This window comes from Triturus cristatus, chromosome 1_2 (genome assembly GCF_964204655.1).
Source record: "Triturus cristatus chromosome 1_2, aTriCri1.1, whole genome shotgun sequence".
Lineage (NCBI taxonomy): Eukaryota > Metazoa > Chordata > Amphibia > Caudata > Salamandridae > Triturus > Triturus cristatus.
In genome coordinates, this window is record NC_140580.1 from 1,119,291,761 (window position 1) to 1,119,363,849 (window position 72,089).

Below are 72,089 nucleotides of genomic sequence, written 5' to 3' on the forward strand. Positions count from 1 at the left end.
ATGACTGCACTAGGGGAAACAGTTGCCTTAGGGGCAGGAGTGGTGGTGGTTTGGTCTTTGGACTTGGTACAATCAAAAGTCCAGTGCCCTTTCTGTGTACAGAATGTGCACCAGGGCTTCTTTTGGCCTTTTCCCTTTATAGACTGTGAATCCCCACCAGATGCAGATTTTTGGGGCCCTTGTGAAGACTTCTGGTCTTTTGACTTATACCCACCTTTATCTGAGCCTTTAGGATCCTGCTTCTTAGTGTCACCCCCTTGGTTCTGGGTTTTCTGCCTCACCCTGGTTCTGACCCATTTGTCCGCCTTCTTTCCCAATTCTTGGGGAGAGGTCAGATCAGAGTCCACCAGGTACTGATGCAACAACTGGTTCTGGCAATTATTACGGATCTGTTCTCTCATGATAAGATTATACAATCCCTTAAAATCAGTAACTCTACTACCAACCAGCCAACCTTCCAGAGCCTTGGTTGCACAATCAACAAAGTCAGTCCAATCCTGAGTCTGTGCTTTCTGGGCATCTCTGTACTTCAACCTGTACTGTTCAGTGGTTAAGCCAAACCCATCCATTAATGCACTCTTCAGGGCTTCATAGTCATTAGCATCCTCTTCTCTAACAGTGAGGAGCTTGTCTCTACCTTTATCAGAAAAGGAGAGCCACAAGATTGCTGCCCACTGTTTCTGGGGGACCTGTTGAACTTTACAGGCCCTCTCCATAGCAGTTATCCATTTGTGGATATCATCCCCACTCTGGTAGGGGGTAACAACCTTGGACAGGTTCCTATGGTCTGGAATGTAATCTCTGCCTCTAGGGACACAGTTGCTGCCACCAGGGGGGTCTAACATCTCCTTTTTAGAAGCTCTCTGGAGCTCAAAGGCTTCTCTATCTAAGGCCAATTGCTTGGTTCCGAGGGCAAGCCTAGCTTCCTCATACTGGAGAATCTTGTACCTTCTTTCAGAGGAGGTCTCTCTATTACAGTATGAGTTCCTCTGATGGACAGAATCCTTGTCAGAGAGATATGAGTGGTTAGATTCCCTTGAAGGGGACCTAGGCCTCTCTTCCACTCTGTCAACTCTCTTAGGGAGAATTCCTCTGTCCTGTTCAGACCTTTCTGGGTCTGGCCCTTCAATCACAGACTCCAGGTCATCTTGATATTCATCATCAGACCCAGAGACTATGGCTGACCCACCCCCTGATCCAGATCCACTAGCTCCTATAGCTAATCTAAGATCATCTGCTACCAGTAGATTTATCAGGTGTAGTGTGGAGGGACTCTGTCTTAACCCCAGGTGTCTTGCAACACACATGGCCTTCAAGTCAAAGAAGGTCATGTCCTTATACTGAGGTTGGGTGGATCTACTGGATCCATCCCTTGAGGACATTCTAGTGTTATGCAGTGTTGTACTACCTACACTAGTTTGTGGCCTACTGATCCTAGCTTGAGCTGTAGCAAGGGTGTGCTATCCCTTCACAAACAACTAGTTCAGTAGAACTTATTGATACTAAGCTTGACTTTTATATGTACGTTGAGTACCTTTAGTGGTTTTCAGTTAGTAATTCAAATAGAGATTTTCTGGTAAAACAATGGCAAGCTGGAATCCCACCGCTGCCACCAATGTGAGAAGTTGGCCTGGCATATGCTGGTCACTAGTTATAGTGGCCACCTTGCACCAGTCCAATTCGACTCTTAGGGTAGATAGGTTTAAGACAACTTTTTAAAGAAAACTATCCTAATGGTAGCTGTGGAGAGCAGCCTTCAGGCTAAGTCTCAGAGGAATGTAAAGCAGCTTGTTTTACCTTATAATCTCTTGAATTACCAAATGAAAGGACACCACACAGGCATATATATAAAATATATATGTATTTATTTCTAGACACACTCTACTAATCTCTTTATGAAATTAGAAGCCAGGAACACATTCAAATATCAATGTTTCACAATAAGTTAAGCACAAATATGGCTGGGCCCTAGGGGCGTACCAGACCATATACTAAAAAAGAGGTTTAGGAAAGTCGACTTGCAGAATGACAAGGCCTAGGGCCTGTAGAATCGCTTGGGCTTCACTAATGCAGTAAAAGCAGGTAAGTAACAGACCCACAGGAGACGCATGCAGTGTGAGAACACAGCCGCGGGTTCCCAATTGATTACAATGGAGCAAGTCGCGGTTTGATTTTTAAAGTTTTAGGGTACTTCGAGGAAGTCTACAAGCAAGCCACTTACAAGGTAAGTAATTCGAGGGCCAACACACACTAGGGCACCGGAGTGCACAAGTTACCTCACCCAGGGAAGCCTGGTGCATAGGTGTCTTTTGGTGTCGGGTGGCGTCGCTGTTTTCTATGGAGACCAAAGAAGATTTGCTGCTTGCGAAGACTGAAGAAGTGTCCGGTGGAATCCAAGGCTGGATTCAAGATGAAGATGACCTGAAAATTGAAGGGCCAGTGTTCTCAGTCAGTGACCCGGGGCCAGGAAGATGGATGCCCACGGATGTCGGGTGATTTCAGGTGATCAAGGGTATTTTGACTCTTCGCTCACGAGGTCCAGGAGAAATCGATGATGACCAGCAACTGGATTCCGAGTGTCCCAAGATGTCTGCAGCTGACTGCAGTGTCGCAACCAGATTTGAGCCAACAAGCCTTGGCAACAGCAAGTCTTGTAGAAAGTGAATTTAGTCAATGGTGCAGACCAGCAAGGTTTGAGGGACTCACCCAGCAAGGGTAAGTGAGGGCAGGCCTGGAGCAACCAGGGGAGCCCTTTGAGTCAATAAGAAAGTCTTCGGGGGACCCACAAGCTAATGGGCAAGGAATCATGAAGATGCCTCTTGAGGAAATGCTTCACAGGAGCCCACGGTCACTCGGGACAGGGTAGGCCTCTTAATTTCGCTGCACAACCTGCTGGAGGCTTGGGCCATAAGTGGTCTAAAGTACAAGTTCGTAGAACGTCGTGAAGGAGTTGCACTCGACAATAGTGCACGGTTCCTAGGTATTGCAGTTCCTCATCACTCGTGGGGTTCACTCACCTCAGCTTTGCTGGAGACTCACAATGGCCATTGAGAAGTCAGGAAATCCACTTCTGGGGCTGCAGGGACTTCGGACTCTGGTGGGAGCTGGAAAGTTTGCGACCATTGATTCAAGTTTTTGGTGCCTGCCAAGCAGGGGAGTCACTCCTTGACTCCAAGGGAGATTCTTCCGTCTTCCAAAGGTAGTGGAACATCGAAGGGCCAGCATTCTTCTTGTAAAGCGTCATCCAGGGATATCTAGTTTGCAATGGCAAGGGTTCCCTATCTTATACTAAAAGAAAGGGAGGGACTAGCTTTATGACCACTCCTCTGGGAGGGTCAGGGTAGGGGGTGGTTACACCCACTTCCCTTTGTCCAGTTTCATGCCAGAGCAGGGACAGGTAGCCCCTGAACCGGTTTGAGCTGGCATATGCACAGAGGAGCCTACTGCTCCCCCAGTGCAGGACTTCAAAGTACTCTAGGAGTGCACCCACCCAGCCCCAATACACTAAATCCTGTCTGGAAGGTAGTGACACCTCCCTGTGACAGGATGCCTATTGTTGGGCCTCATCCACTGCGAGTTTGTCAGCAGCAGGAGGGCAGCCCAGTGTCTGTGCTGGTGGCATCCATTTTGTAATGCCAGGGCTCTTTCAGATTTCTACCGGTTACCACAGTAGGTACATGTCGTCCCCTCTAGAAGGGTGGGATCATACTCCCACACCAGTTACTGGTGTGGGGGTATGATTCCAAGTTGTTTGACACCAAACACGACATGCTTTGATGCAGTCATTCCAAAGTTAGCATTAACCGGGAGGTTATAATGCACTTGAGTATATGGTTTAATCGCATCCACAAACAGCCACAGGGAATAGACCCTGCCAGCTGCAGAGGGGTCCTGCTCATGCAGAGGCACCCCCTCACATTGTAAACCACGCACCCTACCCTCAGGATTGATAGGGCCTGCCATAGGGGTGACTGATAGGTTTATATGTGTGTGTATGGTGAGATATAGAAATCTATACCTCAGTGAGGAGTGCTAACACTACCTCACCCAGGCTGCAGTAGCAGGCCTGTGGTGTCAGATTTAGTCTGCTTCCCAGGGGTGGCATAATACATGCTTCAGTCCCTGTTAGGCCTGTAAAGTTCCTATGCCCTTGGTACCTAGGGTACCATGTACTAGGGGCTCATAAGGTACCACAGTATCCAATCACTAGTGCATCTAGTATGCACTCAAAGTTGTTTAGAGAGAACAGAGAGACTAGGGCCCTGATTAGCAGGGGCCCAGCCAGACTATAGCCAGAAACCAGTGTATACATCAGAAAAAAAGTGGGGGCAACATAAGTGCAGATCCTACTCTCCTACAGTATGCGTACTTACAGGGGCATTCAGCCAGCTCTCTTCATTCAGTGGCCTGTTATCAGGCCATTCACATGTTTCTTCTTCCCCCATTACTGCATACAGCATGAGGCAATAATCAGCCTTTTCACAAGGAGCACTACTGCATATACAATAGTTCCTTTAAGTGCCTGGGACTTCTAGGGCAAGAATGCTTTTGGGACCTAATAAATATATTTTTCTTTTAAGCAACATTTTTTTTGATTGATGAGGTTCCAGCAACTACCCCAGTAATAGCATTTAGCAAAACCCATGGAAAAAACCCAGACCTATTGACTTTACCAATGCTTGTTCTTTCTTGCACTTATTCGACTAAAGTCTGACGGTGCCTTAGCTTTGGATGTGCCAAGAGCCACCAGAGATGGTGAGCTTGTCAACGAAATAGGCATGGGTGCCGGTCATAATGACTTTGTAGAAGATGTAGTAGGCAATGAAAGTGGGGTGAGCAGGGTGTGGAGTTTCATCAGCAAATGTTACCCTGGAATGAGTTCTTAAGCTTGAAGATTTTCTTTCCCCCCCTGGCCTCGGGGGTTTAACCCGAACACTTGTTTTAACAAAGGGGGATTTCTGTAAATCCCTTCTTTAGAGTGTGAGCTCTACCATTCTAAGAAAACCTCAGATACCACAAAACACAGCAGCCAGACTCCTTTCCAAATGCAGGCACATCTAATCTAGCTGGTAGGGCCCTTGCTGACTCCCATTCAAAGAGCAATGCCAATACACGTTTCCACTACTACACAACAAACCTTCTCAATATCTCAACCCTAATATACCCCACAAGACCCTAAGACACATGCCCTCTTCTATCACAAGATGGGGGCAGCCTCCTTCTTTTGGATATTCCTCTATAGAGTACTAACAGCAGTTCTCTGGCATACCTTAGCTCAGGACCTCAGACTCATCTCTCACCTTCCCTTCTTTCAGGGAACAGCTCAAAGCCTCAATCTTCCCCATTGTATTCGAGCACACAGTTGATGTCAGTGAACAATCAATTGATGGCAATGAATGGAGCATGCCATCCTCTGCAAACTTCAAAAATATTCCAGGAATGATTCCCTGGGGATTCTTCTTCCCACAGAGCATTATAAAATCTAATATGTTTATGAACCTGTTTTTAATTTCTCTTAGTGTTCTTAATTATCTGGAGAGGTTCATAAAAAAAAAACCTTTTCAAAGTGGTGGAGAACAACAGTTCTTGAACAGCGATTGTGAGAGTGCCATAGTGTGGCACTTTTAATGGTGTGTCATTTTGTTTTAATTCTCTCTCTGGTGTGGTGACGCTCTGTATATACATATACCGAGGGTGTGATTTCCACGTCATAGTTAACCATAGTGTGTTCACATTAAACTAGCCATAGATAATGTAGATCTTAGTTCAATCGACTTATGCAAACTGGAAAATGTGTTGTGGGATGCTATGCTCTCCCACCCACTTCTTCGTGTTTTAGGAGCCGAGATACCATTGTTCCAAATAATTAAATTAGTTACAGTTGTTGGTTTCCGTGAGCATAGATAGCGATATGTGTTCTGTAGAGAGTGAATAGTAACTTTCCACACCTGTGCCTTGGACAACCTGACCGCGATGTAGCATCCTGCTACGAGATATATTTTTGAAAACCACACAGCTGAAGCTTTCATTGTGCAATGTCTGGGAAGAAGGGCGAAGACACATTATCAGGAAATGCTAAGTTCTGGTTGGTCCAAACTCTTGGGAACCGTTAGGAGTGTTTTGTTTTGTTGAATTGTATGTTTTAATTGTGCGACTAGTTCAATCCGGAAAACATCCATTACAACGCAGGCATTACATCGTAATGCCTTTACAACGCAAGTCGTTACAATGATGCGTTGTTACATCGCATGCCATTACTATGCAAGTCATTACAACGACTTGCTGTAGGGGGCAGCAGGTGTTGGATTTGTTGGCTTTTCAATCCAGCACCTTCCCTATTGTTGCACACACTGGAGTTGGAATAGTGAATTATACTATTCCAAACTCCAGCTCCCCCCTTACAGCAAGTCGTTGTAACGGCTTGCGTTGTAATGGCATGCGATGTAACAACGCGTTGTTATAACGACTTGCGTTGTAATGGCATGCGTAATAAACGCATGCATTGTAATGAGTGCTATTTGTTGAATTCAGATCTACTCTTTCGACAGTAGATGCCCCTTTCCACTCTCTTAGAAGAGACTTCTCTAATCCTGCTTAAAGAGATGGGCTCATCATCTTTCTCACCAGAATCGTTGTTGGTTCTGGCTTTTAGAGGATTCATTGCCTGACACCTACTGCTTCACTTCCCTCCAACCCGCCTGACTCCTTGGCTTTGTGCATTAGGGAACTTTCCCTTTGAGGGTAACTTAAACGCATTTAATTTGCTTGTGACAACTTAAAATAGCCTGTCTTTGTATTTGAAATATTTCAATCGCTTTGAATTATATTGGACAATGTACTAGTATGTTGATCATTGATTACTTCTGAAAAGATTTGAGTTTGCAACTTTGCTAACCTGCTAACAAACCTTCATGTTTGCAGTTCTACTCTTGTCGTCCCTGTGGAGTCAAATCTGCTTCACTCTCATTGATGTATGGTTGATGAGTTGGAAGTTAAGCCTCAGTTCGAGACAAAGGTCCATACACTTGAGTGCAGCTTGTTCTAGAATTTGAACGGTACATACCCCATCCCATGCTGCTTCAAGTGTTTGCGAACACAGGTTAGGATAATATGGAGAAGTTTGTTACTTGCTGTCACTGTTCCCACATTGTTGGTACTGCCAAAGCAAAAGTCTGCACGTAGTTGTCCTAATTAGCAACATCTCCAAAACCAAGGCCAAAACCATATCCATTGAACCGCCCTCACAAGTGACAGTCTTGGCTGCAAGTACAACCTCGCCTTTGCCCTCGTTGGACAGGAGTCCCAGGGCACCCTCAGCACAGCGCTACCAGCCTCCTCGCCAGCGCCAGCAGCCCCCAGAAGTGATGCACATCGCGTCACGGGACTACCAGTCCCAGCATCCCCTGCTTTTGCCACAGGTGCTGCTCATGAGGGGGAGGCACTGGTGAACGTGCTTATAGCGCTGCCTGTCCCCCGCGGCACGGGAAGCAGTCTTGGCCGCAAGTACAACCTCGCCTTTGCCCTGGTGGGACAGGAGTCCCAGGGCACCCTCAGCACAGCGCTACCAGCCTCCTCGCCATCAGCCCCCAGAAGTGGTGCACATCGCGTCAGCGGACTACCAGTCCCAGCATCCCCTGCTTTTTTACACAGGTGCGTGAGGGGAGGCACTGGTGAACGCGCTTATAGCACTGCCTCTCCCGGCGCAGGCCGCGCCCGGGCCAAGGGCGGGCCCATCTTGCGCCCATCATCACCAGGAAGAGGCAGGGCAGGGCCACCCCCCTTGGCTGATGTGTCTGTGTCCCAGAGGTTCCAGCGGGTAAGACTTGCAACATTTTATGTGCCTTTTTTGCATTGTCACAGTACCCAGCTCATCCCACCGAGACATTTTTGCCACCTGTCTGCCCCGCCCCGCAACCCGTGGAGCTCTAAGAAATTGCAGACTGTAGTGACACTCTCGTCAAACAGAAAACGGGTTGGCTGTGTTAAAGTCGGGGTAACCAAGAGGTGGCTAGTACTTTGTCTTAGTTCATAATCCCTGGCTTTCTTCCCAGTTGCTAGCGGATCTTAGGTGCCACACGATAGACGAGCGATGTTGTAATCTAGTGTGGAGTGAGACGGGGAGCTAAAGTGCCACTAGTCAACAGAATGGGGAGGAGGGCAGGCCCAGCTCAAGCCAAAACTACAAGTACTCCCTCACTACCCCCAACATCAATAGACATAATGTTGCAGAGGGCAATAGGGGTGGTGGACTCCGAAATCGAGCTAACGGAAAGGTGGTTATCACTTACCCCCGATCTGTTTATTCCCTCATCTAACCCAATTACGCAGCCTAATACGCCTCATACTCAGTTAGATGCTCATTCTCTGCCCTCTCCTGTGGTAGTAACTCATAGTAAAGCGCTGTGTAAGAGCAGAAATACCACAAGCTTCCCAAAGAACGGAAAGCGCAAACTAACATCTGAGGTTGGACCTAAAAAAAAGAAACTTTGCGAGGGCAATTCAGTCAGCGCAGCGGGGGATGGAGAGCGAGAGCACAGTGTGGGTAAATTGCCGCCAGCCAGCATAGACAAGACCTATCCACTGTGGGCCCGGAACCTAATGATAGATTTGCAGAACAACCTGAGGGTTACCATTATAGAAGAATTGGCACCCCTGGTCAGCCGTCTAGATAACCTTGAGAAAGCACTGGCAGCAGGGGAGGCTAGTTCAACCAACCCATCTAACTACCCCACCTGCAAGCCTGCAAGAGGGATCGACATAGGCTTCCAGGCGATCAGTGTGGGTCTAATACCTCCGCGTGGGTTGGAGGGGCATGCACACAAGGGTCCCTCGACTAGCCGCGAGATAGGGAACCAGAGGGAACACAGGCATCAGAGAGATAGGAGTGTTGGCCTCAAGACTAGAGCCATAAACAGGTCTCCCTGACCAAGACACCGAGACACACTCAGCCCCAAAGCCCTAGACACTAATGGAAAAGTGGACAGACAATCAGTACAGGAACACAGCGAGGGAGGAATGATTGTCGTAGCTCTAACCTGCCCAATATAAACCTCCCTCCTGCTTGCACCCCATATGTAGCGATGGAGACAGGTATTTCGCCCACCGAATCCTATGCAAAGGAAACTCAACTAGAGTTGAGAAACAAATGCCTGTTCTGGCTTGCAAGGCATAAGTATTTTGACTATGCCAGAGCAGGGGAGATTATAATGGTTCGAAGAGTAGGGTGGGTAGGAAACCGTAGAAAAAGTGATCCGGGGGAATGTGTAGTCATTAACTTCAAAAACCCCAACTCTGTGCCTAACATTCAAAACTACCTCTAACTGCCACAACAATCCAACATTTATGAAGCTGTGTGCCCCCCTTAATCCCAGCAGCAGGCCCAGGGCCCTTACTCGAGGGAAGCTGGGTTACCCACAAAAGGTTTCCCCCATTCAACATCCCGGTGGGCAATAGATATGATGCTCTGGAGGAGGTAGACTGACTGGGGGAGGGACCACTCAAGGTTGGGTACTCTCCAATGGAAGGAAACAACCCCACGGGAACAGCCGGGTGTGGCCGGAAACAAACTATCGTGGGTAGCAGTTTTAGCACCTCCCAGTGGACTGTCGAGGAAGGAGGCAGAACTAAATTATTGGGGGTCCCTGATGTCCTATCCCCTGCCTTACTGGGTGACACAAACAGTAAAAGTGTAATGAGGAGGGAACTAGATGTGTGTTGTAGGGACGACCCAGGCGCCCCCTTAGCGCAGAGCGCTAGAGACGCGGAGGTGGTGAGCGGGGAAAGTGGGCACGCCAACGGGATGAGGATACTTTCATGGAATGTGGCAGGCCTTAAAAATAAACTGCCCTGCCCCGAATGGGGCAATTTTGTCGATACTCATGACATCTGTATCTTCCAGGAGACTTGGGCGAGGCAAGACCTTCAGAGGGTGGGTTATGCTTCATTCAACAACCCAGCAACCACAGGGAGAGGGGGAGACCCTCTGGCGGCTTATCTATCTGGGTGGGTACCCACCTTGGCTGTAGAGCGGAGCAGATGACCACACCCACAATCGACATCCAGTGTGTCCTGCTCTCCTTTCCCACAAAGACGCAAATTGCCTTAATCAATGTGTATTCCCGCCCTGTTAATAACAGCCAAGAATCTGCCACCATTGCCCACTTGGGACACTTTATTCCCACCTTGGACCCAGGGATACGGCTGATTGTAGGGGACGATTTTAATTGCCACTTTGAACCCCTTACCGACCCATCTCACTCGGTCCCAACTGAAGAAGATCTTTATTGGTCTATTCCTGATCCCCTCACCACCCCCATCAAAGTGTGATCCCCACTGGCCATGCAACTCACTTACCCTAACTTTATCACTTAGGGCACGGGTACTCATAGTACGGCCCGCGGGCCGTCAGCGGCCCGGCAAGCCTTCCTTGGCGGCCCGCGGACCTTGCACACATAGTGCCTGTGCCCTGTGCTTGTCAGCGAACACCGCCGGTTGCAGCAGCGCGGAGCTGTGAGGCCGGGCGATTCTTTTAAAGGCCATTTACTTGTTAATGAGGCTTTGTTGTATTTCACCTCTTCTTAGCGCCCCTGCATCTCCCCTCTGATTGAGTGGATATGCAGGGGCGCTAAGAAGAGGTGAAATACAACAAAGTCTCATTAACAAGTGAATGGTCTTTAAAAGACCTGTGAAGTACTTGGGTGCGGCCGTGTGCGTTCCCTGGAAGCCGTCTCAGCGCGGGGTGAGGTGACAGAGGACAGCAGGGTGAGGTGATGGAGGGCAGCAGGGAGTGAGAGCAGGGGGTGAGGTGAAAGCGGGAGGAAGACAGAGTGCGACAGAGGGAGGAAGAGGGAGGGAGAGAGAGGGAGAGGAGGAAGACAGGGAGAGGAGGAAGACAGGGAGAGGAGGAAGACAGGGAGAGGGGGGAAGACAGGGAGAGAGAGAGGGAGACAGAGGGAGGGGGAGGGAGGGTGGGAGAGGGAGGGAGACGGAGGGAGAACGGAGGAGGGAGGGAGGGAGACAGAGTGAGGGAGACAGAGGGAAAGAGAGAGCAATAGAGAGAGGGAGGGAGACGGAGAGAGGGAGGGAGAGGGAGAGAGAGAGGGAGGGAGGGGGACAGAAAGAAAGGGAGACAAACAGTGAGTGAGACAGAGGGAGGGAGAGAGAGGGAGGGAGACGGAGAGTAAGGGAGGGAGAGAGGGAGACAGAGAGACAGAGAGACAGAGAGGGAGGGAGAGAGAGGCAGGGAGACAGAGGGAGGAAGGGAGGACAAAGGGAGGGAGGGAGGGAGACAGAGGGAGGGAGGCAGACAGAGGGAGGGAGGGAGACGGAGGGAGACGGAGACAGAGGGAGGGAGACGGAGACAGAGGGAGGGATAGGGAGGGAGGGAGACAGAGGGAGAGAGGGAGAGGGAGGGAGACAGAGAGAGAGAGAGAGGGAGGGGACAGAGTGAAAGGGAGACAAACAGTGAGTGAGACAGAGGGAGCGAGAGGGAGACAAACAGTGAGTGAGACAAAGGGAGCGAGAGGGAGACAAACAGGGAGGGAGACAAAGGGAGCGAGAGGGAGACAAACAGGGAGGGAGACAGAGAGAAAGGGAGACAAACAGAGTGATGGATGGAGAGAGAGACAGAGAGAAAGGGAGACAAACAGAGTGATGGACGGAGAGAGAGACAGAGAGAAAGGGAGACAAACAGAGTGATGGACGGAGAGAGAGACAGAGAAAGCGAGACAAACAGAGTGATGGACGGAGAGAGAGACAGAGAGAAAGGGAGACAAATAGAGTGATGGACGGAGAGATAGATAGATAGAGAGGGCGGGAGACAGAGTGAGAGATAGATAGATAGATAGATAGATAGATAGATAGATAGATAGATAGATAGGGCGGGAGACAGAGTGAGAGATAGATAGATAGATAGATAGATAGATAGATAGATAGATAGATAGATAGATAGATAGGGCGGGAGACAGAGTGAGAGATAGATAGATAGATAGATAGATAGATAGATAGATAGATAGATAGATAGATAGATAGATAGATAGAGAGGGCGGGAGACAGAGTGAGAGATAGATAGATAGATAGATAGATAGATAGATAGATAGATAGATAGATAGATAGATAGATAGATAGATAGATAGATAGATAGGGCGGGAGATAGATAGATAGATAGATAGATAGATAGATAGATAGATAGATAGATAGATAGATAGATAGATAGATAGATAGATAGATAGATAGATAGATAGATAGATAGATAGATAGATAGATAGGGCGGGAGACAGAGTGAGAGATAGATAGATAGATAGATAGATAGAGAGATAGAGAGATAGATAGATAGATAGATAGATAGATAGATAGATAGATAGATAGATAGATAGATAGATAGATAGATAGATAGATAGATAGATAGATAGATAGATAGATAGATAGATAGATAGATAGATAGAGAGGGCGGGAGACAGGGTGAGAGATAGATATATAGATAGATAGATAGATAGATAGATAGATAGATAGATAGATAGATAGATAGGGCGGGAGACAGAGTGAGAGATAGATAGATAGATAGATAGATAGATAGATAGATAGATAGATAGATAGATAGATAGATAGATAGATAGATAGATAGATAGATAGGGCGGGAGACAGATAGATAGATAGATAGATAGATAGATAGATAGATAGATAGATAGATAGATAGATAGATAGATAGATAGATAGATAGATAGATAGATAGATAGATAGATATGTGTGCATACCGGGTCTGGAGGCTCAGTGGATGAAGGCGTCCGCTGCAGTGGCCTGTGTTCAACCTCATGGTCATAGTTTTTTTTGCTCTAGCCCCGCCCCCTCCCCCACTGGCCCCGCCCCCACCGGTGCGGCCCTCAGCCAGAAACCACACTGTAAATTTGGCCCCCGAGAGAAAGTTTGTGAGTACCCATGACTTAGGGCATGCAATGGTCGGACCAAATCCGACCAGCCAGGGCAGACCACATTCAATAGAGCAGGCCAAATCTCCCTAATCGACTACATCATGGTGGAAACAAGCATTTGGGAAAAAGTTCTTGACTTTTATATCACTCAAAGGCAGGATAGTGATCATAACGCTCTGATTTTGATGTTAAAACCATGGGACCTTGGCATTTCCAAATCTCCCTCTGTCCCCTCAAACCTGACTAGTGCACTAACAGTGACAAACAATAGAAGAAATGTCAGATGGTGCCATATTCAACAGTCCCCCTCTAAGCTGGCTAAAGTCTATCAGCTAGCTATTCCATCTATATATAAAATGTGGGAGGAAGCACAAGTGGAGGGTCCCACCTTGGATCCAGACAAGGCAGGGAAAATACACATAGAGCTTACCTCGAAACTGGCGGACTTATTTTTCCCGCTGGTGCGTATTAGAGAAAACAGTCGAAATAAATGCCCCTGGTTCAACGACAAGTGTCGTAAGACCAAGCGGGACCTCCTGGATGCGGTTAAGGCCAAGGATAGGCCACAAATTAAACTTGCTAGGGCTAGTTACAAACGGACCACCCAGCAGGAAAAAGAAAACTGGGAACTACAGAGGTGGGAAACGCTCAGGATTGCCCTGAATGATAAAGATCTGAAAACCTTCTGGGCAATAGTGAGCTCGGGCGACAGGGAAGGGAGACCAGCCATTGAGCCCAACATAGCGCCTGAAGTCTGGGAGACTCACTATGGGTCACTGTACTCCTCCAAGCACGGCGGTCTTGTTAATCTAGCTAGTTCAAGCATGGTATCAGAGTTCCACCCGGTGGGGGAAATGGAGTTCACCATGACCGAAGTGGGAAACGCTATTAACAAGCTTCATTGTAACAAAGCCCCAGGTCTAGACAAACTACCAGGGGACCTCTTCCGTGAAGAACCCACAATATGGGTCCCATACTTGTGTGCCCTATTCAATGCCGTACAGAAGGGTATGGATCCCCCCGACACTTGGCGCGGGGCCGAGATTGTGCCCATCTTCAAAAAAGGCTGTCCTCTCTCACCCTCTAACTACAGGCCGATCAGTTTAATTGATATTTCCCAAAAACTCTTTGGCCGGCTACTCCTGGATGGCCTTCAGGGTTGGCTGAAAGAAGAACAAATATTAAGCCCCTTCCATGACTGCTTCAGATCAAACATGTCATCCGTAGACCAGATATTCAGACTACAGCTACTTTTCTGGAAAATGGTGACTATAGAGGGTGGCAGCCTCGATTTAATATTTGTTGATCTGGTGTCGGCTTTCGACCTCGTACCCAGGGAGAAACTCTGGAAGGTGCTGAGTGACCTCGGGATCCCTCCCTATCTCTTAAATGTTATGGAGAGGCTCCACTTGGAGAATTTTGCACAAGTACGATGTGGAAAACATGGGGAACTTACTTCCCGTTGTCCTGTCCAAAAGCGGGTACGTCAGGGATGTGTTTTAGCCCCTACTTTATTTTGCCTTTTTATCAATGGTCTTATTGACCATCTTAAATTAATAGAGGACAACGATGGCCCCAAGCTAGCTTCGGGGAAGCTGATGTTTGCAGACGATACACTGCTACTTTCACAATCACCAACGGGTATCCAACTCACGCTAGATGGTTTCGCAAATTTCTGTGAGCTACGAGGGCTGGAGATCAACCTAACAAAAACCAAATATATGGTCTTCAACCCTCTTCACACGACCCGTCCAAACCCTTCCCTACACGGCATTCCTCAGGAAAGAGTTAAGATATTTGACTATCTGGGAGTTACCCTGTCAGAGCATTTTGAATGGGGGCCTCAGTTGGACAAAGCAAGACTCAGGCTAATCCAGACAGTGGGCGGTATAATGAAATTGCACAGAACTTCAGTTTTTAAACCTGCTGCACCTGTGGTGGAAATCTACAAAGCACAAGCAAGGGGCGCCACACTATGGGGTGGAGCTGTGGGGGCACTGTCCTACCACTAACCTGATGAAAGTGGAGAACGACTTCATGCGTCAGCTTATAGGCCTACCCCGTAGCACCCCCCCTTACACCCTTTCATATGGACATGGGTATGAGGCCCCTAGACGAAGAAATCGCCCTGAGAACTCTAACTTTCTGGCGAAGGATGTGGGTGACACCAGAGTTGTCTGTCTATAGGGGCGAGCTCATCGAGATCTTATCCATCTGCACCATCAAAAAAATTCCATGGCTGTGTCACATAAGGGATCTTGCCTTTAAGCTAGGCAAGCCGGACCTATGGAGATCACCTGAGACATCATGTGTCACGATCTCTAGGCTGGATCTAGTCAACTGCTATAGAATAGCCAATCTAACGTCCATCCGAGAAAGTGCCTCATGTGGTCGTTTAACAGCAGAATTTCTGCTAGTAAAAGATGTATACAGCAAGGAAAAGTTTCTGGACCTTATCCAACCCCCATTGGCCAGGAAATTGTATGTGCAATTTAGACTAGGGACTCTCCCACTATCAGTGCACACTAGTAAATGGATGAGAGAACAAACGGGTGAATGTCCTGCATTCAAATACAAGTAGGAGTCTGAACTACTCATCCTGTTCCTCTGTCCTGCCTATCAGATGCTGCGCATGCGTTGGTTAATCCAACTATGCAAGAACCTGGGCTTTGTGCGCTGCATAGAGGCTTACAGAGTTTTAAAGTATGACACTCACCCACCAATTGTCTTTGCTGTATCACGATTTTTAAACTGTATGTGGCACATCCGGTGGACCTATTTAAAGTAAATTCCAGGGGGAAGATCAAAATCCAGGAATTTTAGTACGACAAGCAATTTTGTACCCATGCTCTGGGCATTTTATCGTAGTCCTATATTTTTATCCTTGGAAAAATTTTAGACTGCATTCCATCACAGGATGGCTGCTTTTATTCTCTTTTTAAATTAGTTATGATAGTACTATGTATAATTTTTTACATCCCTGACGTACTCCCATGCATTGTGTGTTTTTTCCCCTCTCATTTGTGGGACGATCATTGTATAAGAAGATGTTTGTTTGTTGCCCCAATTGTTAATTATAAGTGTATATCATCTGTTTTATTGTTTGTACTTTTATGGCCCTAGCGGCCAAAATAAAGGTAAATAAATGGAAAATTGAAAATGGACTGTGGTCCCCCTTCTCGCTGTGCTTTGTCTGTGCTTAGTAGGTGCTGGGCCCGAGTTCAACCACTGAGAATGGAATTCACAGGATGTGCCAGCAGCAGAGAAGCATTGATTGGGTGTTCATGGATGGGCAGGCGAGCTGAGCTATGGTAGGACAGCTGCACGCTATTTTTGGGAGCACAGCGTCTTTCCACGTTGGACCCCGGGCAGGAGTACTTAGTTGGAACCATGGAAACCACACCAACCTATCACAATACAAACAACATGCAACAATATTAGAGAGCTGCATCCCACAGCCATCACATGACTACCATACCACATAACAACATACAAGACAACACGCTATAAATCAACCTGACATTTGCTACACTGCAACACTAACATAACACCACTCAGACAGCAAGCACCATCTCAACAGCCATACAATCCATTACAAAGACTACGTGCAACCCATAGCCCATTCCACGCCACCAACCAATCCATGCCTATGGGCAGTGCTTAATTTGAGCAGGGGGTTAGTGAGGCCCAACGGCACTCATTTGTCCTTATCAGACATTTCCTGAGAGCAAGAGAGAGGAAAACTCACAAACAGAAAAAAGGAAGAAAAGAGGAAAAACCGTCAACAAGGAAGAAAGCAGGAGCCTGCAAAAGTGAGATAAAGGGGCAGGGAGTGTCTGACGGTGGATTAAAGAGGCTTGATGTGGATTCAGGACTATGGGGCCTTAGTATTTGGGATGGGGACATTTAATGGCTCTGGGCGAAGGCTTCTGAGCAGTGCTTTGGGCACCGGCACCCATTATGTTACAAATTAAGCACTGCTTATGGGACACAGACTAGTCCATGCTACCATTCAACATATACCACAGTGAACCAAGAATCACGACGATGCCCCACCACGGTAAGCAAAAAGTGTCCGCAAATGCCTTCTACATCCAACAGTCACTTCTGAAACTCGACCCATTTGTCTTGCCAGCATTCAGACTTGTGACCTTTGAATCACAGCAGACGTCAATGGACAGTGTAAAGCTGATTACTACAGAAAAAAACCTCCCCAACATCAGTCTATCAGAGCAAGCCACTCTGCAACACCTAGAAATGTAAATCAAGAAAGGAATTTATCTGTGGGGATTCTTCTCAATGCAGAGCATTATAAAGGTCTAATAAACAAACACTGTTTTAAAAAAAATCTCATTTGTTATTTGGGATCACCAGGAAAGAGCAAAATGGCACAACAATAGACCAATGGATGAAGACGTCTGTCTGAAAGCCCATATCATGTAGTCTATTCTATATTGGATTTCAGTAAAATCAAAAGATATTGGCTAACACCAGACCTACACCCAGGCTGCAAGAACCTTCTTGGCCTCATGTCTGCCTGGAGCTTGCTGTGGCATATATTCAAATATATTCAAATCAATGAATCAAAATCAAATGAAACTCAGCACGCATTATTTATGGCAGATTATATATCTGCCCATGATTGGCTGACATTCATGTGCACCGTTCCTGGCCATGATCAATGACAATTGCAAATAACCTGAGGTATGGATTATTGAACCCACATCTAAAGAAGAGGTAATTCCAAAGTCTGAGACGTTCACAGCAACTTTGGAGTTATCCAAGAACCGTAGCCTGACGATCCTTCTCTGCTCAAGTATTGTACGACTGAAGAATTATAATATTAATAATATTGATGTCGAAAGATAGGTTACCAAAAGATCACCAGCCCTAAAATTTAAATTTTAAAAATAAAAATATTGAATCCAAAATATTACAATAGAAAAATATCTGAAGTAAAAAGTATCTCAAACCAAAATAGACATTACAAAAAAATAGTTTAAAATTAACATTACAATTAACAAAAATATTAAAACCGAAATATAGTTTAAGATAATTGTTGATATATTTGAATAATAATTTATATTTAGTTAAAATTAATTATAATTTTTTAAAATACACAACCTAAAAATAATCGATATTTTTATAAAATGCATTGTAATTATCTATTAAAAATCTTTAATCTAAAATTATTTTTAAGATAGTTTATATTTTTTACCTAATAAAAAGTAATTGACACAAAAAAGAACAATTAAGAAAAAGTTTTTTATATGAAATAACAAAATAAGTAACAATAGAAATAAAAATAAATATCATGCCATATAATTTTTTGCAACATTTTAAAAGTATAAAGTAATTTCTCCCAAAAATACAAAAATAAAAACTACAGCTTAATAATACATTTTGATTATGAATAATATATATATATATATATATATATACATATATATATATATATTTGGAGGTGGGGTATCATATTTCCTATTCCCTCTCCAAACTAAACAAAATTGCAAAAAATGTTGGAGTCTGGGCGGATCAGATTTATTATTCCCGCTCCAAAGTCAGCAGAATTACGTGCATACAAGACGCGGTGTTCAGCTTCACGCTGCTTAGCGTTCCGCGAGGAACTCCACGGACTTAGTCAGCACCTACAAGAGATAATGCAGCCCTGACTCCCCACGACGCTGTGATTTGGCACGACAAAGATGTCCATGTTTTTCCGCTAGGAATATGATGCATTCCTCCAGCGCACAAAACAGCGATCTTGTGATTGTTCCCCACCGTCTCGGCTGAGACTGGTTGAGCATCAAGGAAATCCTCTGCCTGACCTCAATCTATCAGCTCACTCATCTTTATCACCAGTTGGATCGAACCCCTGGTTCCCTCTCCCCAAGGCCTTGGGGTTGAGTGTTGCTTATACTACATTTTATTCAAAAGTACCGGCTGTCCATCACATTCCTTTCCTGAAGAAGACCCATGTTGACATCTTTAATTTATGGAGTTTGTCAGGGTCGAAACGTCAACAGTTTTTTGGTCCATTTAATAAATTCCCTAGCATACTAGTTTATGTAATTTATTGACTGTGCTAGGTTGACCGTTATCATTTGATTTGTAATTGGACCTATTTTCCAATATTTCCCTATGTAGTCACTTGTACAGTATTGTTTCACTTTGTTGTATAATACACAATATTCCGTCTCTTTGTCACTTCACTCACCCTATCACTATAATCACACATGCGCCACCTTTTTAATTGAGTTATTGGACAGCTCTCATGCCATGATTAGTCATGACTTTGTTTGAAGATTTGCAAAAATGAAGTAAAATACTTTCTTCTCCATGAATGAGACAAATTGGTTTATTCTCTGTTGTGTTCAAGTCATTTGCTGTTACTTAATCACTTTGGTTTTCATTGAATATCAAATACTGCAAAGTAATTGTTCTTATACCCGACAGAACCGATTGTTACTTGTATCGTATACAACTCAAGAAGGACAAAACAGAAGTATTCATCATGGGACCACGCCCCGATGCCTGGAACGACACCTGGTGGCCCCCCACCCTCGGGAACCCGCCCACGCCCACAGACCACGCATGCAACCTTGGAATCATCCTGTACTCCGAACTCAAAATGGACCGTCAAATCAACTCTGTCTCATCCTCCTGTTTACACACCCTGTGACTCCCACGAAAGACCTTCAAATGGATCCCCCTCAAACACAGAAAGACCGTCACCCACTCCCTCATCAGCAGCAGACTCGACTACGGCAACGCTCTCTATGCCGGAATCAACAAGAACCTCACCTGTAACCTCCAGAACGTCCAAAACGCCTCCGCGAGACTAGTCCTCAACCTACCACGTCACTGCCACACCACCCAACACCTGTGTACACTACAGTGGCTCCCCATCGAGAAGAGAATCACCTTCAAGCTTCTCACCCACACCCACAAAGCCCTTCACAACACCGGACCTGCATACTTGAACTATTGCCTCACATTCCATGCACCCCAAAGATCCCTCCGTTCAGCCCAGCTCTCCCTTGCTACAGTGCCTCGCATCAAGAAGGCCAGAACAGGAGGTCGCTACTTCTCCCTCCTCGCGGCCAAGGCATGGAGCACCCAGGGCTTTAAGTGGGATGAAAAAACTGGAGGGTCTCTCAAAGGGGCGTGGCCAATGTAATTAAGAGCCTGGCTTAAAAACACGTAATCTAAAAATCTGTGCATAGCATAGTGTGCCGCCTGACGTGTAGTTTGCTGTTTCTGTCATTGCATCTAGATATTTGATACAGTAAGTAACATCATACCTACACCAAGCCAGGACTACTGACTTTGTCAATGGTTGTTAGTTGCATAAGATAAATAAGCAGCAACTATGGCTTGTGTATAATATTGAAAAAGCTTCCACTTAAAGCCCTGCTGACACCACAACAATGTTGCTGCTCATTAGTTTCAAAAAGAGAAGGGAAATCCAGAGATAAAATGACACTCTTTAAAGGATTTCCCTTCCCCTACAACGCTCACCTGGCATGACGTCATGCCGTAACTTCTCCACTAGTGACAAGTGAGCATGCGCACATCGATGTGCCTGCTGTCACTGCAGTCCGGAAAAAACAGACCGCTTGTGACAGGGCACAAAACAGAGCCCGATAGAGACCCGTTTCGAGGCGCCCTTTAATAAACTGCTGGTGCTCAGACCCGGTAAAACCCGACCCACTGAAAGCCCTGGGAACACCCTCCCACTCCACCTCAGACAAACGCCAACACTCTCTAAGTACACAAAGGGTCTCAAGACCTGGCTTTTCGATGGATGTCCTTGAACATCCTGGACCTGCGCTCTCCCCCTACCCCCTCCCAGCGCCTTGAGTCCCTCTCGGGTGAGTAGCTGTGCTTAACAAACCTATGATTGATTGATGAATGTTTGACCGGCCCTCTGGGGCTGGCCAAACATTCATGCACACTTTGCATGTTCTCCATGCAGGCTGCATTACAGCCTGAATGGAGAACATGCCTAGCCTCCCATTCTCTGGCTGAGCGCCGATGCATGGCGTTGTGATCAGGAGGCTGGGAGCCGGGTGAATCCTGCTTCCTGACTCCTGCCCTAGAAGCGGGGAAGAGAACGAGAGGAGGCGGCGGCGAGCAGCAGCGGCAGACAGGTAAGTGTGTATTTTTATAAATACTTTATTCCCGCCTCCCCCCCGCCCTGCGACCCGCCCTCTCACTGCCTTCAAATACCAGCCGCCACTGGTTCAGGCACTGAATTTTGATTGGACATTTATTCATTGAATAAATGTGAAGATTTACTAGATTCAGCTTACTTTAATAACAAAACCCAAAATGGATATGAATAAACACAGAAAAAATAAGTTTTAAAAAAAATATGTGTAAAAACAGATAGAAATGTCAAAAATAAATACCATAAAACCGAGAGCCGTAATTGTAATTACATTTAAATGGCGCTTCATACCCCTGAGGAGGCGCCTAGATGCCTTCGTGGACTGCTGATGCCAAGCTACATTGGGGAGAGTTCTTGATTGGAAAAGTGTTGGATTGTAGTGTGGCCTAGTGGAAAGCTTATTTGTGTCATGTACAAGAAAACACGAAGAGCCAAATTGTGATTTGTGCAGGATGGTATGGCTTCTAACCACACCGGTCAAAAAGCGGCAGTCTTTTTCAGTGGTAACAGGCCAGGAATTTCTGGATTGCATGTGGGGAAAGGGTCAATAATTCACGGACTTGCATGTTATTCCACATTCCAAGCCTGATGCTCATCATTTTTTTGTTGCAGTTTTATATAGCGCTAACTCGACCCGAAGATATTGGAGCGCTTTACATGAGCACCAGTTACATTACACAAGAATACAATCATTTTTGGTAGGCACGGGGAGATTAAGTGATTTGCCCAGAATCACAGGATGTGGAGCGGACCCGAGACTCGAACCAGGTTCCCCAGCTCCACATTCGGCGGCTCTGGTCGTTAGGCCACACCCTTTTTTCAGTAATGGGTGCCCATGAAGAAGCTGCCTGACTGCTTCGCCGGCTGCAGCTGGTGCTGCAAAACTCGCAGATGATGCCAGTTCATCACGTCTCCCGGGAAACGCTAGGTAGGCCGCGCGGCACATTATCAGCCAATCAGAGCCGAGAACGGGCCAGGGTGTTTAAAAGTCCTCGTCTTCAGTGAGCGCCGTGAAGGTCGGGAAAGGTGCCCCCCATAAAAAGTCTGGCAGAGCCTTCTCCGGCGCGCGGGAGATATATGGACCGGCCCGAGGTAGTGACTAACAGTAAAACTCCGAGGATCCTCACTTTTAAAAATTCAGAGTGATTTGTTGGCGCCAGGACGGGGAGGTAAATCAATGCCCCCCACCCCCTCCGTGGAGTAGGTCTTCGAGGAGGACGGAGGACGGCGCCCGGCAGATCCGAGCTCGGAGTTAAATTAAATTAAATCCATTTCATGGCACTTCCATTTTACGGTTCTCCCACAGTATATCCGTCCAGTGGAGGGTTTATGGGCAGGGCATCATTCTAAGGACAATGGAGTCCTGACAGACTGTGTACCGCGTGCTCTCACGCCTTGCAAAGATAGCTCAGTGGGTTAACGAGCCTCCTCAAAGAGTAGCGACCAAGGGAACCCTAAGAAATGGGTCGTCATACCCGCGGATAGGTAGAAAAGGACAGCCTTAGATGGGGTGCAGTGGGTCCCTCATAGCTCTGGACGGGTGCCACTGCACCAGCTGCACCCATGCTGCTGCTCTCTATACCCTCTCCACTCTCCTTCGTGGACACACTAGCGAGGAGCAGGTGGTGTACAGGTCCAGGACGGCACCGCCAAGATTCCAGGTGACCTTTGTGAGAAGTTGGCCTGGTATATGCTGTCCACTAATTATAGTGGGCACCCTGTACCAGTCCAAACAACCCTTATTGATGATAGGTTAAAGACAACCTTTATTGAAAGCTATCCAAGTGGTAGCTATGGAGAGCAGCCTTCAGGCTAAGTCTTGAAGGAATGTAAATCAGCTTGTTTTACCAGTCTATAATCTCTTGAATGGCTAAATGAAAGACAACCACACCAGGTATATATATAAAATATATGTATTTATTTCTAAACACACCCTACTAGTCTCTTTATGAGGCTAGAGGTCCAAACACATAAGTTACACTTCAAATAGTACAGTAAAATAGCACAAATACACGTCAGGCCCTATGGGCGAGCCAAACCATATACAAAAATAGTGGTATAAGAACCACGACTTAACTAGACACAAGGCCTAGAGCCTGTAGAATCACTGGGACCCTAAGGAACCACCCAAGGTAGTGACACAAGGGACCCACGGGGGCTGTGTGCAGTGTGAGAACACAGCCGCGAGCTCCCGTTAGCTTCTATGGGGAAAGTCGCGGTTATATTTTTAAAGATTAGGGACACTTAGAAATGACTTAGGACCAAACCCTCTTGGATTTAGGAAGTTCTAGGGTCTACACCCACGGGAGCACCAGAGTACTCGTGTTACCTCACCCAGGGAAGCTGGGTGCATAGGTGTCAAATGGTGTCGGGTCGCGTTGTCGTTTTCAATGGGAGCTGGCGAAGAAGTGCTGCTGCCGGGAAGATGCGAAGTGTTCGAAGAGATCCAAGCCTGGATCAAAGTCGATAAGAACCTGAAAGCAGAGGGGACAGAGTCTGGGCCACTAGCCAGTGACTAGGAGCACGATAGGCGAATGCCCACCGAAGTCGGGTGATTTCAGGTGAAGAAGGTGAAGCTTGACTCTTCAGCTACGAGGACCAGGAGGTGTCGAGGACAACCAGGAGCTGGATTTGAACTTTCCCACAAAGGATATCGAGTGCTGCAGTGTTGGTGCCCGGATTGGACACAACAAGCCTTGGCAACAGCAACCCACGCAGAAAGGAGAAAGATTCTTCGGTGCTTGAGGGACTCACCACGTGGTGGGTAGTCAGGGCACGTCTGGAGCAACCAAGGAAGCCCAAGGAAAATCAAAGTTGCCTTCTCAGGGACCCACCAGTTGACGGACCAGGGATCCCGAAGGAGCCTCGAGCTGAAATGCAAGAAGCGGGCTCACGGAACACTCGTGGAGTGTAGGCCCACAATCTTCGGTGCAGATGGTGCTTGGGGCGTGGGCTACAAGTAACCCAAAGCACGACTTCGAGAGACATCGAGAAGTCAATGCATTACAAACGTTCACGGTGACCAGGAGTTCCGGTTCCATGTTACTCACGAGGGCTGCGGGTCTCAGCTTTGCTGGGACCTCGGGTTGGCCATTGAGAAGTCTGGAAATCCTCTTCCTGGGCTGCAAATACTTCGGAGTCCGGCGGGAGCTTCGGAGATGCAGACCGGCAAAATGCTTCGTTGGTGCCTGCCAAGCAGGGGAGTCACTCCTTGACCCCAAGGGAGATTTCTTCAGTCCTCTTGTCTTGAGTAGCGCGTCGAAGTTCCAGGATTCAGCTTCAGAGTTTCGTCCAGGGATATCTAAAGTCCTGTTGCCAGGGGTTCCTTACTTATATCTAAGGAAGGGGTTGGACTAACTCTAGGGACCCACCTATGGGAGGGTTTGGAAAGAGGGGTGGCTACACCCATTTCCTTTGTCCAGTTTCGTGCCAGAGCAGGGTCTGGAAGCCCCTGAACCGGTTTGAGCTGGACTATGCACAGGGACACCAAATGTGCACTTCAAAGCACTCTGAGAGTGCTCCCACCCAGCCCCAATACACATCATCCTGTCTGGGAGGTGGTTACACCTCCCTGTGACAGGAAACCTATTGCCCAGGCTTCCCCTGCCAAAGTTTCGGTCAGCAGCAGGAGGCCAGACCCATGTCTGTGGCTGCAGCATCCATTTTGTGATGCCAGGGCTCTTTTAAGTTGGTGCCGGGTATACCGGTGCTGTCATGTCTCTCCCTCTAGAAGGGTGGGAACATACTCCCATATGATTCCAAGGTGTTTGACACCAAACACAACATGTTTCCGTGCAGCCAGTCCAAAGTTAGCATTTACCGTTTGGTTATAATGCACTTAAGAGCATATGGTCAGGCTGCACCACTGACAACCCCGGAGAAGAGATTCCGAAGGCTGCAGAGGGGCTCAGCACATGCCTGGGCACCCTCTCACATATCATCAAGCACCCTGCCTTCAGGATTGATAAGGCCTGCCATAGGGTTGACTGATAGGTTTCTATGTGCAGTGATAGGCGAGGTATAGTGAACCTAGTCCTCAGTAAGGGGTGCATGCACCACCTTACCCAGGCTGCAGTAACAGACCTGTGGTGTCATTTTGGAGGGCTTTCCAGGGGTGGCATAATATATGCTTCAGCCCCTAGTAGGCCTCTGGGGTACCTATGCCCTGGGTACATAGTATACCATATACTAGGGACTTATAAGGGCACCTCATAATTCAATCTGTAATGTACCTAGGGTACATGGAATCAATTTATGAGAGAAAGCAGATAGGTTGGGGACCTGAATAGCAGCTTCCCAGCCAAACTAAGTCAAAAACCATCAAAACACCCCCCAAAAAGTGGGGGCAACCATGTAGTCAGATTCCACCTTCCTACAACCTTAATGACTTCCGGTCCGAATGTTCGATGCCCCCTTGGGGCTGCCGCAAGCCTTTGTGGACATGCCCACGGGATGCCCCCCTCGCCTCGTACCCCAAGAGGTACGAAGGGAACTCTTCCGACAACAGCTTTTATTTGTAAAATGTGCGTTGACTGCCCCCTCCCCCCATCATGGCGCAGAATAATAGAAGATTAGACACAATTCACACCTTTCAGAGAGTTTCTTATAGAGTTTGAAAGGTAGCTAGATTAAACTAAACCAGAAGGTAACAAAACAAGCATTGGCAAATCCAATAGGTCTTGCGCACCAGAGCAATGTCACTGTTTTTAGCCAGCGCAGCTACAGTGCAGCAAGGCTAGAGTAAAAAAAAAAACACTATGACGTGATCAGTACTGGCAGCGTCATAGCGCTTTTTTATTGCTGGCAGGGTGGTAGCTATATGAGGCAACAGAGAAGGAGAGAGGCAACACGTACAACGGCGGTCCTATGAAAAAAGCAATATAAAATGCCTAAAGCTGGCCGTGTGACCGCTCCTTTTTTAGGTCGAGCATTCGAGACCTCCGGTATATACTTTAGTATATACTTATTATATACTTATATGTGTATGTACTTTGTGGGCTCTGGAGACCAGCCATAGGACTTGTCTGCTTCCGCTTAGGAACTTTTTTTCTGTTCAACTGCCTCCATTTAACTGTCTTGATAGAAAATGACCAGCAGAGGTCATTAGAATACCAGAATTGCTTTCTGCTGAGAGACTTTATTTTTTTTATTTTTCTGGCAACTGCCTCTATTTAACTTTCTTGATAGAAAATGACCAGCAGAGGTCAGTAAGATACCAGAATCATTTTAGCATTCTCTAGATTCCAGTCCATAGAATTTGTCTCCCACAAGCCTCCGTAGACAATAATATTTTTTTCAAATCTTGTATTTTCAGTGATACGACCACCGAAGGCCCTGAATTTATATTAAAAACAGAGCTTTGGACTATACCATTTCCTGCTGAAAGGCAATATTTCTCTCCATGTGTTCCCATACCTGATGTGTCACGCAGTTTGGTGCTTACTTTCCCTCCATGTTAAAGAACAGTACATGTTTCAGCACCCAGGCTAATGTGCTGCATAGCTAGATACATATAAGGTCCCAAAGGCTAGACCGATTGCATTGCAAATGCTTGGTTTGTATTGTGGACACAGCACGGGGGCAGTGGGCAGGGAGCAAAACGGTGGGAGGGAAAGAGGGTGTGAGGCAACAAGAAGGGAGGGGGGGTACACAAGGGAGATGTCTGAAAAGCACGCACTCTTGTAGAGTGTTTAAACACAAATAAAATAATAGTGGGTGCGGCAAGAAACAACACGGACCGCAGGGAAGTGAAGGATGGAGGGGTGAAGCAACTACACAGACAGCAGGTAGGGACAAGAAACAACACCAGCAGCGCAAGCAAGCAACAACAAGGAAATTGGGATGGGGCAAGCAACAACATGGACTGCGAGTAGGAGCAAACAACAACACCATCAGCGGGTGGGGCAAGCAGCATCACAGACAGTGGAAGGGGCAAATAACAACATGGTTGGGGGAAAGCAACAACATAGACAGCGGAGGGGGGCAAGCAACAACATGAACAGAGGGAGAGGGCAAGCAACAACACAGGCAGCAGAGGGGGGCAAGTAACAACATGGATAGAGGGAGAGGGCAAGCAACAACACAGGCAGCAGAGGGGGCAAGCAACAACATGAACAGAAGGAGAGGGCAAGCAACGACACAGACCGTGGAGGGGGCAAGCAACAACACAGGCAGTGGAGGGGCAAACAAGAACATGGACAGAGGGAGAGGGCAAGCAACAACACAGCGGAGGGGGGGCAAGCAAAGACATGGACAGAGGGAGAAGGCAAGCAACAACACAGGCAGTGGAGGGGGACAAGCAACAACATGGACAGCAGGAGAGGGCAAGCAGCAACACAGGCAGCGAAGGAGCAAACAAGAACATGGACAGAGGGAGAGGGCAAGCAACAACAGGCAGTGGAGGGAGGCAAGCAACAACATGGACAGCAGGAGAGGGCAAGCAACAACACAGACAGCCGAGGAGCAAACAAGAACATGGACAGAGGGAGAGGGCAAGCAACAACAGGCAGTGGAGGGGGCAAGCAACAACATGGACAGCAGGAGAGGGCAAGCAACAACACAGGCAGCAGAGGAACAAACAAGAACATGGACAGAGGGAGAGGGCAAGCAACAACACAGGCAGTGGAGGGGGGCAAGCAACAACATGGACAGCAGGAGAGGGCAAGCAACAACACAGGCAGCGGAGGAGCAAACAAGAACATGGATGAAAGAAGCACATGAGGAAACCAGCTCCCAAATGCATGCACACTCACAGAATGCTGCAACAAAAATAGAAAAGTAGCTCCTAAAACACGAGCAGTGGAAGGGCACAAGTACTTTGGACATGCTCCAGGTGAAGGTCAAACGCAAGAACGTGAAGGCCGTACACTATAACAAATGGGGAGAGGGGTTGGCCTAACGGCTACGGCGGTCGACCTCAAATCTGGGGAACCGGGTTCGAGTCTCGGCAAGGAAGCCAACATCCTGTGATTCTTGGCAAAACACTTAATCTCCCCATGCCTAACAAAAATTAATGTGTCCTCATGTAAACGCAACTGGTGCTTGTGTAAAGCTCTTTGATACCCAAAAACTTTGGGTCAAGTTTGCGCTAAGCAAAACTATGTTAAAAAATAAAACAAATGAGAAGTAAGCAAATGAGAGTGATGATGAAGCCAACCAAAGGTAAGCAATGGGCGGGCTCTAAGCCCACTGTAAGGTAACAAAATGTCCTGTAAGTACATGCGCTGTCTCAGGCGAGACCTAATAAAAGGTTGCACGTATGTCACGGCAGCATACCTGCCAACTCACACAGTGCCACAGTGTTACACACAATATTGGCTCCCTTCACACAGTCACCCGGTGAGGAACTGATATCCCAGGGTGGCGGAAAAACAAGCTGGAAATCCACTGTTAACAGTGGATTTCCAGCTCATTTTCAGAGGCTTTGAACTGCCGACATCGATTAAGAGTGTGAAAACACCCCGGGACAGCGGCACCAGCCTCCGTAAGCTTTTTCTCTGGTATTTGACGTGGGTGATTGGGGGCGGGGTGGAGCAAAAGTGCCTCTCAGGTGCTTCGGTGGCACGAGGCCTTGCAACGCCACGGCCCGCCCCCCCTCTTCACAACGTGAAATGTCTTTCTTAGTTGGCAGGTATGCAGCACCTGTGCAGTGCACTCCAGGAAAGAGTCACACTGTGACTTCATAAAAAATAAAAGTACATGTATGAGCAATTTGCCCTCATTGATCATTCTCAATTTGAACAATAATTTATTAACAAGCAAGTGAAACAAAAGATAGCAACCAGAATTGACATGATATGACTGGATCTTTTTGGGGTGCATCTTGACTTTTCACGCATAACAGAACTATTGCCCAGACTTTTCAGCTGGAATCCGGATCCAGACGCCTTAACCACCAACGCTTTCCTCCACAATGGTCACACCATTGAGGGCAATGTTTTTTACCACAATTCGTGACGCTTCTTAAAGTACATTTTTTGTATGTCTTCTTATGAATGTTGTATTGCTTGAATCGCAAAGCTATCCAACCGCTATGTATCTGAAATTAGACGAGTTCATCAGGTCATCCTTACTGCAAGAGTTTCTGTTTAGCTCCTGAAATCAATCAATCAATCAATCAATCAATCAATCAATCAATCTATCTATCTATCTATCTATCTATCTATCTATCTATCTATCTATCTATCTACACAGATATTGATTTATAGCTATGGATGTGATATGGATTTGACCGGATTGATTGTGAGCACACACATGAGTGCATATAAGACACATGCTTGCTCAGACACCCACTAATACATATAAATGTGTAGGTAGGCATATATATAATAAAGATTGGACTATTTAAAGAATGTGTGTGTGTGGTATTTGTATCATGTGAGTCTAGATGTAAGGCATCGGAACCCTGTACAGAGTCAAATGCAAAAAAACAACCAAGAAGTGCTTTGAAGGATTTCGGACTCTATGCGCAAAGGCGGACGGTTACTGCCTCGTGCCACGGTGTTCTTTACAGCGGTGTGTCTTCAGCTGTTTCCTAAACTGGAGCATATTTGTTGTGTTCCTGATGGATGCAGGGCTGTTGTTCCAGAAAGTGGGTGGATGGATGGAGAAGGCCTGCTGCCGGGGCTTTTCCCCTTTTTCCACCTCTTCATCGCCAGTCTGATGGTGACCTGGCAGTGGGTGTGCCAGGGACTCCCTGAGGTGGCCTTGCAGGTGATGCAGCTGGTTTTGAGGATGGGGTGGGCCCGCGTGAGGAGCAGAGGAGTTCCATCAGGGTGGGGATGATGTGGTCATATTTGTTCAAGTCTGTGTATGTTTGTGCACCCATGTGTACGTGCACACATAAAAGCATACAGCCACAGGCACATGGGTGCTCTACATACATGCAGGTGCGCGCACATTCTCAGGGCATACATGCATGTGTGCGTACACTCACTTAAAGGCACACACCTGGACACAAGTACACACACATAAATGCGTGCACACACCCACCCCATCTCCATCTCTCATCCCAGTCTGCCAGCCCCGCGGTCCCTGCAGTGTTGTTGACCTTGATTCCTGCTCATTTGCATCCAGCATTTTTCATCCTTTGGAATATGGTGTTTTGGGACCTTTCCATCATTAAGTGGATTCACAGCAATTTCCTTATGTGTTTTCTCCAAGGGATTGTGTTATGAGATGCACATTAAATCTCCATTAATACCTCATTATCCCACTGATAAGATTACCATGATAATGAGGCAGAAATTCTAATTGTTTCAGTTTTTATTGTGCCTTCCGTTTAATCATATACCTGGAAGTCACGGCGCGCGCGCTCGCCAGCAGACAGGATGCTCCGGCTGGCGCCTGGGAGCGAGAGGGCCATATTTCAGGTCCAGGGAGGACCGCGGCAGCCTCGCTGTGAAGCCAGGCAGAGGCCTCCTCGTTTAAAGACCCCGGGAGCCGGGCACATTGATGCATTCACGTTTTTACGGCGCCTTGAAAGGCGAGGCCCATTCATAAAGGCTTCTCTCGTCCAGAGGTTGAAATCCATCTAAGGTTGTATCCCACTTCCGGTGGCTGGCGGCGTTAGGAGGATGTAACGGAGCCGCCGTGCACAGCACTTGGGCGAGTGGTGCATATATTCAGACAAAAGGCTCAATGAGAAATCAATGATATAGAAAAAGAAGTGTGTTGCACACAGCTAACTCGTGATGGAAATCTGCTATAGTTAGCTGAGCTTCCATGCAAGTATGAAGTGTGATCTACAAAGTGATGGAAGTCTGCTATCAAGATGGCCCAGCTGCCTTGTTCGTGGGGTGTGGATCGGTCTTCCCCCGGGCATCCACGGACTACTCGGTCTCAGTTGTGCCAGCAGAGGAAATTGACCACTAGTTTCATGGGGTCCATATACTATTGTTTCCTCAACATAAAAAAACAAGCTCGCCCTGCAGCCCTGGACTCCAAAGGTAGAGTTGCAGAACAGTACAGGGCTCTCTTAGGGGCATATTTACAAGCTGGCGATAATAAATTATCGCCGCTTTTGCGGCCGTTTTCGGCCGAGAAGCGGCGATAATTTTATCGCCTAATTAGCAAGGCCACGCTGACGCGTGAAACCTTGCTTTAGTGTGGGGATTCCTAACGCCCAGCTTTGCATCTCTAATGAGATGCAAAGTGGGCTTTCCTGACCTAACATGACAGGGGAAATGTCGCTAAGCGACATTTCTCCTAGCATCAAGCCCCACGCTATGAAGCATAGCGTCAGGAAAAGTAGCGATAACCCCTGTTATCGCTACTTTCCGTACGCCTGCTTCAGGACTGACTTAGCCATGATATCCTATGGACGGTGGATATCATGGCTAAGTTTGTGAGTCCCCATCATCAAGCTAACGCCACATTGCATGAGATTATCGCTGGGTTTCCAGCGATAATCTCACGTTAGGCAGTTAGCGTAAGCATTTTTATCGCTGAGGAGATAAGCGTTGCTAATAGCACGCTATCTCAGCGATAAAAATCCACGCTAGCCGGCGATAATTATCCTCACGCTAAGCGCTGAGCGATAATTATCGCCGGGTGTTGCTGATATGCCCCTTAGGTAGGCAATGTAGATTGGAAACCCAGAGTTTAGTAACACACATAATAGCACTCAATACATTTGGCACTGTATCGCAACTGCATTTATTTTGTGCCATTGGTCCTTTAAGTAAAAAATAATAAAATTACAAATATGTGCAGAATATACAGTTGTGAGAACAGTATACCAAATACTGAGCAAGTTCTTGGAGGAAATAACAATTCTAATCCCCTCTTGATGTGGAACTCACCTTTAAGAGGGCAAAGGCAAATCATATACTCTAAGGATTCATCACAGATGGGAATTAACTCCTTACTCTAGACTATTTCTGACATTTGCAAGGTACCTCGGGCAGTTTTACAAGCCCCTTGCGCCACTTTTGCGTCACTTTTAATATGGGAAAAGTGACTCAAAAATGGCTCAAGGGGCTTGTAAATCTGCCCCCTAGTGACTAATCACATGGCCGTGAGCAATTATGTGCCAAACCAGCAGTAGCCCTTGAATAAGGGAATTACATTATCACTTGACATTTCAATCAAAAGCTAGGCCTACATACTTTGCCACCAGTTTTTTTATACAATAAAAGGAGAGGCCTATAGCCTTTAACAAGCTCTTTCACAATGAGTGCATTTAGGACTACTGACTTTGGTAAGAGCACAATCATTAAGATTGCGTCTCTCGCTAGACAGTCAAGCTGTACTCTAGGCAGGCCTAATACTCCATTGCACATTAACACAAGGCCTCCAATGTGATGGGCTAAGAGTTTTCGGCAAGACTTATAAATACATGGATGTATTAACAAAGATCCGAGAGAAACCATCATTATAGGCAGACTCAATTTTACTTCCAGAGGAAACGTGAATACTTCAAGAGTTTTGCCTTGTGTCGCCAATCCTTCTGAACACAACAGTGCAGGTTTCCTCTGCCCAAGGGTCTTGGCAAAAGTTAGGGCCTGGCGTTCAATTGACGCAGGTGGCCACCTGCTCCTGGCTACCTTCCTTCTTCCTTCTGGGAGACCTGGAGTGGCATGCTTCTCGTGCATTGGGGCCATCTTCTAATGACCTAGAGTGGCATGCTTCTTGTGCATTGGGGCCATCTTCTAATGACCTAGAGTGGCCTGCTTCTCGTGCATTGGGGCCATCTTCTAATGACCTGGAGTGGCATGCTTCTTGTGCATTGGGGCCATCTTCTAATGACCTAGAGTGGCATGCTTCTTGTGCATTGGGGCCATCTTCTAATGACCTAGAGTGGCATGCTTCTCGTGCATTGGGGGCCATCTTCTAATGACCTAGAGTGGCCTGCTTCTCGTGCATTGGGGGCCATCTTCTAATGATCTAGAGTGGCATGCTTCTCGTGCATTGGGGGTCATCTTCTAATGACCTAGAGTGGCATGCTTCTCGTGCATTGGGGCCATCTTCTAATGACCTGGAGTGGCATGCTTCTCGTGCATTGGGGCCATCTTCTAATGACCTGGAGTGGCATGCTTCTCTTGCATTGGGGCCATCTTCTAATGACCTAGAGTGGCCTGCTTCTCGTGCATTGGGGCCATCTTCTAATGACCTGGAGTGGCATGCTTCTTGTGCATTGGGGCCATCTTCTAATGACCTAGAGTGGCATGCTTCTTGTGCATTGGGGCCATCTTCTAATGACCTAGAGTGGCCTGCTTCTCGTGCATTGGGGGTCATCTTCTAATGACCTAGAGTGGCATGCTTCTCGTGCATTGGGGCCATCTTCTAATGACCTAGAGTTGCATGCTTCTCGTGCATTGGGGGCCATCTTCTAATGGCCTAGAGTGGCATGCTTCTCGTGCATTGGGGGCCATCTTCTAATGACCTAGAGTGGCATGCTTCTCGTGCATTGGGGGCCATCTTCCAATGACCTAGAGTGGCATGCTTCTCGTGCATTGGGGGCCATCTTCTAATGACCTTGAGTGGCATGCTTCTCGTGCATTGGGGGCCATCTTCTAATGACCTAGAGTGGCATGCTTCTCTAGCATTGGGGGCCATCTTCTAATGACCTAGATTGGCCTGCTTCTCGTTCATTGGGGGCCATCTTCTAATGACCTAGAGTGGCATGCTTCTCGTGCATTGGGGGCCATCTTCTAATGACCTAGAGTGGCATGCTTCTCGTGCATTGGGGGCCATCTTCTAATGACCTAGAGTGGCATGCTTCTCGTGCATTGGGGGCCATCTTCTAATGACCTAGAGTGGCATGCTTCTCGTGCATTGGGGGCCATCTTCTAATGACCTAGAGTTGCATGCTTCTCGTGCATTGGGGGCCATCTTCTAATGGCCTAGAGTGGCATGCTTCTCGTGCATTGGGGGCCATCTTCCAATGACCTAGCGTGGCCTGCTTCTCGTGCATTGGGGGCCATCTTCTAATGACCTAGATTGGCATGCTTCTCGTGCATTGGGGGCCATCTTCTAATGACCTAGAGTGGCATGCTTCTCGTGCATTGGGGGCCATCTTCTAATGACCTACAGTTGCCTGCTTCTCGTGCATTGGGGGCCATCTTCTAATGACCTAGAGTGGCATGCTTCTCGTGCATTGGGGGCCATCTTCTAATGGCCTAGAGTGGCATGCTTCTCGTGCATTGGGGGCTATCTTCTAATGACCTGGAGTGGCATGCTTCTTGTGCATTGGGGCCATCTTCTAATGACCTTGAGTGGCATGCTTCTCGTGCATTGGGGGCCATCTTCTAATGACCTGGAGTGGCATGCTTCTCGTGCATTGGGGCCATCTTTTAATGACCTGGAGTGGCATGCTTCTCGTGCATTGGGGCCATCTTCTAATGACCTAGAGTGGCCTGCTTCTCATGCATTGGGGCCATCCTCTAATGACCTGGAGTGGCATACTTCTCGTGCATTGGGGCCATCTTCTAATGACCTAGAGTGGCATGCTTCTCGTGCATTGGCGCCATCTTCTAATGATCTAGAGTGGCATGCTTCTCGTGCATTGGGGTCATCTTCTAATGACCTAGAGTGGCATGCTTCTCTTGCATTGGGGGCCATCTTCTAATGGCCTAGAGTGGCATGCTTCTTGTGCATTGGGGGCCATCTTCTACAGGCCTAGGGTGGTATGCTTCTCGTGCATTGGGGGCCATCTTCTAATGATCTAGAGTGGCATGCTTCTCGTGCATAGGGGGCCATCTTCTAATGACCTAGAGTGGCATGCTTCTCGTGCATTGGGACCATCTTCTAATGACCTAGAGTGGCATGCTTCTCGTGCATTGGGGGCCATCTTCTAATGGCCTAGAGTGGCATGCTTCTCGTGCATAGGGGACCATCTTCTAATGACCTAGAGTGGCATGCTTCTCGTGCATTGGGGCCATCTTCTAATGACCTTGAGTGGCATGCTTCTCGTGCATTGGGGGCTATCTTCTAATGACCTGGAGTGGCATGCTTCTCTTGCATTGGGGGCCATCTTCTAATGGCCTAGAGTGGCATGCTTCTCGTGCATTGGGGGCCATCTTCTAATGGCCTAGAGTGGCATGCTTCTCGTGCATTGGGGGCCATCTTCTAATGATCTAGAGTGGCATGCTTCTCGTGCATAGGGGGCCATCTTCTAATGACCTAGAGTGGCATGCTTCTCGTGCATTGGGACCATCTTCTAATGACCTAGAGTGGCATGCTTCTCGTGCATTGGGGGCCATCTTCTAATGATCTAGAGTGGCATGCTTCTCGTGCATAGGGGGCCATCTTCTAATGACCTAGAGTGGCATGCTTCTCGTGCATTGGGGCCATCTTCTAATGACCTTGAGTGGCATGCTTCTCGTGCATAGGGGGCCATCTTCTAATGACCTGGAGTGGTTCGTGAGTGTGCCCTGGTTCTTTGGGTATTGCTATGCTGGTATTTACATTTGTTTCAAAACACTCAGGAACTGACTGCCTCTGGAACCAACATGTGGATCCAGCGAGTGTGGGATATTTCACTGTTTTAGGACGAAAGCCCTCACCCACCTGATAGGAGGCATTCTTCATCCGCAGGCTCCTGCTGGCACCAGCCTAGATGGCCAAGGTGCAAGCTAATACTCACTGAATTGTTGGGGAGCTCAAGGGGGTTATGTTTTTTATTGGGGAATGAATGTATGCCTACCTAGAAAAAGGGGCTTCGGGAGTGAGAAAAGTAGGCAGAGGGGAAAATGTGACTACCTTAATTCTAACTCCTGGGTGGGCTATTTTATGCTGTTCCCCTGAGATAGGGTTACAAGTTTTGTGGGGAATAATTCAACCCATTTGCGGAGGTTGACATATTTCTGTCTAAATTAACCCTATATATTAAGTGTCAGCGATATTCATTGACAGTGGGTGAGTTTCCATGGTTAGAGCGGATTGTCCTTATGAATTCGCCAGACCCTAATGTGCTTTGATGATTCACATTTTTTTCTCCACAAGGGCCAAACCATTTTTCTACACGATTTGGAGCGCTTCGCTTAGCAGAGCAGGACCTCTGCTGGCGAACATTCTAGATAGTCAGGGCCTCATTTACTACAAAATGATGCAGCATGGCGCCGCAAGCCATTATGCTGCGCCGAGCTGCGTCATTTTAAAAGCACAGGGATGCATCGTATTAATGACAATGTGACTCATCCGTGTGCTTTCCCCTGCGCTGGCACACAATTGACTGCCATGTGCCAGCACAGGCACCCTTGTGTCATGTTCCAAGGGTGCCTTCGTTGCAGGGATGATTGTTTTTGTCGATTGTTTTTGTGCAGGAATGGACACCTTCCTGCACTAAAACAATTATTCATGGCATTTACCTCTTTCTGGGCCCGATTCACAGAACAAACTTAAGACTAAATCCTAAACTTAGTACCATTCTGGTATTCACAGAATGCACCTAGTACTTCTGGTATTCACAGAATGAACTTACTACTTTTGCTATTCACAGAATGAACTTAGTACTTTTGCTATTCACAGAATGGATTTACGACTACTAAACTTACGTCCGCACTCGGGCCGGAAATTCCAGCCCGGAGGCGGAGCTTCCGGCCCGTAGGCGGGGCTTCCGGCCGGAGGCGGAGCTTCCAGGCCGGAGGCGGGGCTTCCGGGCCGGAGGCGGAGCTTCCGGCCCGGAGGTGGAGATTTCGGCCATAGCTAAATCGGCCGGAATCCCCACCTCCGGGCCGTAAGCTCCGCCTCCGGGCCGGAAGCTCCGCCTCCGGGCCGGAATTTCCGGCCCGAGTGCGGACGTAAGTTTAGTAGTCGTAAATCCATTCTGTGAATAGCAAAAGTACTAAGTTCATTCTGTGAATACCAGAAGTACTAGGTGCATTCTGTGAATACCAGAATGGTACTAAGTTTAGGATTTAGTCTTAAGTTTGTTCTGTGAATCGGGCCCTCTGTGTTTGCTGCAAAATGCAGCACGCATAGAAAGAGAAAAAAACTAAAAATACTTTTTTTTCACCTTGTTTTTTCTCTTTCGCCACTCCTGCAGAGGCGTAGGATTCTGACGCATCCCCAGCTTTACAAAATGTTGTAAATCTTGGAATGCGTCAGGATCCATGGAGGTTGCGTGGGAACACCACAGCAGGACCCATGGAACGCCCCTTTCACGCAGAGTAATGCGTGAAGGGGGGGCCCATATTTACTAGGTCATGAAAAGTCACGCAGGGTGGCTTTACGTGGCCTTGTAAATATAGGCAGGCACAATGCGCCACCAGTGCATCAAAAAAAGTGGCCCACTGGTGGCGCAATGGGCTTGTAAATGAGGCCCTGAGGTATTTGACTTCCTTCACAGCTGTGATCTCATTGTCTACACACCATTCGCCTACAGGGGCACGCGTCTAGCACTTCTTTCACAGCGAGCTCCCGGTTCTTCCTGTAGGGCTAGGAGCCATGTCCCATGCACAACTTCTTAGTCCCAACGCTGCTTGCCTGATGACTCCATGGGGCATGCTGTCCTCTCGGGATGCTGTCTAGCAACCCTCTCTCTCCAGCAGGCAGTTCCTCCTTCTCCAGACCGTCTACATAGAAAGTAACTTGCATGACAAGAGGCTCCGGAGTATGGCCTGGTGACCAGTTGGAATAGAATGAATTGTATTATTATTAAAAAAGGTCCCTCGACAGACCTGCAAGTCTAAGTCCGCCCCCCCAGAGTCATGCAGATCTATGTGCCTGCCACCGTACATGCCCGCGCCTCTGGTTCTGAGGGCTGTGATGGTTACACTTAGGCTTTCCTGTTTTCAGTTTCTATTTTTGGTAAATTCTGGTGGGGTTTTTTCAGTTTTTTCAATACCTTAAAAAACAGTGGTTATCAGCGGTTACACATTTTTGCGCCATTAAAAACATCAGAAACAGTGTTTTTCCGGTGTTTATGGAATTTTAATTTAATTTTTATTATTGCTTGCTTTCTGCACAGATAGTGCATGTGTATAGGTAGTGTGTGCACAGGGTATATATGAGGACAAAATACATGTTTACTGCACCAGAATAGACTACTAAGTCAATAGCATTCTTCATTAACTCTGAAGATTGTGAAGATGCTTTCAGCATACACTCTAGCAAGTGACAGGGATATCTTACAGGGAAGCACTTCAGCTCAGGTATCGATTTTGACAGGCCATCATACAACTTCTTCATATACGTAGCTGAATTACTGCAAATACAAACAATATCACTCCAATCTTAATTGAACTTGGTAGGAACTTTTTTCAGCAGCATTCCAAGTGACACTGTTCCATGTTTACCAAACGAATGGTGTCATGTTTTCACCACTATCTCAGATGCTTGGTAACAACATTCGTTTCACACATACCTGTCACTACATCTTGCATTGAATGTTTGAAAACTGGGCTGTTTGGCAATTCACTTACAATCAATACTGACTCACTAGAAAGGGGGACAGATGTATCAAAGGACTTCACCCATTCTCTGTCTGTGGGTAAATGTGATGCTACATATTAGGAAAGATTCTAATTAATCCAGCCATTTCACCTATCAGTGAAGTCAAATGTAGCCAAAATTTCAAATATGATTTTGATATTTCCCAATTCTCTACAGTTTATAAAATAACTAAATAAGACCTACAAATGCATCTAAACACTGCATCTTTAGACCAAAGACCACAAACCTAAAAAAAGCAGAAGGAAGAAGAGACAATATTTCAGTGACATCCCTAAACAACAAAACTCAAGCAGAATAATGTTAGCCCAGTCTCTCTTGATACTACCTTGTATAACAAAGTTACATTGTATTGGCCCCTTAAGGACGAAATAAAAATGACTCTTTCACTCATCTTTTCCTTTCTTTGAATGGCACTTAGTTTGTGGTTGCAAAGGTGTTTTTTCAGTGTTTATATGATTACACCAGTGATGGATATTTTCCTTTTGGTGGGGTTTTAGCAGTTATTATAGGTTTAAACCTAAAACCAAATAGCCTAGTTACACTATATGCCCGACCTTTCCTTACAGTCTTGGCCAGAACTCTGACCTGCTGAGAGCCATTGAGTCAATGGAACAGCCTTCCTCACGATTCAAAAACTGTAATTTGTTTCTTTTTTTGGCAAAAAATGCAACAGGTTACCACACCACGGTACAAAATCTTGACAGTTTTTGACTTATTTTCTATGACTACTAAAGCCGCCGTTATATTGCCTTGATAGAGTCATCAATGCGGAACGTGGTAAGTGCCTTGCATCATATTTAGTCTTATTTTACAGAGCAGTGCCTTTAAATAAATGATTGCCTGACATTAACTCTGTCTGTCAGTGCTGCCCCCTAGAGGTTACAGCTCAGAGTCCAATTTTAATAGAGATTACAGTGGGTGAGATTAGGGAAACTCAACCAGAGAAGAGGGCAAAATACCATTGGCCCAAAAAACTGGGGGGCATATTATCAACGATTTGCGATGATTATCGGAAAGCGCGCTTAGCGCTTTTTTTTATCGCCGGCTATCGCTGGATTTCCTCGCCGTGATAGCGTGGTATTATCAACGCGTATCACAAAGGCGATAGGAAATCCAGCGATAGCGTGTAGAACCAGCAATAGCGTGAGAATTCCAGCGATAAATCAATTGCGCTAATTTCAAGCTTGCTAATAGGCAAGTGTGTACTTAACCTAACAATCCACCTCCCTTTGACAAGATGGTTAAGTCAAGTTTTTTTCAGGTGTTAGATTCCAGCAATAAGCGCGGTTAGTGCAACTTTTCTTATCGCTTCGTGGGCATTGATAACGGAGGGAAGCTGTGTTTGCGACTGTTTCAATGGCGTTTAAGTCAGGAACGCCTACTTTACATGTCATTAGCGATATATATCGCTGACATGCAAAGTGGAGAACAGACGGCTGCTAACTCAAGGAAACATGCGTTAGCGTGTCCTTGATAATAGAGCGATATTTAAATCGCCGCTTTTCGGCTGAAAGCGGCCGCTAAAGCGGCGAAATTGGGCTTGATAGTATGCCCCTGGGAGTTTCCATGGTTAGAACCCATTTTCCTGATACTGTTACTGTGACGTTTGTTAGACAAAGAGCTGGATAGCTAGTATAGAGCTGGGCTTCTTCTTTGTAAGTGTGACGGGATGGAAATAAAGAAGAATATTATGGGAACCTGCGATGGAGCTGGTCGATCCTCCTACGAACTATGAAAATTGAGCGACAAAGAGATGCGCGTCTGCAATAGAGCTGGTCGATCCTCCTAGAACTATGAAGTTTGAGAGACAAGGAGATGCGCGTCTGCAATAGAGCTGGCCGAGCTTCGTTCCAACTATGAAGTTCGTTAGACCAAGCGATGGAAATCTGCTATAGTTACCTGATCTTCCTCGTAACAATGACGTTTATTCGACAACGAGAAGTCATGCTGGAAATCTGTTAGAGGTCTGGTTGCTCTTCCTAGTAAATATGAGGGGGCTTATTTACAAGCCCTTCGCATCGCCGGTGCGTCACTATTTGTGAAGCACCAGCTTCGCATCTTCCTGCTCCATTTTTACAAGGACAGGAAAAGTCACCCTGCGTGGCTTTTACTGTCCTTGTAGATACGGCCCCTTTACACGCAGCACGTTGCGTGAAAGGGGCATTCCACGGGTGTTGCTGCGGGTGTTCACACACAGCACCCGTGGCTTCTGACACATTTCCAGATTTACGAGAAATCGTAAACCTGGAAATGCATCTGAATTCTACGCCTCACCAGGGGAGGCGTAGGGAGGTGCAACGAGGAGAAATGTATTAATTTCTCCTAGTTTTTTTCCCTTTTTCTATGCGTGCTGCATTCTGCAGCATACATAGAATGGGGAAATCACCTCTTGTGATTGTTTATGTGCAGGAAGGTGTCCCTTCCTGCACATAAACCATAATTGAAAAAATGACATTTTGTAACTTCTATGTGTGCTAATGCAGCACACATAGAAGCGGACAAACGCCATTTCAGATTGTTTATGTGTAGGAAGGGACACCTTCCTGCACATAAACAATCATCTCAGTAACACAGGCATCCTTGCACCATGGAACAAGGGTGCCTGCATGGCTACCAATTGTGTGCCAGCGCAGGGGAAAGCACAGGGAAGTGACATATTATTGTAAATATGTTGCATCCCTGTGCTTTGAAAGTGCCGTACTGTAGCGCTGCAAAGGGCTTGCAGTGCCGCGCTGTGGCACTTTCCTGTAAATGAGGCCAAAAGTTTATTAGATAACATGATATAAATCTGATATAGAACTGGCCAGTTTCGTTTATAACAGGGTGGCGCATTAGACGCAGAAAAACCATGATGGAAATCTGCTAAAGAGATGACTGATCTTCCGTGTAACCGTAGAGTGCATTAGACAAATAGAGGTCTTGATGGAAAGCTGATAAAAAGTTGACCATCCTTGTAAATACTCCTCAGTGGAAGTGTCATAAAAAGAGGGGAGATCCTTAAATGTAGCGTCAGCCACAACTGGGTGATGCAGTTACATTATATGACTGTTTTTGATTGCATTGAATTTTCATCACACATGTTTTTACCACTGATGAGGACCTAAAGAAGGTGGACCTGATGATCCGCTTTTTCACCTTGGGATGATCGGTAGTACTCTTTTGATGCACATCACCCTGCAGTACATTATTGAGGTGTCCCAGTATAAAAACACAAACCAAAGTTTATAACCTACAATCGGCAGACCACTCTATTCATTTCAAGTTATCCTCCCAGTGATGGACCAGGAGTTTTACCGCGATGTGGGAGCGCGCTAGGACTTTGTCGTCCATAGACAAGCAGTCTCTTTGCCTCTGACCCCCGACATTGGGCACGTTTGCAACTTGCAAATCTGATCTGGCTTCCCTGCTGATGGTGTATTTGATGGTCACTTAGTTCTACCTTTTCCCAGATTCAGCTCTATGCTTAACCCTGGGCAGAGTATGCGTAGTGGTGCTCTGCTTAGTTCCACGGAGTTAAAAAAAACTCAGTGGAACTACGCGGAGCTTCGCTCCATCCCGGGCTTCGCTCCATCCCGGGCCCACAAAAGAGTTAGATTTTTATTTAAAACCCACTTACCTTCTTTTCTTCCTGCCCTGCCTGTGCAGTTCAACAAAATGTAATACGTACAGGGACGCAAGGAGGAGGACGATGGAAGAAGGGAGACACTGCTGCGAGAAGAAGGGCAGGCAGAGGAGAAGGTAAGTGGTTTTAAAAACAAATGTTGTAAGGACGCTGGCCTCGTACTCTGCTCCACCACGGAGTCGGAGTTTTACAGCAACTTCGTGTTCCCAGCGGACTGCGGAGTACGACGCCTGGGGTTATCTAAGCTGAATCTGCACTAAAATGTAGCCAATGAAACAATGACTTAAATTTCTCCTCAGACCCAAGTCTGCCTGGTTGGTGAATCTTGACTTACCACACACAATTCACTGAACAACTATGAGCTGAGGAAAAGGCACACCTTAGGTGCCACAAAGGATCAGCATTGGCTACTGATAGCTGGAGGATCCGGGATAGGGGTTGTCTGCCTGGCTTCATAGAATATCTTCCGGCTGAAGACCCTGTTTATCTGACGGCCAAGATGGTTCTTATTGATCCAGTCATAGCTCAATGTACCAATTGGCATCTATGAGAAGCTGGCCTGGTATAAGATCTCCACGTATGTAAGTGGGCACCCTGCACCAGCCCAGACAACCCTTATGGTGATTTAAGAGGTCTATGACAACCGTAGAAAGCTCTCTAAGTGGTAGCTGTGGAGAGCAGCCTTCAGGCTTAGTCCAGAAGGAGTGTAAAGCAGCTTGTTTTACCAGAATGTAATTTTATATGTATAGATTAAGTGAAAAAGAACCACACATGGTATTTATAAAAATATATATTTATTATATAATACACTCTAACACATACAAGTTTCTCCTTTGCAAATAAATAAAGTAAATAGCACTGAATACATATAGTGGACCACAGGGGGGACAAAATTATATACTAAGAAAGTGGTATAAGAACCACAACTCGGGTCAAGACAATGCCGGGAGGACGTCGAAGTGCTGGGGACCCACAGAACCACCCAAGGTGAGAGACTAGGAGCCCCACAGGAATCGTGTGGAGTGTGGGAACAGGACCGCTTTCTCCGTACAGATCAACGTGTAAGTTGCGGTTGGAATTTTAAAGATTAAGGACCCTTCCCAGTGGACTCTGAAGAAACACCGTGGAAAAGGGAAGGTTGGAGAGCCACCCCAACCGTGGAGACCCTAGTACCCATGTTACCTACACCAGGGAAGCCGGGTGCATAGGTGTGCAGTGGTGTAGGAAACCACAGTCAAACAAAATGGAGGAATTCAGAAAAGTGCCACTGCTGAAGGAGGAGGAAGTGTCCAGTGGAATCCGCAGGTGTATTCTAGTTGAAAGGTACCTGCAAGCAGAGGGAACAGAGTCTATGTCAGTCAGGAGTGACCAGGAGATCTGGTAGACAAATGCCCACCAATGATGGTATTTGCAGGAGAGTTATTGATGACCTTGACTCTGCAGGTATGAGGACCAGGCGATGCTGAGGAAGACCAGGAGCTGTGCACGTTGGAATGTGAGTGCTTAGGGTTCGGTGCCGGTGGGAGTACCAACAAGCCGTGGCAAATGCAACCAATGCAGAAGTCGAAGAAGGTGCAATGTCAGGACCAGCAAGGTCCAGGGGACTCCCCACAAGCAGGGGAGTCAGGGAGGCCCCAAGCAATTAGGGGAGTCCACAAGAAACAAATATGACCCTCAACAGGACCCACAGGCCAGAGGCACTGGAGTCGCAAGATAACCTCGAGCAGCTCACCAAAAGATGCAGGCCAAGGTGCAAACGATGCGATGTGGACAAAGACTTTGGTCACTGGAGATGCTTGAGGTTGGGGCTACTTGGAGCCTGAAGATCTTAGTGGAAAGAAGTCTACAAGCATTTGCAACTACAAGTTGACGCAGTCCACAGGGGTTCGGTTCCTGCAGCTCCTATGAGGGATATGGGCCTCAACCCTGGTGGGAGGGCAGGGCAGGCCTCGAGAACAGTGGAGAACCACACCTGTGTAGCAGAACCTTTCAGAGTCCGGAGGAGCTCAGGATCAGCAGACCAGTCAGCTTATTTGTGGTGCCTGCGACTGCAGGGAAATGACTCCTTCACTTCAAGGGAGTCACCTTCAGGTGTCTTTGATGCCCACAGGCCTTGGAAGCTTCCTGTATGGTGCACAGGCACAGACGATGCAGCAAACTGGAAGGGAGATGAAGCCGAGCCCAAACGAAGTCGAGCGAAGTCCACAGTCCCCAGACGGTAGAAGTAGAAGTGGTGTCTGATCTGAATCTTATCCCGCAACGAATCTAGGGACCCACCCACAGGTAAGCCCTTAAGTATCCTAAGGAAAGAGTTGGGACGATTCAGGGGACCCTCCTAGGGGAGGGTCTGGACAAGGGGGGGTACTCCCATGTCCTTTGTCCAATATCGCGCCAGAGCGGGAGCCAATGGCTCCCAGAGCTGGTTTGAACTGGACTATGCAAAACCAACGTGAACAGCAGGGTGGGTGTACTGGTTCTTGAAGATGGAGTGAAGTGTACAAGGTTGATCAGGCTGCCGATTGAGGCTCTGAAGAGGTAACTTGGTTTAGTATAGATTAAGTCAAGTGTGACATCGGGCAGTCAGGCTGTTATGGAAGGTGGGGTTGAATTACTGTTGTAAGAGGGGTAATTAACAGAGGTTAGAGTATTCTTTAAAAACAAGCATTAAAAATGCAATAGGTCTCGCCTTTTATTAAGTAAAAGCCATTTGCTTTGCTATACAATATCATTAGCAAAGCAAATGACTTTAACTTAATCAAAGGTGAGAACTATTGCATTTTCAATGCTTGTTTGTAATGTCTTTGTTTATTATAAAATATAATAAACTGTTATTGAACATAAAAATAGCACAGGCTGTGTCATTGCAACTTTCAAATGAGTTAAAGTGAAACCACAGGTCCCTGTGGAAATAGTGACAGGATAGATTCAATGCTTAGACTCTGGAGTTTTAGTATTGCGTGGTGGTGGCCATCAGGGAATACCGAGGGCCAGGAAGATAACAAGATGGTTGGGGGGATCATCAAATATAGGTTGAGAGTAATTGAGGGCACCACGATGAGCATTAGGCCAAGAGAGTTTCTATGCGACTGGGTGTGTAAGCGTGAGTGATTGTGAGTGAGTGGTCAGATACGAATTGTGAAAAGAGTGTGTTTTGAATGTGAATATTAGAATGGACACAGCCTCAAATTCAAAGGCACAGACATCATATATCCATAATCATCCTCAATCTATCCCCCATCCTAAATTTCCAATCACTGGAAAAATAATTGGTAAAGTAGTCTGTATTCAACTCTAAAATCAGATCGGAGGAAACAGAATCCTTTGGGATTACCAATTTGGTTTCAGATCACATTCCAGCACAGAGACCCATGCCCTCCTGGCGGCTGACGGTGCCCTCCGGATCATTGAAAACAATGACTCCTGCCTCTTTATCCCACTTGACCTCCTAGCTGGCTTTGACACATTTCCAAATGAACCCATATACTGGTAGCATGATGGGCGTGTCTGGTATGAACATTCCATGGTTCACCTCCTACCTTGCCAACTGCCACCAATTCATCCAAATGAGAACCTTAAGATACCAGAAACAGCCCAACTCCTGCAGGTTGCCACCACCTCCATCCTGTCTCCCATTATCCACAACCTCAACCTTACCTGAACTTGAAATCCTGAAAATCTCCTCTGCTCATAACATCCACTGACTCAAAACATGCCTCGATCTTATTCTGAATTGGATGCCCAGCACATACCCAAAACTGACCTAACAGAATTCCTCCTGATCACAAAGAGCAACAAACAATACCAAATTCAAACCTGGCTCTCCAAAAGGTATTTATATGCCTTCAAATATCAGCTAAATTCAAACACAAAATTACTTGGATTCAATCTTTACAGTTACTGATTCTTCGTGGAGATAATCTCCCCAAAAAATTGAGACAGCTTTAAACCCACTGCCCCTCCTAAAAAAATGGAACCTCTTCCTGTATGAACACTTTACAACAGCAGTTTAAGCCTTAGTCCTCTTCCATCTAGATGGAGGCAACTCCCTGTTCAATAGACTCACTTTCAATGGCTCCCCTCACAAGCATCCTACAAGCTGCACTATGCACCAACAAAGGCCTAACGAAGTTACACCAGAAATAGCATCCCTGCAGATCTGGCCAAGAAAGTATCCCGCTCAATCAGACAGTGCCACACTAGAAGCCAGGGTATTGCTGACCAGGAAACAAAAGTTTGTGAAAAAAATACACCCAGAAGACAGGCCTTCTGTATCCATAGCTCCCAGAATCTGGAAACACCATGATCATCTTCAGAGCTATCCCAGCCTTTTTGCGTGTCCGTGAGGAGGTGAAGGCTCAGCTCATCAGAGACTGCTGCATCTATACGGGATAGGAATAACCCCCACAAATAGTATGCCTCAGTGCAAACGATCCTACATTAAATCCAAGGGCTCTTGCCGGTGTTTAGTAATCCATTACTTGTGACAATATGAAGGGGAGAAAGGCACTCTATTTTTGAAATATAGAACTAGATATTATTAGGGGTGCTTCCGAAAAGGGGCTGGCTGTCTGGACAGACCCGGGGGAATCCATTACTCCCTAGTGTGGGCTATACCAGTACTTATACACACATATATATTTAGGGAGGACCCAATCCCTGCCAGTCTTTGAAATATTATCACAGTGTGAAATTGTGAATCACTATTAAATGAGGGGAGGATATAGTGGCTGCAGCAACGAGATGGGAGCTGGAATCAGGAAGTTGAGATTTTATTTTTTTAACTAAGGTCAAAGCCTGAAGGAGCCACGTGTGCTATTTTAACACTGCATGTTCATTACATACCTTCTTCTTTTACTACCTCCTTTCCATATGTAACAGGTGTGGCTGAATAGCAAAGTTGCAGATTTTCAAACTGGGACAAAGATTTAATTTGAGCACTATATCCCTGTTGACTTGAAAGCACTTTTGGGATTCTACATAGGACAGCGTGCCCTAGCTCTAGACCTGTCCCAGTTCTACTGGGAATCCTCTTAAATCAATATTCTAACCCAGTTTGAGCTCTCTGTTGAAATCCACTTGAGAGGGTTTTGTTAAAGATTATTTCTATTCCTAGAAATAATGGTGTAAACGAGGGTCGAGTGAGTGCCATGGCAGTCGCTGGGACTGGTATTTCATGGGAATGTGGTAAATATTTCTCCTTTACCGGGACTGAATTTGATACAGAAACATTATAAAATAGCTCAGTAAAATGAGAGGCAGAATCCGTGATATTAGAGTTTCGGAATGGGCTTTATTCCGGTGGTCGATTATAATCGGATGCTTCAAGTTCCATCACCACGGGGGTTCAGGAAGTGAAGTACATACTTTATTGACAAGAAGTAACTTTTATAGTACATACATTATAATGAAGTGAATACAGTAGGCGTAACAATTGATAAGGAAATTGACGTGTGGTCCGCGTAACCGAAAATGGGTGTAATAATGAGTAAAAAGGAACATGATTGGTTGTGATGTCATGTATAGGTGGATCTATAAGATAATACTTGGCATGGATGCGCGCGCAGCAGTATGACGTGTAATTGACGTGTAACTAGGGGGTGACGGGGATTTGACATTTAGCTCTATATGTGGAGACGAGAAGTCTGGGGGGTCAAGTCAACCTAATCCCAAATCATATCTAACATCCTATGTTTAAAGAACTATGTTATCCATAAAAGAAGGACTCTCGGACAGAATCTATTCTATACTGACTGTGCGTGCGTGTACAAGCGTCTAAGTGTCTACACTGAATGCGAGGGGGTAGGAATATTCCATGGTAACAGGGCTATGAATTACTTGCATGAGGACAGAGAAGATGGGCCTTTTTGCTTGGTAACTGGAGGAATGTTTACTTAAACTACTAGGCAGGAATGCATCGGCTGAGGGGGAAGCAGATAATTCGAAGGTGAAATACAGTTCTTGGCAGAGAATAGGCTGATGTCAGGCTTCGTGAGCCGCGCAGAGAATGAGACAAAGTTCATGGTCACAGATGCAGGCTCGGACTGGAGCTTTCAGAGGCAGAAGGCAAGAGGAGTTTTGATGACAGAATCAGGGCCTACTTGCCTGGACTGTAAAGTGGCATAAGTGAACCATATAAAGCCGGTGGCCTTTCATATTTAAGAATGGAATATCCGGCCTATTCATGGCGGATCTGGCAGAGGACATGTTGACGGTGGGCATACATGTATTTGCGTCTTCATAACTGGAACTGGAGGGAACATACATGTACTTGTGACATGCACATAGAACCGTTGGGGTCCAAGATAGGGGACATAACTGACCAGAAAAATCCACATTTCCACATTCCCTCCTTGTCCCCTCCTTGCCCTTCAAGAGATATCAATCTTCATCAATCCATTGATCTGTTCATATAGCATCATTTGTTCTTCTTTCTTCTTCCGGAATCTTGAATGAAAATCTTGATGTGGAATACATGATGTGGCACACAGACCACAAATCGCTGGTCCACATTGCAGACATAGACAGCAACTGAATAGTATGAGAAGGCCAATACCTAGGAAGGATAGAACTCTCCATCCCCAGGCTGATACCGCATTCCAAAACCAACTGGACCAAGTCCAAGTGCCTGGGTTCTGGTGTATCTGGCTTACAATCTTATGAAGGCGAGTGATGGCTTTATATACAGATGGCGAATTTTCTGGTATGAATACGCAACAGCTTGATCCGATGACCCTACAAGCTCCGCCCCTATCAGCCAGGATGACGTCAAGGACAAGACGATTTTGAAGCACAACAATCCGCATAGCAGACTGCTCTTCCGTTAAATTGCCTAAGGCGGAAATAGTCTCATTCACTACTGCTTCAAGGGTTCTAGTTAATCTACGTATCAGCTTACTATTAGTAACAGTACCTATATAGGGAAAGATGCCTTTATTAAAATCTACATACTTATCCCATGCCGTCTCAGTGTAATCGACAATGGGGAGATCTCTCCGTTCTCTGTTGTGTACTAAATGAATATTTCTGTAATAATCAGGAGGAGCTAGGAAAACAGGTGGCAAAAGGAATGCTATGTAGCAGGTACCATCCCAATCTAGAGGTAGACGCATATATGCAGTCTGACCACATATAAAGTAGGAGTGGCGAGAAGCTCTGAATGAAGATTTTCCTTGATCACTGAATTCTACTATAGTAGTGCATTTACTATGGCCCATATGTATGGAACCAACCTTTCTTACACACAATTCACCTTTTGCTGGGAATACTGACATGGTGGGTAAGACTAGCTCAACTTCGGATACGACATTTAGAATCATGAGATTAGGTGTAAAATTACCTAATCCATACACTTCATTTTCTAGATCAGTTCCTGTTCTTTTGGGGCGACCCTCCTTGTCAGGGTAGCAGACTTTGAGTAAAACTAGGTTCAGGTTTCCCCATATCCAATGATCTTGGTAAACTGCTGTGTCTGAGTCTATGGAATTGATTAAACTGAACCATGCTCCACAGGAGCCATTATGTGTAAATGGATGTGGAAAGAAAGGCAGGACTCCTTCATAATTCTGATAGGGAGGGAGTCGGCCACACACCCAACAATTGGTGGCATTACTAGTCTGATGGGAATGATGTAACATACTAATGAAAGTGTTATTGCGCAGCGCAAGTCTATAGGACAATTCATGCGGGGGTAAGTCACTAAAAGAATGTTCTGCAATAACATTGTGAACATTTCTGGCAATAGGGTAATATATGTGCAACAACATACTGGTAATAATTATTAAAAGACTTAAGGAAAACAAAATTAATAAGGTCCCTATACAATGGCTACGCAGTGATTTACAATACGCCTGTCGTTTCATCATTTTTCGCGATTGTTCATGATTCAGGTCTAGAGGATACATGTCAGAGACAGATTCAACCGCTTCACCTAGGGGAGGACTTAAACAATCAAACCGTCTGACGTCCTAGGCCTTAACTTAACTTTGTAAAGTTCGCTTTCAGTTTTTTCCACCAAAGGAAGTTTTGAATCAGTCTGTGAGGGAGTGCAGGGCACAGTGTCTATATCCGAGGATGGTCCACGAAATTTCTTGATGTGGCTTGAATGAATCCAGCCCTTGCGGCCCTCGATCTTCACGGCTGTTCTTGTGGTCAACAGGACCAACTTGGGTGCTTTCCACCTGGGCTCCAGCTGAGTCTTTCGGTCGAAATTCCTCACAAAGACAAGATTACCCGGAACAACGTCATGGGGTTTCACCTCAGTGTTGTCGGGAAAAGCTGCAGCTACCTGTGAACGAGAAGATTGTAGTGCAGACATCAAGGAAGCCAAGTAATCTGTCAGCATATTACAGTCAATATCAGTTATTTTGCGTGGTACGGGCGTCCCCCACATATTTGGTGGTCTACCGAAGATCACCTCATACGGGGATAGCCCTGTTCGTGAATGTGCTACCATTCTCATGTAAAAAAGTGCAACTGGTAATGCTACTATCCAGTCGACCCCTTTCTCTCTGCATATTTTGGACAGTCTGATTTTCAGTATCTGGTTATGTCTTTCTACGAGACCTGCTGCCTCGGGATGTCGGACACAGTGAAATTTCCACTGATATCCTAGCAGAAGTGAAACGTGTTTCATTAATTCGGATGAGAACGGCTGGCCGTTATCTGAGTAGACAACACGTGGTAAACCGTATCGTGGGAAGAATTCTCGAACCAACTGTTTGGCAGTAGTCGGGGCAGTGTAATCTGAAACCGGGTACGCCTCTGTCCAACGGGACAGAGCGCAGACAACTACAAGAACATATTTGAATCCTCTGCATCGTTCCATCTGGATATAATCCATCTGGAGTACTTCAAAAGGATGATTAGGAGTATGAAATCCACCCTGTTCTACGGGAACGCTTTTTCCTGGGTTGAACTGACAACAGATCATACAGGTACGAACCTTTTGTTTTGCTGCTGCTCGTAAATGTTTATTGAACCAAATGTGTTGAATGCTGTCTAGCATAGCTTTTTCTCCTAGATGTGCTGGACTATGTATAGTGTTAATTATAACTTGGACCATTGAATCAGGAAGGAACCATACAGACTTTTCCTTCATCATCCATCCTTGGTCCGTTTGGATCCCTCCTAATTCAGTCCATTTCTTTATTTCGTCTGGTGTAGCATGTGTCTGTATGTCAATTACGTCAAGAGTAGGATCTTTAACTGTCATACAACGTGTCGGTGTCGGGACTATTGTCTTTGTCATGTCGGGGGTTTGAGTTTGAGCAGTCAGTTTAGCTGTTCTGTCGGCTAGATCATTGCCTTGGGAAATGATATCAGTAACCTTCGTATGAGCCTTACATTTCATAATTGATATTTCAGTGGGTAGATGTATTGCATCTAATAATGCATGAATGAGGGGTCCGTGCTGAATGTGGGCACCGTGGGAAGTTAAATAACCTCTCTCTCGCCACAGCACGCCGAAGTCGTGTACAACTCCGAATGCATAACGTGAGTCAGTGTATATGTTGACTTTTTTATTCATGGCTTGAATACAGGCTTGTGTCAGAGCGATAAGTTCTGCGGCTTGAGCTGACAAAGTATTTATACGATTAGTTTCAATGACTTCAGTATCTGTTGTGACTGCGTAAGCGGCTACTAACTCTCCTGTACTTGTTCTCATGCATGAACCATCTACATACAAGGTCAGGTCTGGATCTGGCAATGGGACATCGGTTAAGTCTTGTCTGGGTTTTGTTGTTATTGTAATAACTTCAATACAGTCATGGGCTAGTGGGTCTGTTCCGATTACAGGTAGAAGTGTGGCAGGATTCAATGTGTTACAGCGTCTGATTTCTATATGTGGCTGAAACAATGTAAGTTCATATCCTGTAAGTCGCGCTATAGTCAAGTGTTGTGTTTGCGTTCTATTTACAAGAACCTCTACTGCGTGTGGTACTTGAACTGTCAATGGATGTCCTAACACTATGGCATCGCTTTGTCTGATTGCTAAAGCTGTCGCTGCTACTGATTTCAGGCACGCAGGCAAAGCCTGAGCTACGGGATCTAATGTACTAGAGAAATAGGCACATGGTTTGTGTGATCCTGCTTGATCCTGTGTGAGTACTGACAAAGCAGTACCTTCGCGTTCTGTAACAAAGAGTGTAAACTGTTTTCTGTAACATGGTGTTGCTAAAACAGGTGCTTGACATAAAGTTTTCTTTAGGCTTTCAAAAGCTTGTGTGTGTTCCTGAGTCCAAGGGTGAACAGTCGATGTGGCTGCCTCCTGTGTGGTTAACTGAATGAGTGGTTTTGCTAGAAATGCATACTGAGGGATCCACTGCCTACAATATGAAGTGAGGCCTATGAAAGCCCGTACTTCCTTTTGTGTCTTGGGTATTGGCATGTTAGCTATTAACTGAATGCGGTCGGGTGTAAGCTGCCTTCCCTCCTTGGACAGCGAGTGACCAAGATAAATAACTCGCTGGACACAGAATTGCAGCTTAGAAGGGGACACCTTGTGCCCCTTTTCGGCTAGAAATTGTAAAACTGTCAGTGATGCTTTCTCACATTCGGGTTCGCTTCTAGCGGTGATCAGCAGATCATCGACATATTGAAGCAGGGCAGTGTTAACTGGCATGTGTATACTGTCAAGTTCTCGTTTCAGTGCTTGGCTATAGATGCTGGGGCTTTCTGTAAATCCTTGAGGTGCGCGGGAGAATTTAAAGCTACGCCCATTTAAACTAAATCCGAACAAATATTGGCTTTCCGGATCTATTGGGACACTGAAAAAGGCATTTTTGAGATCAATTACAGTAAAGAATGTTGCTTCGGAATCAATAGCTGTCAATAATGACGAGATATCTGGGACCACAGGAAATTGTGGCACAATGCATTTGTTTAACTCGCGCAGATCAATAACCAATCGATATACTGGCGGCGCTGTAGGATCTGTTCGTTTAAGAATCGGTATTATCGGTGAATTACATATATTGGAGTCTGTTTCCACAACTACTCCTTGGGCAATGAGTTCGTCAATGATTTGTAGTAAAGCCACTACAGCATCTGGTGGTAACTTGTATTGTCGCATTCGTGGTAGCACCACTCCTGCCTTTAGTGTGACTCGATATGGTGTAATATTCATGCAACCAACATCAGTAGGGCCTTGTGCCCATAGACGTGTAGGTAAAGTCTGCAGTCGGGGATCCATGTCTCTAGATACATAGTGACCTTTAAAATCACGTAAAAACAACCTTACTCCTTCCGGAGAACAACATATTATGGCTCCTAGAGCTTTCAACGTTTTTATTCCTAACAGATTTTCTGGGCATGATTTAGTAAGCAATAAATCTGTAGTTCGGGTCAGAGGTCCTATCGTAAGTGGAAGAGGCTGTGACACTTCATTAACAATAGGTTTTCCTGAAAAACCAAGGGAAATATTCTGTGAGCCTGAGAGGGGTGCCCCTGGAACTTCACTACGTTTTATGGTCGTTCGACTTGCCCCTGTATCGAGTAGAAATTTTCTATCTTGGCCTAATAATTCACTATGTACATAAGGTCCTTCTTGGTCTACTGGGATTTCAATAAGGGGTAAGTCAACTTCCCTCTCTAGGCTTGTTCATGCGTAACGCTGATACTCGGGATATTCATACTGTGCGGTCTGATACATTTGTCGTGTTGTTGTTTGTGTGGCAGCAACAGGCAATGGTGGTGCAGCTGGCACAAACTGTATTGGCTGTTGTGCGGCTGGCATGGCCTGGGCATGCTGCGTAGCTCCTTGTTCATTCTGATCTTGTCTTAGTGGCCGTGATCTTTCTTGTGTTTTACCTATGGCGATATTATGTTTTAAAACTGGACAATCGTGTACGTAATGGCCTGGCTTTTTACAATAATTGCATGTCCCCTTTACAGGTCCTGCTGAATCGGAATGTGTCATACCCTTTTTATGTCCTTCAGCTGGAACTGTCTGGGAAACTAGCATTTTCATTTTCGTGTCTTTCATGCGTCTGTGTTCATGTTCTTGTTCCTCTTTAATTCTATTGTGGTGGTACTGTAACATTTGTAACATTTGTGTTGGAGTGTTACCTTGCCAGGTACTCTCGAATTTTAATACTCTATTCTTTACTGGGGGCAGGGCATTTTCCACTAATTTTGTTACAAACAGATGCGGGTATGATTCGCTACTTGCTTTTATGCCACTATTTATACCAAAACATTTCTCGAATCGGGCATAGTAATCGCTAGTGTCTTCGTCTTGCTTCTGTTTACAGGCTGAAATTGTACCCCAATCTTCCTTTTTCGTAGTTAATAAACGTGGCAGTACCTGTACTAGTAGACCTGGTAGTGCTTTAGTTTTGTCCCCAAGCCCCGAACCTGGACCTCGGGCCCTTTCTTCTGCTTCTAATGCTGACCATTCTATCTTTTGATCACCTACCTCCCACTCTTTTTCCTTGAGTTTCTCATAAATGCCAGCAGGCATCAACACCTTTAATATTGTCATAATGTCGGGGTAGGTATACTCTCCCATGAGTAACATGTCTTTGATTTCTCGGTGAAAACCCGCTGGGTCTTTGTCATGACTGGGTACCACTTTCTTCATTTCCAACAATTCTATTTTCGATATAGGCGTATATACAAATACACGTTTAAACTCATTGTCCTCGCCTTTTATTGGGTGTACTTCTCGTAAGGGATTCTGTCTATCCAGGTGATACGTCGTTCTTTCCTTGACAGGCAATGAGACATGCTCTGAGCATACAAAAAGAATATACTGCTTTCTAGATACTAGAATTTCTTTAATTAATTTGGTACCTGGACCTCTCCATTTCTTCATAAGCAATTCAGTCAATATGTCAGGTAAGGGACCAGGGTCCGAATGCTGACTCCGATATAGTATAATGAGTTGTTGAATCATATAAATCCCAGCTAACCTTTGTTCATCTGGGGTAAGATTCAAAAATGTGCGTACTACTGTCTCATCACTATATTTTCCGGGACTGTCCACCCAGTGGACAGCTGCCCTTGCTAAATCTTGTTCATCCATAGAATCGAGAAAATGATAACCCCTTCGTTCTCGGAGTAGTTTGTCGGCGGTTTGGAACGAATGCTCGTTAGACCTTATATTAATTATAGGTATTTGAAAATTCCTGTTATTATCTGGACATATCGGATGTATTGAGTCAGTGTGATATCTAGTCTTACTCCTATTACAAGATCTTCCTCTACCTACATAGGCTATGGTGTCCGACTGTCCTGTGGGCAGTCCTGACCCTTCTTCCTCGTTTTGTTCGAACTCGTCTACCTCTAATCGCTCTTCGTGTAGGCGTTCTATTTCTTTACGGATCTTTCGGCACATGGCTATTATACAATTTTGTTTATCATGTCTCCCTTCTGATATATTCTGGCTCCATCTTGTAAGAATTTTCATGGCTTCCGGGTCTACCCCCGGTCGGTCTTGATTTCTGATCACACAGTTTATGAGGAAACGTAACAGTTCCCCCTGTATCTCTACTTTCTGGTATTCCATAGCTCTGTAAATACATTCTGGATCTCGCCCTGTTTGGACAAAATGATATATATTATCTAGATGCGCAGTCATTCCTGGTAACTTCGCTAAATACCCTGCGGCTCGTCTGATACGTAATGATGCCAGGATCATTTCGTCCTCTTTGCCGAGCACCGGGTCATATCTACAATCTATAAGAAGTTCCTTAAGCGTACGATCACTTACGAATTTGGGTGTACGTGAATGCGCTGACTCTTGAAAAATAAGTTTATTTATTCTAGGTGGCGTAGAAAAAATATTGGTAGCACCTCCCGTGGCCCCGTCTGGGGCGTCGGGTGTGAAAGGATTCGTCGAACGTGACACAGCAACTATAGGTGTGGACTCAGCTATAGAAGTACTTGTAGGAACAGATGCAGAAACAGATGTGCTTGCCGGAACTTGTGACTCGATTTGTTGCTGCAGGGATACGGGTGCTGGATCTTGGTGTTGGACCTCCCTGGTATGCGGTCTACGTGGGGCGGAATTAGCATACTCGGGTGCTGCGTCATCTAAATATGAGGAAAGAAAAACATCTTCTGCGGTTCTAGGATGCCCCTTAGGATGTACCTTGATTGGGAATAATGGGGTTGGCAAGTCTTTTAGTATTTCTGGAGTAGCCTTAGGTAATCCTTCGGCCAGAAGGGGATACATACCATTCATAAGGGCATTTCTTTGTCTGTCTACTTGTTCTGATTTTACTCGGATACCTTCCTCAATTAATAGATTCTCTCGAACTTTATTGGAATTCTCTTTACTCTTCTCTTCCTGTCTACGTGCTTTTTCTGTTCGTCTATGTGATTCTTTACGCCATAATTCAACGGCGTCTTTCTGTGACTGTCTGACTTTTCTTTTCCATAACTCTTCCTCGACTTTCATGATGCACTCTGCATCCCAGGTTCCCGCTGTGGGCCACCTCTGACTTTCTGGTAATCCCTTGGTATAGTCTACCCATAAATCAAGAAATAATATAGCGTCTAAGCCATGTTTGTGATACATAAAGTGCCCTGGAGTGTCCCTAGGAGGAATAGGGACGGCTTCTTCGAGAACCCCTTTTCTGGTAGTGATCTGTCTTAATTTCGAAAAGAGCGGCATATTGAGAACTGACCTTATACTTGATTTTGACCTGATACTTGAATTTGAACAGACTTAATACAATAAACACGATAATGAACAGTCATTCATACCACGATATACAGAACATACTTAAACACTTTAAACATTTAACATTAAACCTTTAACTGAAACAACAATGATGATCGTCTGCATAACTAAATCACCATGCTTAATTCTTGACACTAACTAGACAATAACTAGATACTTCGGAATACTTCGGAATACTTGATATACTGCTAAACAGTACAGATACACTGCTAAAACAGTGCAGACCGGATTTGTGTACCCAAACCCGTCTTGACCGGCACAACCTATGTGCACGTCAGAAATGCCTCCCCAGCAATGGTACTCACCGGGTAGCTTCGGAAACGGAAGGCCTCAGTAACTTGAACTTGAACCGGACCGGACTCGACTCGACTCGACTCGTTGGACACTGGGCTTGACTTCGGACTGGTGGGTCTCTGTATACCTCGGATCTTGCTCTCTCAGCTAGGCTCTGGTCGGGATACTTCGCACTTCTCACCGCCTCGTCTGGGTGTTGATCGCAGTCTGAGTCGCCCCCGCTTGACCGGAGGGAGATACAGGAAATCCTGCTGGTACGCGTTATTGTCCGTCCAGCTGTGGCAGGAGACCGGGCCTGCAACGCACCGCCGGCGCGTGAGATGAGAAAGTGTCCCTGTTCGGGCGCCATCATGTGGTAAATATTTCTCCTTTACCGGGACTGAATTTGATACAGAAACATTATAAAATAGCTCAGTAAAATGAGAGGCAGAATCCGTGATATTAGAGTTTCGGAATGGGCTTTATTCCGGTGGTCGATTATAATCGGATGCTTCAAGTTCCATCACCACGGGGGTTCAGGAAGTGAAGTACATACTTTATTGACAAGAAGTAACTTTTATAGTACATACATTATAATGAAGTGAATACAGTAGGCGTAACAATTGATAAGGAAATTGACGTGTGGTCCGCGTAACCGAAAATGGGTGTAATAATGAGTAAAAAGGAACATGATTGGTTGTGATGTCATGTATAGGTGGATCTATAAGATAATACTTGGCATGGATGCGCGCGCAGCAGTATGACGTGTAATTGACGTGTAACTAGGGGGTGACGGGGATTTGACATTTAGCTCTATATGTGGAGACGAGAAGTCTGGGGGGTCAAGTCAACCTAATCCCAAATCATATCTAACATCCTATGTTTAAAGAACTATGTTATCCATAAAAGAAGGACTCTCGGACAGAATCTATTCTATACTGACTGTGCGTGCGTGTACAAGCGTCTAAGTGTCTACACTGAATGCGAGGGGGTAGGAATATTCCATGGTAACAGGGCTATGAATTACTTGCATGAGGACAGAGAAGATGGGCCTTTTTGCTTGGTAACTGGAGGAATGTTTACTTAAACTACTAGGCAGGAATGCATCGGCTGAGGGGGAAGCAGATAATTCGAAGGTGAAATACAGTTCTTGGCAGAGAATAGGCTGATGTCAGGCTTCGTGAGCCGCGCAGAGAATGAGACAAAGTTCATGGTCACAGATGCAGGCTCGGACTGGAGCTTTCAGAGGCAGAAGGCAAGAGGAGTTTTGATGACAGAATCAGGGCCTACTTGCCTGGACTGTAAAGTGGCATAAGTGAACCATATAAAGCCGGTGGCCTTTCATATTTAAGAATGGAATATCCGGCCTATTCATGGCGGATCTGGCAGAGGACATGTTGACGGTGGGCATACATGTATTTGCGTCTTCATAACTGGAACTGGAGGGAACATACATGTACTTGTGACATGCACATAGAACCGTTGGGGTCCAAGATAGGGGACATAACTGACCAGAAAAATCCACATTTCCACAGGAAAGCTGAAATATTTTCCTAAAAGGAGTTTTGAGAGCAGGTATAAAATGTGCATTTCGAAAGCACTTCTCCAAATATTTATGGGTCACGCATAATACTTTGAGACAATTTCTATAGAGTGCGGTTCATTCAGTGCATGGGCACGAAATGACCCCTCTGCTGCTCTTCCACAGTGACGTCAGCCTCCGCGGGTCTACTGCTCCAAACAGCAGTGCTAATAATTAGGTTCAGCTCTCCAAACGTGCTCCTATTGCCTACATTTGAGTTTCTTCTCATCTGCTACAACTTCGTGGAATTTTCGTACACTACGAATCAGCATTTAATGGAAATTGATACATGCAAATAAAAAGCATGAAATCATCCAAATTATTGAATACAGTAAGATGTGAAATTTAATTGTACAAGCTTTCTGTTGCACTTATAAAACGAGTGGTGCACGCACACACGCCACAGCGAGACAGGTGATTTCAATTATTGTGCCCGTGTCTGGGCACGATAATTGAAAACACATGTCAGCGGTGCGCGTAATAGACACCAATAGGCCATGGGCGGAGCAATTTGCCCGCCTTTGGCCAATTGCGTGCTGTCTTTGATAAAAAGACGCACACAAAGGCCAATAGCGCGGGCCAAAAGGAAAAGCACACACATGAGCGTGTGCGATTCCAAGGTCTGTTTTCAAACCCCCTACATGAGGTCTCTCGCTGCGTGAGCAGTGCTGCGCACTGCAATGTTAGGCGCGAGACCGAAAAACGGGGTGTTTGAGTTGAGTTTTTTATTTTTTTTTACTGTCACTAGTTATTTGACTTATCACATGGAGATGCAAGGCACTTCTAGCGCGGGGGGATTGAGGATGTAGTGGGCATAGGTTTACATGAGTCAGAGTAAGTGGGTATTGTTTAAATGATGAGGCTGGGGTAGGTAAATAGGGTCGTTTTGGGTGAAGAATTGGGTTTTGTAACATTTCATTTCACATTGCATGTTTGTATTGAGCAGTGAGTTGAGTTGTTTTTTTCATGTGTTGCAGTGACCTCTGACAAAGAGCTAGCAAGGCTCGAAATGCATTGGATATGACACAAAGAGCTTTCTTCAAAAAATGGTTGACCTCATGTGCCACTGTTGAAAGCTTAGATGGGCGGCAGGCGGCATTTGAAACGGGCAAATAAATTATTCAGGCGCAACCATACTGTCTCTGTGGTGACTAAATGTGAAAGAACATTGGTAGAATCAATTGGTATAAAATTTGGCATACAGTCATAACAAAATGGTGAACTCTGGAGGAAGTGGTTTACTTGGAGGGAGTATCTCCCATCTCAGCAGTGCGTTAGTTGGGTTCTTGATTAATGTGCCCGTTTTTGGAATATTTTGAGCTGAACTATGCCAGGAGGCACCAAATGTGCCCCTCATGCAGACTCAGTGACGCTGGGACCACCCAGCCCCAATACACTAAATCTTTTCTGGATTCCTATTGCTCTGCCCTCCCGTGCTTGAGCTTGGCTCAGCAGCAGGAGGGCAGAATCGTGTCTCTGGTCAGCAGCAACCATTTTGTGCTCTCCGGATCTGGAAGGCTGGCACCGGGAACACTGAGAGCCTAACGGAGGGCTCTTCCATTGCTTGGAATCATACCTCCCACATCCTTCACGGTGTGGGGGTATGATTCCAACATGTTTTATACCAAACATGATAGGATTCGTTGCAGCCAATTTCGAGATGGTCATATGGTATATGGCTGCTTCACTTACAACCCGGGAGAATGGACTCCGTAGGCTGTAGGGGTGTCCTGCTCATGCATGGGCACCCTCACACTTAGAACCAATCACCTGCCTTCTGGATTGCAAAAGCCTGCTATAGGGGTGAGTTATAGGTTTTAAGTGCAGTGACTCTAGATATAGGAAACCTATATCTTTCATGAGTGGTGATAGCACCAGCTTGCACAGGCCGCAATGGCAGGCCTGTAGTTCCTTTTTGAATGGTCTCCCATGGGTGGCATAATGTACCCTACAGGGTACCAATGCCCTGGGCACCTTAGTACAATATACTAGGGACTGATAAGGGTACCCCAGTATCCAATGGTACCAAAGTACTTGTCATAACAATTTAAGGGAGAAAGCAGATAGATTGGAGTCCTGATTAGCAGGATCTGAGTCAGACTAGTCAATAACAGCTTAGCACCAGGCAAAAACTGGGGGTAACCATAAAGGCAGATCCTAATTTCCGACAGCATCTTTGAATGTTGACCACACACCAACTGGCTTTGAAGGAAAAAGAAAACGTTTTCTAATACAAGTTGTAGAGATCCTGAATTTTTGCCACTATAAATTTGTCTCAATCCTACCTAGATATTTGTCTCAATTTTACCTAGATATCATTTATTAGAGAAGTACAGAAGAGCCTCTACAGTTTCAGTTTAACATTTCTGATGGGAAGATTAATCTAAAATTACCCAGCACAGATAGCGCTCCAAAATCTCTATCAATCACAGAGGCTCTCTGATGTTTTACACTCTTCGATGTGATGCAGTTGACATGCTCTGAGAAGAGTCCAGTTTATGGCATGGTAAACGTAAGGTTATCATTTTCATCCAAGAAAATATAGTCTCCGAGAGCCTGTATTTGATACCTAACCCCAGAGAGTGGTCACCCAAGAGCCACTAATTGAGCAGATAATTGTTTTTTTCAACAGGTAGAGCTCTGCTACTTTTGATCATTATTGGTTGTTTATTGCAGTTATATTTTTGGCCCTCATTGCCAAAGGCCTGTCCATAAAAACCAGTACTAAGGCAACCAGTCAACAATTCAGGGTGTGCATGTGCCACCAACCAAATTATTGATCGTATCACATTCCTACAACACAAGAGGGTAGGTACTTCTCCGTTCATCGAACGTAATCGATAGTTCTTACACAGCATCCAATACCTAATCCGCACCATTCTTGTTAGACAAATCTGCTGGGCCAATCTATATGTATCTGTGGAATCCTACCTGAAATCTCAATGCATTCAGAAATACCAATGCCAGCTCTCAGTTCTGAATATTAGTCAACAAAACATTTGTCCTCCAGATTAGTAATTGTTTTGGCGTGATAAGAGGGTCTACAAGACATTGCCTTGGGCAATTCCAATTGACCCAGACTTTAGGGCTTATTTAGGATTTGGAGGCTGTTCTGTGTTCTTTCAGGTCAGTGGGGGGATGTTCTTGGCTGTCTTGGTGGAGTACAGCCTGCCATTTTTAGAGATGTCATCTAGGCCAGTAGACATCTCTACGCCTTTAGGACAGCCTATGCCACAATGGCTCTGCTAAAGCCATGGAAGCTTTGCCATGCAGGTGCCATGCTCACAAAAGACAAAAGGCTATGACATGCTGAGAGTTTTTTCCAGAGGTGAGGAGATAATTTATTTATCTTCTTGTTTGGTACATCCATGCCTTTCCCAAACAGGAAACAATCAAGTTGGAACGTCTACCCTAAACAAGGCAAACATTATGAGGTACTTTGAAAAATGGTGAATGTCAGTCCGGTCTTCGGTCAAAAGTTATCACCAACAGAGCCAGCAGAGGCTCACAGTTGGAAACACTGCAGTTCCCATGACTTAACATAAAGTGGGGGAGCACCAAGTTTGGTGGACTTGGCACGTTGGACTCCACCACATTTGTGGCTGAGTACCCTGCCTGCCAAGCTCTAAATAAGACCCACTGTTCTTTCACAAGAGATTTAATGGACTCCCAAAGGTGGTAGGTGATGCCTCCTCAGCCCACACCCACTAAGAAATGTAGCAAATCCAGTAGGGTATCCTGACTCAAGCCTGGTAATGTCAGAACCTGCTTGTATACAGGATAAATATTTTCCCTTCATGCTTTTCCAGTAACCATGTTTTAGTCCAGAGATGTTGCATGTATGTTTGCATGTATCTATTTAACTAATATTTTGCACCTAGCTAGGAAGCAGCAGAAAACTTTACACATAAAATGAAAGAGAGAATTAATCAAGAGCATGTACAAATGGGTGAGTAATGGAGGGATGGAATGGGAGCCTCCGACATAGTTTGCTACATCCGCAGCAATTGTACAGGATGAAGATTAAAGTATGTAGGAAGGAGAATGTAGTACGATAGGAGGATCCTGATGCACACCAAGGATCTGGAACTCTGTCCTTCGAGATACGACAAGCTTCTTCGCTCATCGCTTCATACAGCCCCAGATGCTTTTTAAGAAGGTACAGGGCACCTATTGATGAGCCAGCCCCCCTGCACTCTTCCTGCTTCCTTCTCCTTGGTAGCCTACTGTGCCTTACAACTATACCCACTTTCTAATCACTATCCATGATCCCAGACCCTCACCCAGTATGACATAAGTTCTTGAATGCTTTGAAACTAGTTTATGCTGTAAAAGTACCATACACATGAACAAACATACACAGGTACCTACATGTAAACAGACATAAATATATGCATAGATACAACATACACATATTCCAAATTCCCGGGCCAGAAGTGCATTTGAGGATGACATAGCTTGGTAGGACCATAGCTTGACAGCCCTGCTTCCTGAGTTTGAATGGCATACAATTTAATCAGTCGAGAAAGAAACCTGTGTATGTCGTAAAGTGTTCCATGTTCTCGCTACCTGGGCTCGCCACATGCTAGTTGGAGTAGGCTGTTGAAGGACCGGTTAAGTAGACCCTTGGAATGAACCTGGCCATCTAATATCTTGGATCAGTATTTCCTTTTTGCTGCAAAAGGGATGTACATCTTGTCTGTAGCACCGCCACATGACTCCCTGATCAGCAATGTATGGTTCCTTCTGTTCTTTTTGTTGCCCATTCTGGTTCTGCATCTGAGCTAGCTTCCTCTGAAACAGTGACCTGCTCCTGTCCATTCATGTTGCAACGTTAAGGCACTCTGCCATGCCACTGTGCCTGATCTTCGTAGAGACTGAGACTCATCTATGTTGCCTCCCTACACATGTAGTATGCTGGACACAGCCTCCTGCCACAGAAGTGCTGTTGACTTGTTGTAATGTTCCACACTGTCCCACTTGCACTTCTGTTCTTCAGTTCCATTGGGGCCTTCTCCGTGTACCCTAGCACCTTTGCTGCTGGGGTCTTTGAAGACATATGCCCGGGTGCCCATAACAGAAACTCACATTTATATCCCCCCCCCCCCCCCATATTAGAATGCTCACTCCAGCCCCACTCACTAACCCACTTACTTCCAGGGATTTGTATAGTGCATACACCTGCTTTCGAAGCGGGACCGAAAGCCCAACCGAGTGGTGTGCATGTTAGAGGTAAAGGGAGGCAGCAGTGATTTTAGGGTTTAGAGATGGGTAGAGGTAAAGGGAGGTGAGGGTGAATTTAGGGTTCAGGGATGGGTTGAAGAAAAAGGAGGTAAAGGGGATTTACAGTTCAGGGGTAAAAGGGGTAACAGTGATTTTAGGGTTTAGAGGTAGGTAGAGGTATGGGTGATGTTTGGCTGCAGGGGTGGGTAGAGGTAAAGGATGGTAAGGGTAGTTTTAGTGTTCGGGTGGGTAGAGATAAATTGAGGTAAGGGTGAAATTAGGATTTATATATGAGTAGAGCTAAAGGGGTGTAAATGTGATTTTAGAGTTCGGGGTGGGTGAAAGTAAAGTGAGGCAAGGGTGAGTTTAGTGCTTATGCCTAGATAGAGGTAAAGGTGAGGTAAGGGTGATATTAGTGTTCTGAGGTGAGTAGCGGTAAAGGGAGGTAAGGGTGATTTTACGGTTTAGGGGTGGGTAGAGATAAAATGAGGCAAGGGTGATTATAGGGTTCAAGGATAGAGGTAAAGGGAGATAAGGGTGATTTTAGGGTTTAAGAGTGGGTAGAGGTAAAGGGAGAAAAGGGTAAAACATAAAACTTTTGAAATCACTGTATGTTTGATGCTGAATAAAACATCCTCTAAATCATAAAAGAGATAACCAACAGATAAGTAAATGTGACACAGAAGCAAACGTTAATTCTGAAAAACATATACTGTACGTCAACAGTCTTAAATGAAATGAATATGTTTACAGATTCATCATCAATAAAAGTGGCAGGTGGCCAAAATGTGTGTTTCATACCTTGGTCACATGTTACGAACTTCTGTTATTGCTAGTTGTTTGCATACAGCTCTTGGAACTACGGGGAAACACGAGGGTCAATTCTGATAGTTTCAAGTTGTCTTGCAAGCAAAAGAAAAAGAAGAAAAAGTACCACAATCGGAGCACAACCTGCGTCAAAGCACGCTAATCAAGAAATTAATCAGTACTTGGTCCACGCTCCAGGGAAGAAAAGAAACAAAGTAAAGCCCACAATAGCTGACATGTGTCCACCAGTAAATCGGAAGTAAATAGGAGTAAGTAACAATGAATCCAACCAATGGTAAGTATTGGGCAGGCTAAAAGCCCCTTTTTAGAGTATTTTTTTTTTAAACTAAACAATATTTTATCCCAAGAGATAGCGCATATCTCATGTGATACCTAAAAAGTTTGGAAATCGGGCCCTAAAATGTCATGTCTATATTTGTGATACTGTCCCAGTTATATGAACCAGGTTGTGTATGTATAATGGCGGTATTCACATTTATGTACAGCTCTCTCACATGCACGGTATACCACACATTATTGCATATGTTACATCACATGAGAATAATTTTGCACCCATTTCGTATCAATTTCATCGCCTTAATTACTAATTTGCAAGTTAAGGACAGAAAGTAACACAATAGTTACTACCGTTGGGTGCAAGGTGGAGGTACGAAGGTTAATAATATACTTATGATGACAATGTAGTACTGGTGGCAATTTTATTGACCTCACTATATTCTCATGCAGTCAAAAATCAAGGGGCCTGGGTCTAATTTTTTAGAACAAAAAAGAAATTTGTGCTAAGATGGACTTACACTTTCCCAACCTTAGCTCTTAAGACGACCTTCCGCATGGGTACGTGCAGCTGGTTCCTACTGCGGGGAGTGTGTGCCGATTTCCCTCTGATGCCATGCTATCCAGCAATGGCTTCCGAGGAGTGATGTTCTCATACTTGCTGTTGAGTAGCACTAGTGCAGTTTTTACCGGAAGACCACATCTACACCCCATTTTTAGAATAACCACTGACTGGACAGCAATTCATGGCATGCATATTTATCTCATGTGGAATTCTCAAAATATGACACAGAGTCTGCTTTGAGATGATTAGAAAGTACTCAGCAGTACTCCAGATCTCACTGTATCATCTGTGAAGTGCACAGTGTTTGCATCCTTGAAGAAGGCATACCCGGGCACCTGCTCTGCTTTGAGATGATTAGAAAGTACTCAGCAGTACTCCAGATCTCACAGTATCATCTGTGAAGTGTACAGTGTTTGCATCCTTGAAGAAGGCATACCCGGGCACCTGCTCTGCTTTGCGATGATTAGAAAGTACTCAGCAGTACTCCAGATCTCGCTGCATCTATCATCTCTGAAGTGCAGGGTTTGCATCCTTGACGAAGGCATACCCGGGCACCTGCTCTGCTTTGAGATGATTAGAAAGTACTCAGCAGTACTCCAGATCTCGCTGCATCTATCATCTGTGAAGTAAACAGTGTTTGCATCCTTGACGAAGGCATACCCGGGCACCTGCTATGCTTTGAGATGATTAGAAAGTACTCAGCAGTACTCCAGATCTCACTGTATCATCTCTGAAGTGCAGTGTTTGCATCCTTGAAGAAGGCATACCCGGGCACCTGCTCTGCTTTGAGATGATTAGAAAGTACTCAGCAGTACTCCAGATCTCGCTGCATCTATCATCTCTGAAGTGCAGGGTTTGCATCCTTGAGTAAGGAATACCCGGGCACCTGCTCTGCTTTGAGATGATTAGAAAGTACTCAGCAGTACTCCAGATCTCGCTGCATCTATCATCTGTGAAGTAAACAGTGTTTGCATCCTTGACGAAGGCATACCCGGGCACCTGCTATGCTTTGAGATGATTAGAAAGTACTCAGCAGTACTCCAGATCTCACTGTATCATCTCTGAAGTGCAGTGTTTGCATCCTTGAAGAAGGCATACCCGGGTACCTGCTCTGCTCTGAGATGATTTGAAAGTACTCAGCAGTACTCCAGATCTCGCTGCATCTATCATCTGTGAAGTGCAGTGTTTGCATCCTATAAGAAGGCATACCCGGGCACCTGCTATGCTTTGAGATGATTATGCGAGTACTCAGCAGTACTCCAGATCTCACAGTATCATCTGTGAAGTGCACAGTGTTTGCATCCTTAAAGAAGGCATACCCGGGCACCTGCTATGCTTTGAGATGATTAGAAAGTACTCAGCAGTACTCCAGATCTCACAGTATCATCTGTGAAGTGCACAGTGTTTGCATCCTTGAAGAAGGCATACCCGGGCACCTGCTCTGCTTTGAGAGGGTTAGAAAGTACTCAGCAGTACTCCAGATCTCGCTGCATCTATCATCTCTGAAGTGCAGGGTTTGCATCCTTGAGTAAGGAATACCCGGGCACCTGCTCTGCTTTGAGATGATAAGAAAGTACTCAGCAGTACTCCAGATCTCGCTGCATCTATCATCTCTGAAGTGCAGGGTTTGCATCCTTGAGTAAGGAATACCCGGGCACCTGCTCTGCTTTGAGATGATTAGAAAGTACTCAGCAGTACTCCAGATCTCGCTGCATCTATCATCTGTGAAGTAAACAGTGTTTGCATCCTTGACGAAGGCATACCCGGGCACCTGCTATGCTTTGAGATGATTAGAAAGTACTCCGCAGTACTCCAGATCTCACTGTATCATCTCTGAAGTGCAGTGTTTGCATCCTTGAAGAAGGCATACCCGGGTACCTGCTCTGCTTTGAGATGATTTGAAAGTACTCAGCAGTACTCCAGATCTCGCTGCATCTATCATCTCTGAAGTAAACAGTGTTTGCATCCTTGAAGAAGGCATACCCGGGCACCTGCTATGCTTTGAGATGATTAGAAAGTACTCAGCAGTACTCCAGATCTCGCTGCATCTATCATCTGTGAAGTGCAGGGTTTGCATCCTTGACGAAGGCATACCCGGGCACCTGCTATGCTTTGAGATGATTAGAAAGTACTCAGCAGTACTACAGATCTCACTGTATCATCTCTGAAGTGCAGTGTTTGCATCCTTGAAGAAGGCATACCCGGGCACCTGCTCTGCTTTGAGAGGATTAGAAAGTACTCAGCAGTACTCCAGATCTCGCTGCATCTATCATCTCTGAAGTGCAGGGTTTGCATCCTTGAGTAAGGAATACCCGGGCACCTGCTCTGCTTTGAGATGATTAGAAAGTACTCAGCAGTACTCCAGATCTCGCTGCATCTATCATCTGTGAAGTAAACAGTGTTTGCATCCTTGACGAAGGCATACCCGGGCACCTGCTATGCTTTGAGATGATTATGCACATACTCAGCAGTACTCCAGATCTCACTGTATAATTTCTGAAGTGCACGTTTGTATCTTTGAGTAAGGCATACATGGGCACCTGCTATGCTTTGAGATGATTATGCGAGTACTCAGCAGTACTCCAGATCTCGCTGTATCATCTGTGAAGTGCACAGTGTTTGCATCCTGGAGTAAGGCATACCCAGGCACCTGCTCTGCTTTCAGATGTTTGTGTGAGTACTCAGCAGTGCTGCAAATCTCACTGTATTAACTGTGAAGTGCACTGTTTGCATCCTTGAAGAAGGCATACCCGGGCACCTGCTATGCCTTGAGATGATTATGCGAGTACTCAGCAGTACTCCAGATCTCACAGTATCGTATACCCGGGCACCTACTATGCTTTGAGATGAATAGAAAGTACTCATCAGTACTCCAGATCTCACAGTATCGTCTGTGAAGTGCACAGTGTTTGCATCCTGGAGTAAGGCATACCCAGGCACCTGCTATGCTTTGAGATGTTTGTGTGAGTACTCAGCAGTGCTCCAAATCGCACTGTATTAACTGTGAAGTGCACAGTGTTTGCATCCTTGACGAAGGCATACCCGGGCACCTGCTCTGCTTTGAGATGATTAGAAAGTACTCAGCAGTGCTCCAGATCTCACAGTATCGTCTGTGAAGTGCACAGTGTTTGCATCCATGAAGAAGGCATACCCGGGCACCTGCTATGCCTTGAGAGGATTAGAAAGTACTCAGCAGTACTCCAGATCTCACAGTATCGTCTGTGAAGTGCACAGTGTTTGCATCCTTGAAGAAGGCATACCCGGGCACCTGCTATGCCTTGAGATGATTAGAAAGTACTCAGCAGTACTCCAGATCTCACAGTATCGTCTGTGAAGTGCACAGTGTTTGCATCCATGAAGAAGGCATACCCGGGCACCTGCTATGCCTTGAGATGATTAGAAAGTACTCAGCAGTGCTCCAGATCTCACAGTATCGTCTGTGAAGTGCACAGTGTTTGCATCCATGAAGAAGGCATACCCGGGCACCTGCTATGCCTTGAGATGATTAGAAAGTACTCAGCAGTGCTCCAGATCTCACAGTATCGTCTGTGAAGTGCACAGTGTTTGCATCCATGAAGAAGGCATACCCGGGCACCTGCTATGCCTTGAGATGATTAGAAAGTACTCAGCAGTACTCCAGATCTCACTGTATTAACTGTGAAGTGCAGTGTTTGCATCCATGAAGAAGGCATACCCGGGCACCTGCTATGCTTTGAGATGATTATGCGAGAGTACTCGGGCTACTCCAGATTTCGCAGTGTCATCTCTGAAGTGCACCGTGTTTGCATCCTTGAAGAAGGCAAACCCCTGGCACCTGCTTCCTTTGAAATGATAATATTGCAAATGAAGCCCGCCTAAGTGCTCATTTCTCTCCGGGACCCCATGTTTGGCACGCGCCGTGCGTGCACGACGCTTCACGTCCACCGCACTCTCTCAGAGGCGCGTAATCGGTTTATTATGCGGCGCCGCGCATATTTCCGGCACCCTGCTCAATTGAGTGTGAATATCTTTGATGTCAGGCTGCAGGATTTGCATATTGGGAAGGTTGAGGACTTTCGAGTGTCATTTTTCACTCATCGCCTCATTGCGAGATCCCTGGAATGCGGCTGGTAATTGGCCAAGCCTGGGGTGCGTCATTTGCAGACGCTGTAGTGATGAGTGGGGCCTCTGGGCGCTACAAATGAGTGCAGCAGGGACAGAGGCCTCTGAGTGTGAGTGGGGGTGCACCAGCACCCCAAAGAGACTTCAGATGTAGCATTGCAATGTGGGTGCGCTACCCCCTTCCTGTAAGCCGGGTGCAGGCTCACCGCAAACTCTCTCCTTTGCCCTCAGTTTGGACCGACAGTAATCAGGTGAAATTGGAGTTTATGCCAAATTTCCCCCCCACACAATAATAATAACTTGGAGCCTCATGCACAAAGCCATTGGCGATTGAAAGTTTGCGATTCTCAAAATAAAAGGGTTTCTAGGACGGCAAAATCGTATTTCTTTATGTAAAAAAGCCCTTTTACAAGTCAGAAAGTTATTTTCGACTCTTAATAGGACTTTTGAGATTCTTTCAGAATGGCACATAGGAAAGGACATGAAAGGGGTGTGTGCCCCAACTTGTTTCTTCTACTTCGGAAAAGAATGTATCAGTTATTTGACACAAATTGCAGTCATAAATCATTGACAACTTACCAGCCCCCGGGTTGGAGTGCTAACTGAGTCACCAAAAAGATAGGAGTCCCCTAAGCACCCCTTCCCATTTGGAAATCATGCTGGCAGTCTTATGGGAGCGGGAAGTGGCCCAGTGAGCCACTGCCTGCTACCCCTGACGTCTTCAGAAACAAAAGATTCCCTTTTAAAGCTTCACTGGTTTCTTTATGGAACACAGGACACTTACAAATAAAAAATGCCATTTTGGAATGTAGTCGTGGTGGTCTGCTGTCCCTTGCAGGCCACCATCCCTCTGATTAATTCCAACCAATCACAGCGGTTGCAAATTTTGACCTGCCTTATGAATATTAATTAGGCAGGTAATTTTTGGCCCCCTGTGTATGGGTATTATGTGAACCAACCTAACAGGGCATAGGTCAGTTTTCAAAGTACTATTCCATTCGCCCAAAGTCGGTATGCTTAGCTACCACTTTTAGCAAATAGAATAACATTATGTAAAGTCTAAAGGACTCTTCTTGGCCAAAAAGTGTGCAAAGGGCAATATCATAGGCTAACAGCAGTCACAAATACTGTTACGCCACATTATTTCCTCCATTGTAAAGGAACTTAAAATTGAATACTAAAACTGACCTAATACAGTCCAGTAAGGTTCTTTACCCTAGACCTAAATTGTCGCCGATCCGCGCGCCGCGATGTACAGGTCAGGAGAGAGGCCAAGGCCAAAGGGCCTTTATACCCCGTAACCACCGCGGCGGAGGCGCGCGGAAGTGACGAGCGATGATGTGCATCCGGCTGCACGCCCCCCCCGATTGTTGGAAGCGGCAACAGGAAGCCACAGAACTGGCCACAGCCGCCCTTGGCCGGCACTCTGCGATTGCAAGGGACCCGGGCCACGGAGGCACGTGTCCTAAGTGCCGCCCCCCATGCAGGTATGGGATGCTCTGTCCATAGGACCTAGAGACCTCCAGTCTGGCCCAAACCCCCAACCACCCAAACGAGGTACCAACAAATCTACGGAGACTCTTTGTTGTTGTGGATCAGTTTATTCAAAATTAGTATATCACCCTTGTGAAAGTGAAAAGGTCAAAATAAACTTCAATGTGAAAATACACATAACAGTCTCCAAACCTTGAAGAAAGAAAGTGTCAATAGAATATGCGCAAAACACAATTGGCCATCCTCACCAAGTCATTACCACCAAGGTGTACTACAATGAGATCCGAGGACTGGAGTCCCTCACAACCTCCGGCAACTTGAATCAAACGCTATAGCTGTGAGATATGTAGGCCACCAATCCTGCACCACCGGAATGCCATGTCACGTAGGGCGAAAGGCTTTGGTCCATGGAGCAGTTGTCCATTGTCGCAGATCCGCGCGCTGCGATGGCCAGGTCAGGGAAGAGGCCAAGGCCAAAGGGAGAGGGGTCTTTATACCCCTTGACGACCTCGGCGGCGGCATGTGGAAGTGACGAGCGATGACGTGCTTCAGGCTGCCAGCCCCCCCCCTATTTTGGGACGCGGCAAACGGAAACCATAGAACTGCCCATAGCCGCCCTTGGCTGGCACGCTGCCGAATTGCAAGGGGCCCGGGCCACTAAGGCCCCGTGTCCTAAGCGCCGTGGGGGGCGCTCCGTCCAGTTTTTGCTCCAGATTTTTCCCCTGTACTTCAAGTGAGGTAGAGAGAATAAAATGTATCAAGTCAACACAGATGAATTCGGTAACATGTGACAATATATCATGCAAAAATAGCTTCTATTAAAACACACACTTCAAAAAAGACAATACACAAATCATGACCGTACAAAAATAGCTCCTTAAAAAAACACAACATTCATCTATTACCACTATCAAGCACTTTTTCCAAATACACAAGGATTGGCATG